Source organism: Mchenga conophoros, linkage group LG2 (assembly GCF_057382185.1).
Source record: "Mchenga conophoros isolate Kocher_MC1m ecotype Shallow Benthic linkage group LG2, M_conophoros_male_GT1.1, whole genome shotgun sequence".
In the NCBI taxonomy this organism is placed as follows: Eukaryota; Metazoa; Chordata; class Actinopteri; order Cichliformes; family Cichlidae; genus Mchenga; species Mchenga conophoros.
Window position 1 is genome coordinate 17,125,978 of NC_140527.1, and position 72,089 is coordinate 17,198,066.

A 72,089-nucleotide genomic window follows, 5' to 3' on the forward strand; every position below is an offset into this window, starting at 1 on the left:
AGTTCTATAAGATAAAGCCATAAACATGTTTGTCTGAGTCTTCTATCAAAAGTTACAGCGATTTATATGAAGTGGTTGAAAAACGCTTTATTTCGCCAAGACAGTGTATTTCTCACTGTTACATGCATTTGAATGGGAAACTCGCCTGAAACAAAGTATAGGTTTTCATTATGTGAATAATTTTAAAATCTTAGCTCAAACGGCTGCAAAACCTGTTTGCCCAGCACGGGGATATTGAGTTCTATAAGATAAAGCCATAAACATGTTTGTCTGAGTCTTCTATCAAAAGTTACAGCGATTTATATGAAGTTGTTCAAAAACGCTTTATTTCGCCAAGACAATGCGTTTCTCACTGTTACATGCATTTGAATGGGAAACTCGCCTGAAACAAAGTATAGGTTTTCATTATGTGAATAATTTTAAAATCTTAGCTCAAACGGCTGCAAAACCTGTTCTGTTTGCCCAGCACGGGGATATTGAGTTCTATAAGATAAAGCCATAAACATGTTTGTCTGAGTCTTCTATCAAAAGTTACAGCGATTTATATGAAGTTGTTCAAAAACGCTTTATTTCGCCAAGACAATGCGTTTCTCACTGTTACATGCATTTGAATGGGAAACTCGCCTGAAACAAAGTATAGGTTTTCACTATGTGAATAATTTTAAAATCTTAGCTCAAACGGCTGCAAAACCAGTTTGCCCAGCACGGGGATATTGAGTTCTATAAGATAAAGCCATAAACATGTTTGTCTGAGTCTTCTATCAAAAGTTACAGCGATTTATATGAAGTTGTTCAAAAACGCTTTATTTCGCCAAGACAATGCGTTTCTCACTGTTACATGCATTTGAATGGGAAACTCGCCTGAAACAAAGTATAGGTTTTCATTATGTGAATAATTTTAAAATCTTAGCTCAAACGGCTGCAAAACCTGTTTGCCCAGCACGGGGATATTGAGTTCTATAAGATAAAGCCATAAACATGTTTGTCTGAGTCTTCTATCAAAAGTTACAGCGATTTATATGAAGTTGTACAAAAACGCTTTATTTCGCCAAGACAGTGTGTTTCTCACTGTTACATGCATTTGAATGGGAAACCCACCCGAGACAAAGTATAGGTTTTCATTATGTGAATAATTTTAAAATCTTAGCTCAAACGGCTGCAAAACCTGTTTGCCCAGCACGGGGATATTGAGTTCTATAAGATAAAGCCATAAACATGTTTGTCTGAGTCTTCTATCAAAAGTTACAGCGATTTATATGAAGTGGTTGAAAAACGCTTTATTTCGCCAAGACAGTGTACAGCGGGGAAAATAAGTATTTGACACATCAGCATTTTTATCAGTAAGGGGATTTCCAAGTGGACTATTGACACAACATTTCCACCAGATGTTGCCATCAAGCCAAATATTGAAGTCATACAATCAAATCAGAACATATAAGTATACAAGTTAAACCATAATAAATAAAGTGAAATGACACAGGGAATAAGTATTGAACACACTTTATTCAATACTTTGTAGAAAAGCCTTTGTTGGTGATTACAGCTTCTAGACGCCTCTTGTATGGATAGACCAGTCGTCTGCATTGCTCAGGAGTGATTCTGGCCCATTCTTCCACACAAACGGTCTTTAAATCTTGAAGGTTCCTTGGGCCTCTTTTATGAACTTTAATCTTCAGTTCTCTCCATAGATTTTCTATGGGATTTAGGTCAGGTGATTGACTGGGCCATTCAAGCAACTTGATTTTCTTTCTTTGAAACCACTTCATTGTTTCCTTGGCCTTGTGTTTGGGATCATTGTCTTGCTGAAATGTCCACCCTCTTTTCATTTTTAGCTTCCTGGTAGATGGCAGCAGATTTTTATCCAGAATGTCCCGGTACATCTCTCCATTCATCCTGCCTTCAATAATATGAAGTCTGCCAGTACCCCTTGCTGAAAAGCAGCCCCAAACCATGATGCTTCCACCCCCAAACTTGACTGTTGGTATGGTGTTCTTGGGGTGGTGAGCAGTGCCATTTCTTCTCCAAACATGGTGTGTAGAATGACTGCCAAAAAGTTCAATTTTGCTTTCATCTGACCATACTATAGTCGTCCAATAATCCACAGGCTTCTCCAAATGCTGTTGCGCAAATTTTAACCGAGCCTTGACATGCTTTTTGTTCAGCAATGGAGTCTTGCGTGGTGAGCGTGCATGGATGCCATGGCGGTTCAGTGCATTGCTTATAGTTTTCTTTGAAACAACAGTACCTGCTGATGCAAGGTCTTCCTGAAGTTCTGGCCGAGTGGTTCTTGGCTCTTGGAGAACCCTCCTGATTATTCTTTGGACTCCTCGGACAGGGATCTTGCGTGGAGCACCTGATCGTGGCAGGTTTATGGTGAACTGATGCACTTTCCATTTCCGGATAATGGCCCCCACAGTGCTCACAGGAACATTCAGCATTCTGGAAATGCACCTATAACCATTCCCATCAAAATGCTTTTCAACGATAAGATTACGAAGATCTTGAGAGAGTTCTTTGCTTTTACCCATCATGAAGTCTTTCCTGTGTGCCTTCTGGGTAATGAGGAGCCTTTATAGGCCATCAATTAGGACTAAAGCAGCTGATATCAATTAGTACTGATAGGGGACAGGATTTCTCTATCAATACTGACAGATTTCAGGTGATCTCCTGGCTTTCTATGTCATTTTGCCCCTTGTTATCTCCATGTATTCAATACTTATTCCCTGTGTCATTTCACTTTATTTATTGTGGTTTAACTTGTATACTTATATGTTCTGATTTGTTTGTATGACGTCAATATTTGGCTTGATGGCAACATCTGGTGGAAATGTTGTGTCAATGGTCCACTTGGAAATCCCCTTACTGATAAAAATGCTGATGTGTCAAATACTTATTTTCCCCGCTGTATTTCTCACTGTTACATGCATTTGAATGGGAAACTCGCCTGAAACAAAGTATAGGTTTTCATTATGTGAATAATTTTAAAATCTTAGCTCAAACGGCTGCAAAACCTGTTTGCCCAGCACGGGGATATTGAGTTCTATAAGATAAAGCCATAAACATGTTTGTCTGAGTCTTCTATCAAAAGTTACAGCGATTTATATGAAGTTGTTCAAAAACGCTTTATTTCGCCAATACATTGCGTTTCTCACTGTTACATGCATTTGAATGGGAAACTCGACTGAAACAAAGTATAGGTTTTCATTATGTGAATAATTTTTAAATCTTAGCTCAAACGGCTGCAAAACCTGTTTGCCCAGCACGGGGATATTGAGTTCTATAAGATAAAGCCATAAATATGTTTGTCTGAGTCTTCTATCAAAAGTTACAGCGATTTATATGAAGTGGTTGAAAAACGCTTTATTTCGCCAAGACAGTGTATTTCTCACTGTTACATGCATTTGAATGGGAAACTCGCCTGAAACAAAGTATAGGTTTTCATTATGTGAATAATTTTAAAATCTTAGCTCAAACGGCTGCAAAACCTGTTTGCCCAGCACGGGGATATTGAGTTCTATAAGATAAAGCCATAAACATGTTTGTCTGAGTCTTCTATCAAAAGTTACAGCGATTTATATGAAGTTGTTCAAAAACGCTTTATTTCGCCAAGACAATGCGTTTCTCACTGTTACATGCATTTGAATGGGAAACTCGCCTGAAACAAAGTATAGGTTTTCATTATGTAAATAATTTTAAAATCTTAGCTCAAACGGCTGCAAAACCTGTTCTGTTTGCCCAGCACGGGGATATTGAGTTCTATAAGATAAAGCCATAAACATGTTTGTCTGAGTCTTCTATCAAAAGTTACAGCGATTTATATGAAGTTGTACAAAAACGCTTTATTTCGCCAAGACAGTGTGTTTCTCACTGTTACATGCATTTGAATGGGAAACTCACCCGAGACAAAGTATAGGTTTTCATTATGTGAATAATTTTAAAATCTTAGCTCAAACGGCTGCAAAACCTGTTTGCCCAGCACGGGGATATTGAGTTCTATAAGATAAAGCCATAAATATGTTTGTCTGAGTCTTCTATCAAAAGTTACAGCGATTTATATGAAGTGGTTGAAAAACCCTTTATTTCGCCAAGACAGTGTATTTCTCACTGTTACATGCATTTGAATGGGAAACTCGCCTGAAACAAAGTATAGGTTTTCATTATGTGAATAATTTTAAAATCTTAGCTCAAACGGCTGCAAAACCTGTTTGCCCAGCATGGGGATATTGAGTTCTATAAGATAAAGCCATAAACATGTTTGTCTGAGTCTTCTATCAAAAGTTACAGCGATTTATATGAAGTTGTACAAAAACGCTTTATTTCGCCAAGACAGTGTGTTTCTCACTGTTACATGCATTTGAATGGGAAACTCACCCGAGACAAAGTATAGGTTTTCATTATGTGAATAATTTTAAAATCTTAGCTCAAACGGCTGCAAAACCTGTTTGCCCAGCACGGGGATATTGAGTTCTATAAGATAAAGCCATAAACATGTTTGTCTGAGTCTTCTATCAAAAGTTACAGCGATTTATATGAAGTGGTTGAAAAACGCTTTATTTCGCCAAGACAGTGTATTTCTCACTGTTACATGCATTTGAATGGGAAACTCGCCTGAAACAAAGTATAGGTTTTCATTATGTGCATAATTTTAAAATCTTAGCTCAAACGGCTGCAAAACCTGTTCTGTTTGCCCAGCACGGGGATATTGAGTTCTATAAGATAAAGCCATAAACATGTTTGTCTGAGTCTTCTATCAAAAGTTACAGCGATTTATATGAAGTTGTACGAAAACGCTTTATTTCGCCAAGACAATGCGTTTCTCACTGTTACATGCATTTGAATGGGAAACTCGCCTGAAACAAAGTATAGGTTTTCATTATGTGAATAATTTTAAAATCTTAGCTCAAACGGCTGCAAAACCTGTTTGCCCAGCACGGGGATATTGAGTTCTATAAGATAAAGCCATAAATATGTTTGTCTGAGTCTTCTATCAAACGTTACAGCGATTTATATGAAGTGGTTGAAAAACGCTTTATTTCGCCAAGACAGTGTGTTTCTCACTGTTACATGCATTTGAATGGGAAACTCACCCGAGACAAAGTATAGGTTTTCATTATGTGAATAATTTTAAAATCTTAGCTCAAACGGCTGCAAAACCTGTTTGCCCAGCACGGGGATATTGAGTTCTATAAGATAAAGCCATAAATATGTTTGTCTGAGTCTTCTATCAAAAGTTACAGCGATTTATATGAAGTGGTTGAAAAAGGCTTTATTTCGCCAAGACAGTGTATTTCTCACTGTTACATGCATTTGAATGGGAAACTCGCCTGAAACAAAGTATAGGTTTTCATTATGTGAATAATTTTAAAATCTTAGCTCAAACGGCTGCAAAACCTGTTTGCCCAGCACGGGGATATTGAGTTCTATAAGATAAAGCCATAAACATGTTTGTCTGAGTCTTCTATCAAAAGTTACAGCGATTTATATGAAGTTGTTCAAAAACGCTTTATTTCGCCAAGACAATGCGTTTCTCACTGTTACATGCATTTGAATGGGAAACTCGCCTGAAACAAAGTATAGGTTTTCATTATGTGAATAATTTTAAAATCTTAGCTCAAACGGCTGCAAAACCTGTTCTGTTTGCCCAGCACGGGGATATTGAGTTCTATAAGATAAAGCCATAAACATGTTTGTCTGAGTCTTCTATCAAAAGTTACAGCGATTTATATGAAGTTGTACAAAAACGCTTTATTTCGCCAAGACAGTGTGTTTCTCACTGTTACATGCATTTGAATGGGAAACTCACCCGAGATAAAGTATAGGTTTTCATTATGTGAATAATTTTAAAATCTTAGCTCAAACGGCTGCAAAACCTGTTTGCCCAGCATGGGGATATTGAGTTCTATAAGATAAAGCCATAAACATGTTTGTCTGAGTCTTCTATCAAAAGTTACAGCGATTTATATGAAGTTGTACAAAAACGCTTTATTTCGCCAAGACAGTGTGTTTCTCACTGTTACATGCATTTGAATGGGAAACTCACCCGAGACAAAGTATAGGTTTTCATTATGTGAATAATTTTAAAATCTTAGCTCAAACGGCTGCAAAACCTGTTTGCCCAGCACGGGGATATTGAGTTCTATAAGATAAAGCCATAAACATGTTTGTCTGAGTCTTCTATCAAAAGTTACAGCGATTTATATGAAGTGGTTGAAAAACGCTTTATTTCGCCAAGACAGTGTATTTCTCACTGCTACATGCATTTGAATGGGAAACTCGCCTGAAACAAAGTATAGGTTTTCATTATGTGCATAATTTTAAAATCTTAGCTCAAACGGCTGCAAAACCTGTTCTGTTTGCCCAGCACGGGGATATTGAGTTCTATAAGATAAAGCCATAAACATGTTTGTCTGAGTCTTCTATCAAAAGTTACAGCGATTTATATGAAGTTGTACGAAAACGCTTTATTTCGCCAAGACAATGCGTTTCTCACTGTTACATGCATTTGAATGGGAAACTCGCCTGAAACAAAGTATAGGTTTTCATTATGTGAATAATTTTAAAATCTTAGCTCAAACGGCTGCAAAACCTGTTTGCCCAGCACGGGGATATTGAGTTCTATAAGATAAAGCCATAAATATGTTTGTCTGAGTCTTCTATCAAACGTTACAGCGATTTATATGAAGTGGTTGAAAAACGCTTTATTTCGCCAAGACAGTGTATTTCTCACTGTTACATGCATTTGAATGGGAAACTCGCCTGAAACAAAGTATAGGTTTTCATTATGTGAATAATTTTAAAATCTTAGCTCAAACGGCTGCAAAACCTGTTTGCCCAGCACGGGGATATTGAGTTCTATAAGATAAAGCCATAAACATGTTTGTCTGAGTCTTCTATCAAACGTTACAGCGATTTATATGAAGTTGTACAAAAACGCTTTATTTCGCCAAGACAGTGTGTTTCTCACTGTTACATGCATTTGAATGGGAAACTCACCCGAGACAAAGTATAGGTTTTCATTATGTGAATAATTTTAAAATCTTAGCTCAAACGGCTGCAAAACCTGTTTGCCCAGCACGGGGATATTGAGTTCTATAAGATAAAGCCATAAACATGTTTGTCTGAGTCTTCTATCAAAAGTTACAGCGATTTATATGAAGTTGTTCAAAAACGCTTTATTTCGCCAAGACAATGCGTTTCTCACTGTTACATGCATTTGAATGGGAAACTCGCCTGAAACAAAGTATAGGTTTTCATTATGTGAATAATTTTAAAATCTTAGCTCAAACGGCTGCAAAACCTGTTCTGTTTGCCCAGCACGGGGATATTGAGTTCTATAAGATAAAGCCATAAACATGTTTGTCTGAGTCTTCTATCAAAAGTTACAGCGATTTATATGAAGTTGTACAAAAACGCTTTATTTCGCCAAGACAGTGTGTTTCTCACTGTTACATGCATTTGAATGGGAAACTCACCCGAGACAAAGTATAGGTTTTCATTATGTGAATAATTTTAAAATCTTAGCTCAAACGGCTGCAAAACCTGTTTGCCCAGCACGGGGATATTGAGTTCTATAAGATAAAGCCATAAACATGTTTGTCTGAGTCTTCTATCAAAAGTTACAGCGATTTATATGAAGTTGTACAAAAACGCTTTATTTCGCCAAGACAGTGTGTTTCTCACTGTTACATGCATTTGAATGGGAAACTCGCCTGAAACAAAGTATAGGTTTTCATTATGTGAATAATTTTAAAATCTTAGCTCAAACGGCTGCAAAACCTGTTCTGTTTGCCCAGCACGGGGATATTGAGTTCTATAAGATAAAGCCATAAACATGTTTGTCTGAGTCTTCTATCAAAAGTTACAGCGATTTATATGAAGTTGTACGAAAACGCTTTATTTCGCCAAGACAATGCGTTTCTCACTGTTACATGCATTTGAATGGGAAACTCACCCGAGACAAAGTATAGGTTTTCATTATGTGAATAATTTTAAAATCTTAGCTCAAACGGCTGCAAAACCTGTTTGCCCAGCACGGGGATATTGAGTTCTATAAGATAAAGCCATAAATATGTTTGTCTGAGTCTTCTATCAAAAGTTACAGCGATTTATATGAAGTTGTACGAAAACGCTTTATTTCGCCAATACAATGCGTTTCTCACTGTTACATGCATTTGAATGGGAAACTCGCCTGAAACAAAGTATAGGTTTTCATTATGTGAATAATTTTAAAATCTTAGCTCAAACGGCTGCAAAACCTGTTCTGTTTGCCCAGCACGGGGATATTGAGTTCTATAAGATAAAGCCATAAACATGTTTGTCTGAGTCTTCTATCAAAAGTTACAGCGATTTATATGAAGTTGTACAAAAACGCTTTATTTCGCCAAGACAGTGTGTTTCTCACTGTTACATGCATTTGAATGGGAAACTCGCCTGAAACAAAGTATAGGTTTTCATTATGTGAATAATTTTAAAATCTTAGCTCAAACGGCTGCAAAACCTGTTTGCCCAGCACGGGGATATTGAGTTCTATAAGATAAAGCCATAAACATGTTTGTCTGAGTCTTCTATCAAAAGTTACAGCGATTTATATGAAGTTGTTCAAAAACGCTTTATTTCGCCAAGACAATGCGTTTCTCACTGTTACATGCATTTGAATGGGAAACTCGCCTGAAACAAAGTATAGGTTTTCATTATGTGAATAATTTTAAAATCTTAGCTCAAACGGCTGCAAAACCTGTTCTGTTTGCCCAGCACGGGGATATTGAGTTCTATAAGATAAAGCCATAAACATGTTTGTCTGAGTCTTCTATCAAAAGTTACAGCGATTTATATGAAGTTGTACAAAAACGCTTTATTTCGCCAAGACAGTGTGTTTCTCACTGTTACATGCATTTGAATGGGAAACTCACCCGAGACAAAGTATAGGTTTTCATTATGTGAATAATTTTAAAATCTTAGCTCAAACGGCTGCAAAACCTGTTTGCCCAGCACGGGGATATTGAGTTCTATAAGATAAAGCCATAAACATGTTTGTCTGAGTCTTCTATCAAAAGTTACAGCGATTTATATGAAGTGGTTGAAAAACGCTTTATTTCGCCAAGACAGTGTATTTCTCACTGTTACATGCATTTGAATGGGAAACTCGCCTGAAACAAAGTATAGGTTTTCATTATGTGAATAATTTTAAAATCTTAGCTCAAACGGCTGCAAAACCTGTTCTGTTTGCCCAGCACGGGGATATTGAGTTCTATAAGATAAAGCCATAAACATGTTTGTCTGAGTCTTCTATCAAAAGTTACAGCGATTTATATGAAGTTGTACAAAAACGCTTTATTTCGCCAAGACAGTGTGTTTCTCACTGTTACATGCATTTGAATGGGAAACTCACCCGAGACAAAGTATAGGTTTTCATTATGTGAATAATTTTAAAATCTTAGCTCAAACGGCTGCAAAACCTGTTTGCCCAGCACGGGGATATTGAGTTCTATAAGATAAAGCCATAAACATGTTTGTCTGAGTCTTCTATCAAAAGTTACAGCGATTTATATGAAGTTGTACGAAAACGCTTTATTTCGCCAAGACAATGCGTTTCTCACTGTTACATGCATTTGAATGGGAAACTCGCCTGAAACAAAGTATAGGTTTTCATTATGTGAATAATTTTAAAATCTTAGCTCAAACGGCTGCAAAACCTGTTTGCCCAGCACGGGGATATTGAGTTCTATAAGATAAAGCCATAAATATGTTTGTCTGAGTCTTCTATCAAACGTTACAGCGATTTATATGAAGTGGTTGAAAAACGCTTTATTTCACCAAGACAGTGTATTTCTCACTGTTACATGCATTTGAATGGGAAACTCGCCTGAAACAAAGTATAGGTTTTCATTATGTGAATAATTTTAAAATCTTAGCTCAAACGGCTGCAAAACCTGTTTGCCCAGCACGGGGATATTGAGTTCTATAAGATAAAGCCATAAACATGTTTGTCTGAGTCTTCTATCAAAAGTTACAGCGATTTATATGAAGTTGTACGAAAACGCTTTATTTCGCCAAGACAATGCGTTTCTCACTGTTACATGCATTTGAATGGGAAACTCACCCGAGACAAAGTATAGGTTTTCATTATGTGAATAATTTTAAAATCTTAGCTCAAACGGCTGCAAAACCTGTTTGCCCAGCACGGGGATATTGAGTTCTATAAGATAAAGCCATAAATATGTTTGTCTGAGTCTTCTATCAAAAGTTACAGCGATTTATATGAAGTTGTACGAAAACGCTTTATTTCGCCAATATAATGCGTTTCTCACTGTTACATGCATTTGAATGGGAAACTCGCCTGAAACAAAGTATAGGTTTTCATTATGTGAATAATTTTAAAATCTTAGCTCAAACGGCTGCAAAACCTGTTCTGTTTGCCCAGCACGGGGATATTGAGTTCTATAAGATAAAGCCATAAACATGTTTGTCTGAGTCTTCTATCAAAAGTTACAGCGATTTATATGAAGTTGTACAAAAACGCTTTATTTCGCCAAGACAGTGTGTTTCTCACTGTTACATGCATTTGAATGGGAAACTCGCCTGAAACAAAGTATAGGTTTTCATTATGTGAATAATTTTAAAATCTTAGCTCAAACGGCTGCAAAACCTGTTTGCCCAGCACGGGGATATTGAGTTCTATAAGATAAAGCCATAAACATGTTTGTCTGAGTCTTCTATCAAAAGTTACAGCGATTTATATGAAGTTGTTCAAAAACGCTTTATTTCGCCAAGACAATGCGTTTCTCACTGTTACATGCATTTGAATGGGAAACTCGCCTGAAACAAAGTATAGGTTTTCATTATGTGAATAATTTTAAAATCTTAGCTCAAACGGCTGCAAAACCTGTTCTGTTTGCCCAGCACGGGGATATTGAGTTCTATAAGATAAAGCCATAAACATGTTTGTCTGAGTCTTCTATCAAAAGTTACAGCGATTTATATGAAGTTGTACAAAAACGCTTTATTTCGCCAAGACAGTGTGTTTCTCACTGTTACATGCATTTGAATGGGAAACTCACCCGAGACAAAGTATAGGTTTTCATTATGTGAATAATTTTAAAATCTTAGCTCAAACGGCTGCAAAACCTGTTTGCCCAGCACGGGGATATTGAGTTCTATAAGATAAAGCCATAAACATGTTTGTCTGAGTCTTCTATCAAAAGTTACAGCGATTTATATGAAGTTGTTCAAAAACGCTTTATTTCGCCAAGACAATGCGTTTCTCACTGTTACATGCATTTGAATGGGAAACTCGCCTGAAACAAAGTATAGGTTTTCATTATGTGAATAATTTTAAAATCTTAGCTCAAACGGCTGCAAAACCTGTTCTGTTTGCCCAGCACGGGGATATTGAGTTCTATAAGATAAAGCCATAAACATGTTTACTGAGTCTTCTATCAAAAGTTACAGCGATTTATATGAAGTTGTACAAAAACGCTTTATTTCGCCAAGACAGTGTGTTTCTCACTGTTACATGCATTTGAATGGGAAACTCACCCGAGACAAAGTATAGGTTTTCATTATGTGAATAATTTTAAAATCTTAGCTCAAACGGCTGCAAAACCTGTTTGCCCAGCACGGGGATATTGAGTTCTATAAGATAAAGCCATAAACATGTTTGTCTGAGTCTTCTATCAAAAGTTACAGCGATTTATATGAAGTTGTACAAAAACGCTTTATTTCGCCAAGACAGTGTGTTTCTCACTGTTACATGCATTTGAATGGGAAACTCGCCTGAAACAAAGTATAGGTTTTCATTATGTGAATAATTTTAAAATCTTAGCTCAAACGGCTGCAAAACCTGTTCTGTTTGCCCAGCACGGGGATATTGAGTTCTATAAGATAAAGCCATAAACATGTTTGTCTGAGTTTTCTATCAAAAGTTACAGCGATTTATATGAAGTGGTTGAAAAACGCTTTATTTCGCCAAGACAGTGTATTTCTCACTGTTACATGCATTTGAATGGGAAACTCGCCTGAAACAAAGTATAGGTTTTCATTATGTGAATAATTTTAAAATCTTAGCTCAAACGGCTGCAAAACCTGTTCTGTTTGCCCAGCACGGGGATATTGAGTTCTATAAGATAAAGCCATAAACATGTTTGTCTGAGTCTTCTATCAAAAGTTACAGCGATTTATATGAAGTTGTACGAAAACGCTTTATTTCGCCAAGACAATGCGTTTCTCACTGTTACATGCATTTGAATGGGAAACTCGCCTGAAACAAAGTATAGGTTTTCATTATGTGAATAATTTTAAAATCTTAGCTCAAACGGCTGCAAAACCTGTTTGCCCAGCACGGGGATATTGAGTTCTATAAGATAAAGCCATAAACATGTTTGTCTGAGTCTTCTATCAAAAGTTACAGCGATTTATATGAAGTGGTTGAAAAACGCTTTATTTCGCCAAGACAGTGTATTTCTCACTGTTACATGCATTTGAATGGGAAACTCGCCTGAAACAAAGTATAGGTTTTCATTATGTGAATAATTTTAAAATCTTAGCTCAAACGGCTGCAAAACCTGTTCTGTTTGCCCAGCACGGGGATATTGAGTTCTATAAGATAAAGCCATAAACATGTTTGTCTGAGTCTTCTATCAAAAGTTACAGCGATTTATATGAAGTTGTACGAAAACGCTTTATTTCGCCAAGACAATGCGTTTCTCACTGTTACATGCATTTGAATGGGAAACTCGCCTGAAACAAAGTATAGGTTTTCATTATGTGAATAATTTTAAAATCTTAGCTCAAACGGCTGCAAAACCTGTTTGCCCAGCACGGGGATATTGAGTTCTATAAGATAAAGCCATGAATATGTTTGTCTGAGTCTTCTATCAAACGTTACAGCGATTTATATGAAGTGGTTGAAAAACGCTTTATTTCGCCAAGACAATGCGTTTCTCACTGTTACATGCATTTGAATGGGAAACTCGCCTGAAACAAAGTATAGGTTTTCATTATGTGAATAATTTTAAAATCTTAGCTCAAACGGCTGCAAAACCTGTTCTGTTTGCCCAGCACGGGGATATTGAGTTCTATAAGATAAAGCCATAAACATGTTTGTCTGAGTCTTCTATCAAAAGTTACAGCGATTTATATGAAGTTGTACAAAAACGCTTTATTTCGCCAAGACAGTGTGTTTCTCACTGTTACATGCATTTGAATGGGAAACTCGCCTGAAACAAAGTATAGGTTTTCATTATGTGAATAATTTTAAAATCTTAGCTCAAACGGCTGCAAAACCTGTTCTGTTTGCCCAGCACGGGGATATTGAGTTCTATAAGATAAAGCCATAAACATGTTTGTCTGAGTCTTCTATCAAAAGTTACAGCGATTTATATGAAGTTGTACAAAAACGCTTTATTTCGCCAAGACAGTGTGTTTCTCACTGTTACATGCATTTGAATGGGAAACTCACCCGAGACAAAGTATAGGTTTTCATTATGTGAATAATTTTAAAATCTTAGCTCAAACGGCTGCAAAACCTGTTTGCCCAGCACGGGGATATTGAGTTCTATAAGATAAAGCCATAAACATGTTTGTCTGAGTCTTCTATCAAAAGTTACAGCGATTTATATGAAGTTGTACGAAAACGCTTTATTTCGCCAAGACAATGCGTTTCTCACTGTTACATGCATTTGAATGGGAAACTCGCCTGAAACAAAGTATAGGTTTTCATTATGTGAATAATTTTAAAATCTTAGCTCAAACGGCTGCAAAACCTGTTTGCCCAGCACGGGGATATTGAGTTCTATAAGATAAAGCCATAAATATGTTTGTCTGAGTCTTCTATCAAACGTTACAGCGATTTATATGAAGTGGTTGAAAAACGCTTTATTTCGCCAAGACAGTGTGTTTCTCACTGTTACATGCATTTGAATGGGAAACTCACCCGAGACAAAGTATAGGTTTTCATTATGTGAATAATTTTAAAATCTTAGCTCAAACGGCTGCAAAACCTGTTTGCCCAGCACGGGGATATTGAGTTCTATAAGATAAAGCCATAAATATGTTTGTCTGAGTCTTCTATCAAAAGTTACAGCGATTTATATGAAGTGGTTGAAAAAGGCTTTATTTCGCCAAGACAGTGTATTTCTCACTGTTACATGCATTTGAATGGGAAACTCGCCTGAAACAAAGTATAGGTTTTCATTATGTGAATAATTTTAAAATCTTAGCTCAAACGGCTGCAAAACCTGTTTGCCCAGCACGGGGATATTGAGTTCTATAAGATAAAGCCATAAACATGTTTGTCTGAGTCTTCTATCAAAAGTTACAGCGATTTATATGAAGTTGTTCAAAAACGCTTTATTTCGCCAAGACAATGCGTTTCTCACTGTTACATGCATTTGAATGGGAAACTCGCCTGAAACAAAGTATAGGTTTTCATTATGTGAATAATTTTAAAATCTTAGCTCAAACGGCTGCAAAACCTGTTCTGTTTGCCCAGCACGGGGATATTGAGTTCTATAAGATAAAGCCATAAACATGTTTGTCTGAGTCTTCTATCAAAAGTTACAGCGATTTATATGAAGTTGTACAAAAACGCTTTATTTCGCCAAGACAGTGTGTTTCTCACTGTTACATGCATTTGAATGGGAAACTCACCCGAGATAAAGTATAGGTTTTCATTATGTGAATAATTTTAAAATCTTAGCTCAAACGGCTGCAAAACCTGTTTGCCCAGCATGGGGATATTGAGTTCTATAAGATAAAGCCATAAACATGTTTGTCTGAGTCTTCTATCAAAAGTTACAGCGATTTATATGAAGTTGTACAAAAACGCTTTATTTCGCCAAGACAGTGTGTTTCTCACTGTTACATGCATTTGAATGGGAAACTCACCCGAGACAAAGTATAGGTTTTCATTATGTGAATAATTTTAAAATCTTAGCTCAAACGGCTGCAAAACCTGTTTGCCCAGCACGGGGATATTGAGTTCTATAAGATAAAGCCATAAACATGTTTGTCTGAGTCTTCTATCAAAAGTTACAGCGATTTATATGAAGTGGTTGAAAAACGCTTTATTTCGCCAAGACAGTGTATTTCTCACTGCTACATGCATTTGAATGGGAAACTCGCCTGAAACAAAGTATAGGTTTTCATTATGTGCATAATTTTAAAATCTTAGCTCAAACGGCTGCAAAACCTGTTCTGTTTGCCCAGCACGGGGATATTGAGTTCTATAAGATAAAGCCATAAACATGTTTGTCTGAGTCTTCTATCAAAAGTTACAGCGATTTATATGAAGTTGTACGAAAACGCTTTATTTCGCCAAGACAATGCGTTTCTCACTGTTACATGCATTTGAATGGGAAACTCGCCTGAAACAAAGTATAGGTTTTCATTATGTGAATAATTTTAAAATCTTAGCTCAAACGGCTGCAAAACCTGTTTGCCCAGCACGGGGATATTGAGTTCTATAAGATAAAGCCATAAATATGTTTGTCTGAGTCTTCTATCAAACGTTACAGCGATTTATATGAAGTGGTTGAAAAACGCTTTATTTCGCCAAGACAGTGTATTTCTCACTGTTACATGCATTTGAATGGGAAACTCGCCTGAAACAAAGTATAGGTTTTCATTATGTGAATAATTTTAAAATCTTAGCTCAAACGGCTGCAAAACCTGTTTGCCCAGCACGGGGATATTGAGTTCTATAAGATAAAGCCATAAACATGTTTGTCTGAGTCTTCTATCAAACGTTACAGCGATTTATATGAAGTTGTACAAAAACGCTTTATTTCGCCAAGACAGTGTGTTTCTCACTGTTACATGCATTTGAATGGGAAACTCACCCGAGACAAAGTATAGGTTTTCATTATGTGAATAATTTTAAAATCTTAGCTCAAACGGCTGCAAAACCTGTTTGCCCAGCACGGGGATATTGAGTTCTATAAGATAAAGCCATAAACATGTTTGTCTGAGTCTTCTATCAAAAGTTACAGCGATTTATATGAAGTTGTTCAAAAACGCTTTATTTCGCCAAGACAATGCGTTTCTCACTGTTACATGCATTTGAATGGGAAACTCGCCTGAAACAAAGTATAGGTTTTCATTATGTGAATAATTTTAAAATCTTAGCTCAAACGGCTGCAAAACCTGTTCTGTTTGCCCAGCACGGGGATATTGAGTTCTATAAGATAAAGCCATAAACATGTTTGTCTGAGTCTTCTATCAAAAGTTACAGCGATTTATATGAAGTTGTACAAAAACGCTTTATTTCGCCAAGACAGTGTGTTTCTCACTGTTACATGCATTTGAATGGGAAACTCACCCGAGACAAAGTATAGGTTTTCATTATGTGAATAATTTTAAAATCTTAGCTCAAACGGCTGCAAAACCTGTTTGCCCAGCACGGGGATATTGAGTTCTATAAGATAAAGCCATAAACATGTTTGTCTGAGTCTTCTATCAAAAGTTACAGCGATTTATATGAAGTTGTACAAAAACGCTTTATTTCGCCAAGACAGTGTGTTTCTCACTGTTACATGCATTTGAATGGGAAACTCGCCTGAAACAAAGTATAGGTTTTCATTATGTGAATAATTTTAAAATCTTAGCTCAAACGGCTGCAAAACCTGTTCTGTTTGCCCAGCACGGGGATATTGAGTTCTATAAGATAAAGCCATAAACATGTTTGTCTGAGTCTTCTATCAAAAGTTACAGCGATTTATATGAAGTTGTACGAAAACGCTTTATTTCGCCAAGACAATGCGTTTCTCACTGTTACATGCATTTGAATGGGAAACTCACCCGAGACAAAGTATAGGTTTTCATTATGTGAATAATTTTAAAATCTTAGCTCAAACGGCTGCAAAACCTGTTTGCCCAGCACGGGGATATTGAGTTCTATAAGATAAAGCCATAAATATGTTTGTCTGAGTCTTCTATCAAAAGTTACAGCGATTTATATGAAGTTGTACGAAAACGCTTTATTTCGCCAATACAATGCGTTTCTCACTGTTACATGCATTTGAATGGGAAACTCGCCTGAAACAAAGTATAGGTTTTCATTATGTGAATAATTTTAAAATCTTAGCTCAAACGGCTGCAAAACCTGTTCTGTTTGCCCAGCACGGGGATATTGAGTTCTATAAGATAAAGCCATAAACATGTTTGTCTGAGTCTTCTATCAAAAGTTACAGCGATTTATATGAAGTTGTACAAAAACGCTTTATTTCGCCAAGACAGTGTGTTTCTCACTGTTACATGCATTTGAATGGGAAACTCGCCTGAAACAAAGTATAGGTTTTCATTATGTGAATAATTTTAAAATCTTAGCTCAAACGGCTGCAAAACCTGTTTGCCCAGCACGGGGATATTGAGTTCTATAAGATAAAGCCATAAACATGTTTGTCTGAGTCTTCTATCAAAAGTTACAGCGATTTATATGAAGTTGTTCAAAAACGCTTTATTTCGCCAAGACAATGCGTTTCTCACTGTTACATGCATTTGAATGGGAAACTCGCCTGAAACAAAGTATAGGTTTTCATTATGTGAATAATTTTAAAATCTTAGCTCAAACGGCTGCAAAACCTGTTCTGTTTGCCCAGCACGGGGATATTGAGTTCTATAAGATAAAGCCATAAACATGTTTGTCTGAGTCTTCTATCAAAAGTTACAGCGATTTATATGAAGTTGTACAAAAACGCTTTATTTCGCCAAGACAGTGTGTTTCTCACTGTTACATGCATTTGAATGGGAAACTCACCCGAGACAAAGTATAGGTTTTCATTATGTGAATAATTTTAAAATCTTAGCTCAAACGGCTGCAAAACCTGTTTGCCCAGCACGGGGATATTGAGTTCTATAAGATAAAGCCATAAACATGTTTGTCTGAGTCTTCTATCAAAAGTTACAGCGATTTATATGAAGTGGTTGAAAAACGCTTTATTTCGCCAAGACAGTGTATTTCTCACTGTTACATGCATTTGAATGGGAAACTCGCCTGAAACAAAGTATAGGTTTTCATTATGTGAATAATTTTAAAATCTTAGCTCAAACGGCTGCAAAACCTGTTCTGTTTGCCCAGCACGGGGATATTGAGTTCTATAAGATAAAGCCATAAACATGTTTGTCTGAGTCTTCTATCAAAAGTTACAGCGATTTATATGAAGTTGTACAAAAACGCTTTATTTCGCCAAGACAGTGTGTTTCTCACTGTTACATGCATTTGAATGGGAAACTCACCCGAGACAAAGTATAGGTTTTCATTATGTGAATAATTTTAAAATCTTAGCTCAAACGGCTGCAAAACCTGTTTGCCCAGCACGGGGATATTGAGTTCTATAAGATAAAGCCATAAACATGTTTGTCTGAGTCTTCTATCAAAAGTTACAGCGATTTATATGAAGTGGTTGAAAAACGCTTTATTTCGCCAAGACAGTGTATTTCTCACTGTTACATGCATTTGAATGGGAAACTCGCCTGAAACAAAGTATAGGTTTTCATTATGTGCATAATTTTAAAATCTTAGCTCAAACGGCTGCAAAACCTGTTCTGTTTGCCCAGCACGGGGATATTGAGTTCTATAAGATAAAGCCATAAACATGTTTGTCTGAGTCTTCTATCAAAAGTTACAGCGATTTATATGAAGTTGTACGAAAACGCTTTATTTCGCCAAGACAATGCGTTTCTCACTGTTACATGCATTTGAATGGGAAACTCGCCTGAAACAAAGTATAGGTTTTCATTATGTGAATAATTTTAAAATCTTAGCTCAAACGGCTGCAAAACCTGTTTGCCCAGCACGGGGATATTGAGTTCTATAAGATAAAGCCATAAATATGTTTGTCTGAGTCTTCTATCAAACGTTACAGCGATTTATATGAAGTGGTTGAAAAACGCTTTATTTCACCAAGACAGTGTATTTCTCACTGTTACATGCATTTGAATGGGAAACTCGCCTGAAACAAAGTATAGGTTTTCATTATGTGAATAATTTTAAAATCTTAGCTCAAACGGCTGCAAAACCTGTTTGCCCAGCACGGGGATATTGAGTTCTATAAGATAAAGCCATAAACATGTTTGTCTGAGTCTTCTATCAAAAGTTACAGCGATTTATATGAAGTTGTACGAAAACGCTTTATTTCGCCAAGACAATGCGTTTCTCACTGTTACATGCATTTGAATGGGAAACTCACCCGAGACAAAGTATAGGTTTTCATTATGTGAATAATTTTAAAATCTTAGCTCAAACGGCTGCAAAACCTGTTTGCCCAGCACGGGGATATTGAGTTCTATAAGATAAAGCCATAAATATGTTTGTCTGAGTCTTCTATCAAAAGTTACAGCGATTTATATGAAGTTGTACGAAAACGCTTTATTTCGCCAATATAATGCGTTTCTCACTGTTACATGCATTTGAATGGGAAACTCGCCTGAAACAAAGTATAGGTTTTCATTATGTGAATAATTTTAAAATCTTAGCTCAAACGGCTGCAAAACCTGTTCTGTTTGCCCAGCACGGGGATATTGAGTTCTATAAGATAAAGCCATAAACATGTTTGTCTGAGTCTTCTATCAAAAGTTACAGCGATTTATATGAAGTTGTACAAAAACGCTTTATTTCGCCAAGACAGTGTGTTTCTCACTGTTACATGCATTTGAATGGGAAACTCGCCTGAAACAAAGTATAGGTTTTCATTATGTGAATAATTTTAAAATCTTAGCTCAAACGGCTGCAAAACCTGTTTGCCCAGCACGGGGATATTGAGTTCTATAAGATAAAGCCATAAACATGTTTGTCTGAGTCTTCTATCAAAAGTTACAGCGATTTATATGAAGTTGTTCAAAAACGCTTTATTTCGCCAAGACAATGCGTTTCTCACTGTTACATGCATTTGAATGGGAAACTCGCCTGAAACAAAGTATAGGTTTTCATTATGTGAATAATTTTAAAATCTTAGCTCAAACGGCTGCAAAACCTGTTCTGTTTGCCCAGCACGGGGATATTGAGTTCTATAAGATAAAGCCATAAACATGTTTGTCTGAGTCTTCTATCAAAAGTTACAGCGATTTATATGAAGTTGTACAAAAACGCTTTATTTCGCCAAGACAGTGTGTTTCTCACTGTTACATGCATTTGAATGGGAAACTCACCCGAGACAAAGTATAGGTTTTCATTATGTGAATAATTTTAAAATCTTAGCTCAAACGGCTGCAAAACCTGTTTGCCCAGCACGGGGATATTGAGTTCTATAAGATAAAGCCATAAACATGTTTGTCTGAGTCTTCTATCAAAAGTTACAGCGATTTATATGAAGTTGTTCAAAAACGCTTTATTTCGCCAAGACAATGCGTTTCTCACTGTTACATGCATTTGAATGGGAAACTCGCCTGAAACAAAGTATAGGTTTTCATTATGTGAATAATTTTAAAATCTTAGCTCAAACGGCTGCAAAACCTGTTCTGTTTGCCCAGCACGGGGATATTGAGTTCTATAAGATAAAGCCATAAACATGTTTACTGAGTCTTCTATCAAAAGTTACAGCGATTTATATGAAGTTGTACAAAAACGCTTTATTTCGCCAAGACAGTGTGTTTCTCACTGTTACATGCATTTGAATGGGAAACTCACCCGAGACAAAGTATAGGTTTTCATTATGTGAATAATTTTAAAATCTTAGCTCAAACGGCTGCAAAACCTGTTTGCCCAGCACGGGGATATTGAGTTCTATAAGATAAAGCCATAAACATGTTTGTCTGAGTCTTCTATCAAAAGTTACAGCGATTTATATGAAGTTGTACAAAAACGCTTTATTTCGCCAAGACAGTGTGTTTCTCACTGTTACATGCATTTGAATGGGAAACTCGCCTGAAACAAAGTATAGGTTTTCATTATGTGAATAATTTTAAAATCTTAGCTCAAACGGCTGCAAAACCTGTTCTGTTTGCCCAGCACGGGGATATTGAGTTCTATAAGATAAAGCCATAAACATGTTTGTCTGAGTTTTCTATCAAAAGTTACAGCGATTTATATGAAGTGGTTGAAAAACGCTTTATTTCGCCAAGACAGTGTATTTCTCACTGTTACATGCATTTGAATGGGAAACTCGCCTGAAACAAAGTATAGGTTTTCATTATGTGAATAATTTTAAAATCTTAGCTCAAACGGCTGCAAAACCTGTTCTGTTTGCCCAGCACGGGGATATTGAGTTCTATAAGATAAAGCCATAAACATGTTTGTCTGAGTCTTCTATCAAAAGTTACAGCGATTTATATGAAGTTGTACGAAAACGCTTTATTTCGCCAAGACAATGCGTTTCTCACTGTTACATGCATTTGAATGGGAAACTCGCCTGAAACAAAGTATAGGTTTTCATTATGTGAATAATTTTAAAATCTTAGCTCAAACGGCTGCAAAACCTGTTTGCCCAGCACGGGGATATTGAGTTCTATAAGATAAAGCCATAAACATGTTTGTCTGAGTCTTCTATCAAAAGTTACAGCGATTTATATGAAGTGGTTGAAAAACGCTTTATTTCGCCAAGACAGTGTATTTCTCACTGTTACATGCATTTGAATGGGAAACTCGCCTGAAACAAAGTATAGGTTTTCATTATGTGAATAATTTTAAAATCTTAGCTCAAACGGCTGCAAAACCTGTTCTGTTTGCCCAGCACGGGGATATTGAGTTCTATAAGATAAAGCCATAAACATGTTTGTCTGAGTCTTCTATCAAAAGTTACAGCGATTTATATGAAGTTGTACGAAAACGCTTTATTTCGCCAAGACAATGCGTTTCTCACTGTTACATGCATTTGAATGGGAAACTCGCCTGAAACAAAGTATAGGTTTTCATTATGTGAATAATTTTAAAATCTTAGCTCAAACGGCTGCAAAACCTGTTTGCCCAGCACGGGGATATTGAGTTCTATAAGATAAAGCCATGAATATGTTTGTCTGAGTCTTCTATCAAACGTTACAGCGATTTATATGAAGTGGTTGAAAAACGCTTTATTTCGCCAAGACAATGCGTTTCTCACTGTTACATGCATTTGAATGGGAAACTCGCCTGAAACAAAGTATAGGTTTTCATTATGTGAATAATTTTAAAATCTTAGCTCAAACGGCTGCAAAACCTGTTCTGTTTGCCCAGCACGGGGATATTGAGTTCTATAAGATAAAGCCATAAACATGTTTGTCTGAGTCTTCTATCAAAAGTTACAGCGATTTATATGAAGTTGTACAAAAACGCTTTATTTCGCCAAGACAGTGTGTTTCTCACTGTTACATGCATTTGAATGGGAAACTCGCCTGAAACAAAGTATAGGTTTTCATTATGTGAATAATTTTAAAATCTTAGCTCAAACGGCTGCAAAACCTGTTCTGTTTGCCCAGCACGGGGATATTGAGTTCTATAAGATAAAGCCATAAACATGTTTGTCTGAGTCTTCTATCAAAAGTTACAGCGATTTATATGAAGTTGTACAAAAACGCTTTATTTCGCCAAGACAGTGTGTTTCTCACTGTTACATGCATTTGAATGGGAAACTCACCCGAGACAAAGTATAGGTTTTCATTATGTGAATAATTTTAAAATCTTAGCTCAAACGGCTGCAAAACCTGTTTGCCCAGCACGGGGATATTGAGTTCTATAAGATAAAGCCATAAACATGTTTGTCTGAGTCTTCTATCAAAAGTTACAGCGATTTATATGAAGTTGTACGAAAACGCTTTATTTCGCCAAGACAATGCGTTTCTCACTGTTACATGCATTTGAATGGGAAACTCGCCTGAAACAAAGTATAGGTTTTCATTATGTGAATAATTTTAAAATCTTAGCTCAAACGGCTGCAAAACCTGTTTGCCCAGCACGGGGATATTGAGTTCTATAAGATAAAGCCATAAATATGTTTGTCTGAGTCTTCTATCAAAAGTTACAGCGATTTATATGAAGTGGTTGAAAAACGCTTTATTTCGCCAAGACAGTGTATTTCTCACTGTTACATGCATTTGAATGGGAAACTCGCCTGAAACAAAGTATAGGTTTTCATTATGTGAATAATTTTAAAATCTTAGCTCAAACGGCTGCAAAACCTGTTCTGTTTGCCCAGCACGGGGATATTGAGTTCTATAAGATAAAGCCATAAACATGTTTGTCTGAGTCTTCTATCAAAAGTTACAGCGATTTATATGAAGTTGTACAAAAACGCTTTATTTCGCCAAGACAGTGTGTTTCTCACTGTTACATGCATTTGAATGGGAAACTCACCCGAGACAAAGTATAGGTTTTCATTATGTGAATAATTTTAAAATCTTAGCTCAAACGGCTGCAAAACCTGTTTGCCCAGCACGGGGATATTGAGTTCTATAAGATAAAGCCATAAACATGTTTGTCTGAGTCTTCTATCAAAAGTTACAGCGATTTATATGAAGTTGTTCAAAAACGCTTTATTTCGCCAAGACAGTGTGTTTCTCACTGTTACATGCATTTGAATGGGAAACTCACCCGAGACAAAGTATAGGTTTTCATTATGTGAATAATTTTAAAATCTTAGCTCAAACGGCTGCAAAACCTGTTTGCCCAGCACGGGGATATTGAGTTCTATAAGATAAAGCCATAAACATGTTTGTCTGAGTCTTCTATCAAAAGTTACAGCGATTTATATGAAGTTGTTCAAAAACGCTTTATTTCGCCAAGACAATGCGTTTCTCACTGTTACATGCATTTGAATGGGAAACTCACCTGAAACAAAGTATAGGTTTTCATTATGTGAATAATTTTAAAATCTTAGCTCAAACGGCTGCAAAACCTGTTCTGTTTGCCCAGCACGGGGATATTGAGTTCTATAAGATAAAGCCATAAACATGTTTGTCTGAGTCTTCTATCAAAAGTTACAGCGATTTATATGAAGTTGTTCAAAAACGCTTTATTTCGCCAAGACAATGCGTTTCTCACTGTTACATGCATTTGAATGGGAAACTCGCCTGAAACAAAGTATAGGTTTTCATTATGTGAATAATTTTAAAATCTTAGCTCAAACGGCTGCAAAACCTGTTTGCCCAGCACGGGGATATTGAGTTCTATAAGATAAAGCCATAAATATGTTTGTCTGAGTCTTCTATCAAACGTTACAGCTATTTATATGAAGTGGTTGAAAAACGCTTTATTTCGCCAAGACAGTGTATTTCTCACTGTTACATGCATTTGAATGGGAAACTCGCCTGAAACAAAGTATAGGTTTTCATTATGTGAATAATTTTAAAATCTTAGCTCAAACGGCTGCAAAACCTGTTCTGTTTGCCCAGCACGGGGATATTGAGTTCTATAAGATAAAGCCATAAACATGTTTGTCTGAGTCTTCTATCAAAAGTTACAGCGATTTATATGAAGTTGTACAAAAACGCTTTATTTCGCCAAGACAGTGTGTTTCTCACTGTTACATGCATTTGAATGGGAAACTCACCCGAGACAAAGTATGGGTTTTCATTATGTGAATAATTTTAAAATCTTAGCTCAAACGGCTGCAAAACCTGTTTGCCCAGCACGGGGATATTGAGTTCTATAAGATAAAGCCATAAATATGTTTGTCTGAGTCTTCTATCAAAAGTTACAGCGATTTATATGAAGTGGTTGAAAAACGCTTTATTTCGCCAAGACAGTGTATTTCTCACTGTTACATGCATTTGAATGGGAAACTCGCCTGAAACAAAGTATAGGTTTTCATTATGTGAATAATTTTAAAATCTTAGCTCAAACGGCTGCAAAACCTGTTTGCCCAGCACGGGGATATTGAGTTCTATAAGATAAAGCCATAAACATGTTTGTCTGAGTCTTCTATCAAAAGTTACAGCGATTTATATGAAGTTGTACAAAAACGCTTTATTTCGCCAAGACAGTGTGTTTCTCACTGTTACATGCATTTGAATGGGAAACTCACCCGAGACAAAGTATAGGTTTTCATTATGTGAATAATTTTAAAATCTTAGCTCAAACGGCTGCAAAACCTGTTCTGTTTGCCCAGCACGGGGATATTGAGTTCTATAAGATAAAGCCATAAACATGTTTGTCTGAGTCTTCTATCAAAAGTTACAGCGATTTATATGAAGTTGTTCAAAAACGCTTTATTTCGCCAAGACAATGCGTTTCTCACTGTTACATGCATTTGAATGGGAAACTCACCTGAAACAAAGTATAGGTTTTCATTATGTGAATAATTTTAAAATCTTAGCTCAAACGGCTGCAAAACCTGTTTGCCCAGCACGGGGATATTGAGTTCTATAAGATAAAGCCATAAACATGTTTGTCTGAGTCTTCTATCAAAAGTTACAGCGATTTATATGAAGTTGTTCAAAAACGCTTTATTTCGCCAAGACAATGCGTTTCTCACTGTTACATGCATTTGAATGGGAAACTCGCCTGAAACAAAGTATAGGTTTTCATTATGTGAATAATTTTAAAATCTTAGCTCAAACGGCTGCAAAACCTGTTTGCCCAGCACGGGGATATTGAGTTCTATAAGATAAAGCCATAAATATGTTTGTCTGAGTCTTCTATCAAACGTTACAGCTATTTATATGAAGTGGTTGAAAAACGCTTTATTTCGCCAAGACAGTGTATTTCTCACTGTTACATGCATTTGAATGGGAAACTCGCCTGAAACAAAGTATAGGTTTTCATTATGTGAATAATTTTAAAATCTTAGCTCAAACGGCTGCAAAACCTGTTCTGTTTGCCCAGCACGGGGATATTGAGTTCTATAAGATAAAGCCATAAACATGTTTGTCTGAGTCTTCTATCAAAAGTTACAGCGATTTATATGAAGTTGTACAAAAACGCTTTATTTCGCCAAGACAGTGTGTTTCTCACTGTTACATGCATTTGAATGGGAAACTCACCCGAGACAAAGTATAGGTTTTCATTATGTGAATAATTTTAAAATCTTAGCTCAAACGGCTGCAAAACCTGTTTGCCCAGCACGGGGATATTGAGTTCTATAAGATAAAGCCATAAACATGTTTGTCTGAGTCTTCTATCAAAAGTTACAGCGATTTATATGAAGTTGTTCAAAAACGCTTTATTTCGCCAAGACAATGCGTTTCTCACTGTTACATGCATTTGAATGGGAAACTCGCCTGAAACAAAGTATAGGTTTTCATTATGTGAATAATTTTAAAATCTTAGCTCAAACGGCTGCAAAACCTGTTTGCCCAGCACGGGGATATTGAGTTCTATAAGATAAAGCCATAAATATGTTTGTCTGAGTCTTCTATCAAAAGTTACAGCGATTTATATGAAGTGGTTGAAAAACGCTTTATTTCGCCAAGACAGTGTATTTCTCACTGTTACATGCATTTGAATGGGAAACTCGCCTGAAACAAAGTATAGGTTTTCATTATGTGAATAATTTTAAAATCTTAGCTCAAACGGCTGCAAAACCTGTTTGCCCAGCACGGGGATATTGAGTTCTATAAGATAAAGCCATAAACATGTTTGTCTGAGTCTTCTATCAAAAGTTACAGCGATTTATATGAAGTTGTACGAAAACGCTTTATTTCGCCAAGACAATGAGTTTCTCACTGTTACATGCATTTGAATGGGAAACTCGCCTGAAACAAAGTATAGGTTTTCATTATGTGAATAATTTTAAAATCTTAGCTCAAACGGCTGCAAAACCTGTTTGCCCAGCACGGGGATATTGAGTTCTATAAGATAAAGCCATAAATATGTTTGTCTGAGTCTTCTATCAAACGTTACAGCTATTTATATGAAGTGGTTGAAAAACGCTTTATTTCGCCAAGACAGTGTATTTCTCACTGTTACATGCATTTGAATGGGAAACTCGCCTGAAACAAAGTATAGGTTTTCATTATGTGAATAATTTTAAAATCTTAGCTCAAACGGCTGCAAAACCTGTTCTGTTTGCCCAGCACGGGGATATTGAGTTCTATAAGATAAAGCCATAAACATGTTTGTCTGAGTCTTCTATCAAAAGTTACAGCGATTTATATGAAGTTGTACAAAAACGCTTTATTTCGCCAAGACAGTGTGTTTCTCACTGTTACATGCATTTGAATGGGAAACTCACCCGAGACAAAGTATAGGTTTTCATTATGTGAATAATTTTAAAATCTTAGCTCAAACGGCTGCAAAACCTGTTTGCCCAGCACGGGGATATTGAGTTCTATAAGATAAAGCCATAAATATGTTTGTCTGAGTCTTCTATCAAAAGTTACAGCGATTTATATGAAGTGGTTGAAAAACGCTTTATTTCGCCAAGACAGTGTATTTCTCACTGTTACATGCATTTGAATGGGAAACTCGCCTGAAACAAAGTATAGGTTTTCATTATGTGAATAATTTTAAAATCTTAGCTCAAACGGCTGCAAAACCTGTTTGCCCAGCACGGGGATATTGAGTTCTATAAGATAAAGCCATAAACATGTTTGTCTGAGTCTTCTATCAAAAGTTACAGCGATTTATATGAAGTTGTACAAAAACGCTTTATTTTGCCAAGACAGTGTGTTTCTCACTGTTACATGCATTTGAATGGGAAACTCACCCGAGACAAAGTATAGGTTTTCATTATGTGAATAATTTTAAAATCTTAGCTCAAACGGCTGCAAAACCTGTTCTGTTTGCCCAGCACGGGGATATTGAGTTCTATAAGATAAAGCCATAAACATGTTTGTCTGAGTCTTCTATCAAAAGTTACAGCGATTTATATGAAGTTGTTCAAAAACGCTTTATTTCGCCAAGACAATGCGTTTCTCACTGTTACATGCATTTGAATGGGAAACTCGCCTGAAACAAAGTATAGGTTTTCATTATGTGAATAATTTTAAAATCTTAGCTCAAACGGCTGCAAAACCTGTTTGCCCAGCACGGGGATATTGAGTTCTATAAGATAAAGCCATAAACATGTTTGTCTGAGTCTTCTATCAAAAGTTACAGCGATTTATATGAAGTTGTTCAAAAACGCTTTATTTCGCCAAGACAATGCGTTTCTCACTGTTACATGCATTTGAATGGGAAACTCGCCTGAAACAAAGTATAGGTTTTCATTATGTGAATAATTTTAAAATCTTAGCTCAAACGGCTGCAAAACCTGTTTGCCCAGCACGGGGATATTGAGTTCTATAAGATAAAGCCATAAATATGTTTGTCTGAGTCTTCTATCAAAAGTTACAGCGATTTATATGAAGTGGTTGAAAAACGCTTTATTTCGCCAAGACAGTGTATTTCTCACTGTTACATGCATTTGAATGGGAAACTCGCCTGAAACAAAGTATAGGTTTTCATTATGTGAATAATTTTAAAATCTTAGCTCAAACGGCTGCAAAACCTGTTTGCCCAGCACGGGGATATTGAGTTCTATAAGATAAAGCCATAAATATGTTTGTCTGAGTCTTCTATCAAACGTTACAGCTATTTATATGAAGTGGTTGAAAAACGCTTTATTTCGCCAAGACAGTGTATTTCTCACTGTTACATGCATTTGAATGGGAAACTCGCCTGAAACAAAGTATAGGTTTTCATTATGTGAATAATTTTAAAATCTTAGCTCAAACGGCTGCAAAACCTGTTCTGTTTGCCCAGCACGGGGATATTGAGTTCTATAAGATAAAGCCATAAACATGTTTGTCTGAGTCTTCTATCAAAAGTTACAGCGATTTATATGAAGTTGTACAAAAACGCTTTATTTCGCCAAGACAGTGTGTTTCTCACTGTTACATGCATTTGAATGGGAAACTCACCCGAGACAAAGTATAGGTTTTCATTATGTGAATAATTTTAAAATCTTAGCTCAAACGGCTGCAAAACCTGTTTGCCCAGCACGGGGATATTGAGTTCTATAAGATAAAGCCATAAATATGTTTGTCTGAGTCTTCTATCAAAAGTTACAGCGATTTATATGAAGTGGTTGAAAAACGCTTTATTTCGCCAAGACAGTGTATTTCTCACTGTTACATGCATTTGAATGGGAAACTCGCCTGAAACAAAGTATAGGTTTTCATTATGTGAATAATTTTAAAATCTTAGCTCAAACGGCTGCAAAACCTGTTTGCCCAGCACGGGGATATTGAGTTCTATAAGATAAAGCCATAAACATGTTTGTCTGAGTCTTCTATCAAAAGTTACAGCGATTTATATGAAGTTGTACGAAAACGCTTTATTTCGCCAAGACAGTGTGTTTCTCACTGTTACATGCATTTGAATGGGAAACTCACCCGAGACAAAGTATAGGTTTTCATTATGTGAATAATTTTAAAATCTTAGCTCAAACGGCTGCAAAACCTGTTTGCCCAGCACGGGGATATTGAGTTCTATAAGATAAAGCCATAAATATGTTTGTCTGAGTCTTCTATCAAAAGTTACAGCGATTTATATGAAGTGGTTGAAAAACGCTTTATTTCGCCAAGACAGTGTATTTCTCACTGTTACATGCATTTGAATGGGAAACTCGCCTGAAACAAAGTATAGGTTTTCATTATGTGAATAATTTTAAAATCTTAGCTCAAACGGCTGCAAAACCTGTTTGCCCAGCACGGGGATATTGAGTTCTATAAGATAAAGCCATAAACATGTTTGTCTGAGTCTTCTATCAAAAGTTACAGCGATTTATATGAAGTGGTTGAAAAACGCTTTATTTCGCCAAGACAATGAGTTTCTCACTGTTACATGCATTTGAATGGGAAACTCGACTGAAACAAAGTATAGGTTTTCATTATGTGAATAATTTTAAAATCTTAGCTCAAACGGCTGCAAAACCTGTTCTGTTTGCCCAGCACGGGGATATTGAGTTCTATAAGATAAAGCCATAAACATGTTTGTCTGAGTCTTCTATCAAAAGTTACAGCGATTTATATGAAGTTGTACAAAAACGCTTTATTTCGCCAAGACAGTGTGTTTCTCACTGTTACATGCATTTGAATGGGAAACTCGCCTGAAACAAAGTATAGGTTTTCATTATGTGAATAATTTTAAAATCTTAGCTCAAACGGCTGCAAAACCTGTTCTGTTTGCCCAGCACGGGGATATTGAGTTCTATAAGATAAAGCCATAAACATGTTTGTCTGAGTCTTCTATCAAAAGTTACAGCGATTTATATGAAGTTGTACAAAAACGCTTTATTTCGCCAAGACAGTGTGTTTCTCACTGTTACATGCATTTGAATGGGAAACTCACCCGAGACAAAGTATAGGTTTTCATTATGTGAATAATTTTAAAATCTTAGCTCAAACGGCTGCAAAACCTGCTTGCCCAGCACGGGGATATTGAGTTCTATAAGATAAAGCCATAAACATGTTTGTCTGAGTCTTCTATCAAAAGTTACAGCGATTTATATGAAGTTGTTCAAAAACGCTTTATTTCGCCAAGACAATGCGTTTCTCACTGTTACATGCATTTGAATGGGAAACTCACCTGAAACAAAGTATAGGTTTTCATTATGTGAATAATTTTAAAATCTTAGCTCAAACGGCTGCAAAACCTGTTCTGTTTGCCCAGCACGGGGATATTGAGTTCTATAAGATAAAGCCATAAACATGTTTGTCTGAGTCTTCTATCAAAAGTTACAGCGATTTATATGAAGTTGTTCAAAAACGCTTTATTTCGCCAAGACAATGCGTTTCTCACTGTTACATGCATTTGAATGGGAAACTCGCCTGAAACAAAGTATAGGTTTTCATTATGTGAATAATTTTAAAATCTTAGCTCAAACGGCTGCAAAACCTGTTTGCCCAGCACGGGGATATTGAGTTCTATAAGATAAAGCCATAAATATGTTTGTCTGAGTCTTCTATCAAACGTTACAGCTATTTATATGAAGTGGTTGAAAAACGCTTTATTTCGCCAAGACAGTGTATTTCTCACTGTTACATGCATTTGAATGGGAAACTCGCCTGAAACAAAGTATAGGTTTTCATTATGTGAATAATTTTAAAATCTTAGCTCAAACGGCTGCAAAACCTGTTCTGTTTGCCCAGCACGGGGATATTGAGTTCTATAAGATAAAGCCATAAACATGTTTGTCTGAGTCTTCTATCAAAAGTTACAGCGATTTATATGAAGTTGTACAAAAACGCTTTATTTCGCCAAGACAGTGTGTTTCTCACTGTTACATGCATTTGAATGGGAAACTCACCCGAGACAAAGTATGGGTTTTCATTATGTGAATAATTTTAAAATCTTAGCTCAAACGGCTGCAAAACCTGTTTGCCCAGCACGGGGATATTGAGTTCTATAAGATAAAGCCATAAATATGTTTGTCTGAGTCTTCTATCAAAAGTTACAGCGATTTATATGAAGTTGTTCAAAAACGCTTTATTTCGCCAAGACAATGCGTTTCTCACTGTTACATGCATTTGAATGGGAAACTCACCTGAAACAAAGTATAGGTTTTCATTATGTGAATAATTTTAAAATCTTAGCTCAAACGGCTGCAAAACCTGTTTGCCCAGCACGGGGATATTGAGTTCTATAAGATAAAGCCATAAACATGTTTGTCTGAGTCTTCTATCAAAAGTTACAGCGATTTATATGAAGTTGTTCAAAAACGCTTTATTTCGCCAAGACAATGCGTTTCTCACTGTTACATGCATTTGAATGGGAAACTCGCCTGAAACAAAGTATAGGTTTTCATTATGTGAATAATTTTAAAATCTTAGCTCAAACGGCTGCAAAACCTGTTTGCCCAGCACGGGGATATTGAGTTCTATAAGATAAAGCCATAAATATGTTTGTCTGAGTCTTCTATCAAACGTTACAGCTATTTATATGAAGTGGTTGAAAAACGCTTTATTTCGCCAAGACAGTGTATTTCTCACTGTTACATGCATTTGAATGGGAAACTCGCCTGAAACAAAGTATAGGTTTTCATTATGTGAATAATTTTAAAATCTTAGCTCAAACGGCTGCAAAACCTGTTCTGTTTGCCCAGCACGGGGATATTGAGTTCTATAAGATAAAGCCATAAACATGTTTGTCTGAGTCTTCTATCAAAAGTTACAGCGATTTATATGAAGTTGTACAAAAACGCTTTATTTCGCCAAGACAGTGTGTTTCTCACTGTTACATGCATTTGAATGGGAAACTCACCCGAGACAAAGTATAGGTTTTCATTATGTGAATAATTTTAAAATCTTAGCTCAAACGGCTGCAAAACCTGTTTGCCCAGCACGGGGATATTGAGTTCTATAAGATAAAGCCATAAACATGTTTGTCTGAGTCTTCTATCAAAAGTTACAGCGATTTATATGAAGTTGTTCAAAAACGCTTTATTTCGCCAAGACAGTGTATTTCTCACTGTTACATGCATTTGAATGGGAAACTCGCCTGAAACAAAGTATAGGTTTTCATTATGTGAATAATTTTAAAATCTTAGCTCAAACGGCTGCAAAACCTGTTTGCCCAGCACGGGGATATTGAGTTCTATAAGATAAAGCCATAAACATGTTTGTCTGAGTCTTCTATCAAAAGTTACAGCGATTTATATGAAGTTGTACGAAAACGCTTTATTTCGCCAAGACAATGAGTTTCTCACTGTTACATGCATTTGAATGGGAAACTCACCCGAGACAAAGTATAGGTTTTCATTATGTGAATAATTTTAAAATCTTAGCTCAAACGGCTGCAAAACCTGTTTGCCCAGCACGGGGATATTGAGTTCTATAAGATAAAGCCATAAATATGTTTGTCTGAGTCTTCTATCAAAAGTTACAGCGATTTATATGAAGTGGTTGAAAAACGCTTTATTTCGCCAAGACAGTGTATTTCTCACTGTTACATGCATTTGAATGGGAAACTCGCCTGAAACAAAGTATAGGTTTTCATTATGTGAATAATTTTAAAATCTTAGCTCAAACGGCTGCAAAACCTGTTTGCCCAGCACGGGGATATTGAGTTCTATAAGATAAAGCCATAAACATGTTTGTCTGAGTCTTCTATCAAAAGTTACAGCGATTTATATGAAGTTGTACAAAAACGCTTTATTTCGCCAAGACAGTGTGTTTCTCACTGTTACATGCATTTGAATGGGAAACTCACCCGAGACAAAGTATAGGTTTTCATTATGTGAATAATTTTAAAATCTTAGCTCAAACGGCTGCAAAACCTGTTCTGTTTGCCCAGCACGGGGATATTGAGTTCTATAAGATAAAGCCATAAACATGTTTGTCTGAGTCTTCTATCAAAAGTTACAGCGATTTATATGAAGTTGTTCAAAAACGCTTTATTTCGCCAAGACAATGCGTTTCTCACTGTTACATGCATTTGAATGGGAAACTCACCTGAAACAAAGTATAGGTTTTCATTATGTGAATAATTTTAAAATCTTAGCTCAAACGGCTGCAAAACCTGTTTGCCCAGCACGGGGATATTGAGTTCTATAAGATAAAGCCATAAACATGTTTGTCTGAGTCTTCTATCAAAAGTTACAGCGATTTATATGAAGTTGTTCAAAAACGCTTTATTTCGCCAAGACAATGCGTTTCTCACTGTTACATGCATTTGAATGGGAAACTCGCCTGAAACAAAGTATAGGTTTTCATTATGTGAATAATTTTAAAATCTTAGCTCAAACGGCTGCAAAACCTGTTTGCCCAGCACGGGGATATTGAGTTCTATAAGATAAAGCCATAAATATGTTTGTCTGAGTCTTCTATCAAAAGTTACAGCGATTTATATGAAGTGGTTGAAAAACGCTTTATTTCGCCAAGACAGTGTATTTCTCACTGTTACATGCATTTGAATGGGAAACTCGCCTGAAACAAAGTATAGGTTTTCATTATGTGAATAATTTTAAAATCTTAGCTCAAACGGCTGCAAAACCTGTTTGCCCAGCACGGGGATATTGAGTTCTATAAGATAAAGCCATAAATATGTTTGTCTGAGTCTTCTATCAAACGTTACAGCTATTTATATGAAGTGGTTGAAAAACGCTTTATTTCGCCAAGACAGTGTATTTCTCACTGTTACATGCATTTGAATGGGAAACTCGCCTGAAACAAAGTATAGGTTTTCATTATGTGAATAATTTTAAAATCTTAGCTCAAACGGCTGCAAAACCTGTTTGCCCAGCACGGGGATATTGAGTTCTATAAGATAAAGCCATAAACATGTTTGTCTGAGTCTTCTATCAAAAGTTACAGCGATTTATATGAAGTTGTACAAAAACGCTTTATTTCGCCAAGACAGTGTGTTTCTCACTGTTACATGCATTTGAATGGGAAACTCACCCGAGACAAAGTATAGGTTTTCATTATGTGAATAATTTTAAAATCTTAGCTCAAACGGCTGCAAAACCTGTTTGCCCAGCACGGGGATATTGAGTTCTATAAGATAAAGCCATAAATATGTTTGTCTGAGTCTTCTATCAAAAGTTACAGCGATTTATATGAAGTGGTTGAAAAACGCTTTATTTCGCCAAGACAGTGTATTTCTCACTGTTACATGCATTTGAATGGGAAACTCGCCTGAAACAAAGTATAGGTTTTCATTATGTGAATAATTTTAAAATCTTAGCTCAAACGGCTGCAAAACCTGTTTGCCCAGCACGGGGATATTGAGTTCTATAAGATAAAGCCATAAACATGTTTGTCTGAGTCTTCTATCAAAAGTTACAGCGATTTATATGAAGTTGTACGAAAACGCTTTATTTCGCCAAGACAGTGTGTTTCTCACTGTTACATGCATTTGAATGGGAAACTCACCCGAGACAAAGTATAGGTTTTCATTATGTGAATAATTTTAAAATCTTAGCTCAAACGGCTGCAAAACCTGTTTGCCCAGCACGGGGATATTGAGTTCTATAAGATAAAGCCATAAATATGTTTGTCTGAGTCTTCTATCAAAAGTTACAGCGATTTATATGAAGTGGTTGAAAAACGCTTTATTTCGCCAAGACAGTGTATTTCTCACTGTTACATGCATTTGAATGGGAAACTCGCCTGAAACAAAGTATAGGTTTTCATTATGTGAATAATTTTAAAATCTTAGCTCAAACGGCTGCAAAACCTGTTTGCCCAGCACGGGGATATTGAGTTCTATAAGATAAAGCCATAAACATGTTTGTCTGAGTCTTCTATCAAAAGTTACAGCGATTTATATGAAGTTGTACAAAAACGCTTTATTTCGCCAAGACAGTGTGTTTCTCACTGTTACATGCATTTGAATGGGAAACTCGCCTGAAACAAAGTATAGGTTTTCATTATGTGAATAATTTTAAAATCTTAGCTCAAACGGCTGCAAAACCTGTTCTGTTTGCCCAGCACGGGGATATTGAGTTCTATAAGATAAAGCCATAAACATGTTTGTCTGAGTCTTCTATCAAAAGTTACAGCGATTTATATGAAGTTGTACAAAAACGCTTTATTTCGCCAAGACAGTGTGTTTCTCACTGTTACATGCATTTGAATGGGAAACTCACCCGAGACAAAGTATAGGTTTTCATTATGTGAATAATTTTAAAATCTTAGCTCAAACGGCTGCAAAACCTGTTTGCCCAGCACGGGGATATTGAGTTCTATAAGATAAAGCCATAAACATGTTTGTCTGAGTCTTCTATCAAAAGTTACAGCGATTTATATGAAGTTGTACAAAAACGCTTTATTTCGCCAAGACAGTGTGTTTCTCACTGTTACATGCATTTGAATGGGAAACTCACCCGAGACAAAGTATAGGTTTTCATTATGTGAATAATTTTAAAATCTTAGCTCAAACGGCTGCAAAACCTGTTTGCCCAGCACGGGGATATTGAGTTCTATAAGATAAAGCCATAAACATGTTTGTCTGAGTCTTCTATCAAAAGTTACAGCGATTTATATGAAGTGGTTGAAAAACGCTTTATTTCGCCAAGACAGTGTATTTCTCACTGTTACATGCATTTGAATGGGAAACTCACCCGAGACAAAGTATAGGTTTTCATTATGTGAATAATTTTAAAATCTTAGCTCAAACGGCTGCAAAACCTGCTTGCCCAGCACGGGGATATTGAGTTCTATAAGATAAAGCCATAAACATGTTTGTCTGAGTCTTCTATCAAAAGTTACAGCGATTTATATGAAGTTGTTCAAAAACGCTTTATTTCGCCAAGACAATGCGTTTCTCACTGTTACATGCATTTGAATGGGAAACTCACCTGAAACAAAGTATAGGTTTTCATTATGTGAATAATTTTAAAATCTTAGCTCAAACGGCTGCAAAACCTGTTCTGTTTGCCCAGCACGGGGATATTGAGTTCTATAAGATAAAGCCATAAACATGTTTGTCTGAGTCTTCTATCAAAAGTTACAGCGATTTATATGAAGTTGTTCAAAAACGCTTTATTTCGCCAAGACAATGCGTTTCTCACTGTTACATGCATTTGAATGGGAAACTCGCCTGAAACAAAGTATAGGTTTTCATTATGTGAATAATTTTAAAATCTTAGCTCAAACGGCTGCAAAACCTGTTTGCCCAGCACGGGGATATTGAGTTCTATAAGATAAAGCCATAAATATGTTTGTCTGAGTCTTCTATCAAACGTTACAGCTATTTATATGAAGTGGTTGAAAAACGCTTTATTTCGCCAAGACAGTGTATTTCTCACTGTTACATGCATTTGAATGGGAAACTCGCCTGAAACAAAGTATAGGTTTTCATTATGTGAATAATTTTAAAATCTTAGCTCAAACGGCTGCAAAACCTGTTTGCCCAGCACGGGGATATTGAGTTCTATAAGATAAAGCCATAAACATGTTTGTCTGAGTCTTCTATCAAAAGTTACAGCGATTTATATGAAGTTGTACAAAAACGCTTTATTTCGCCAAGACAGTGTGTTTCTCACTGTTACATGCATTTGAATGGGAAACTCACCCGAGACAAAGTATAGGTTTTCATTATGTGAATAATTTTAAAATCTTAGCTCAAACGGCTGCAAAACCTGTTTGCCCAGCACGGGGATATTGAGTTCTATAAGATAAAGCCATAAATATGTTTGTCTGAGTCTTCTATCAAAAGTTACAGCGATTTATATGAAGTGGTTGAAAAACGCTTTATTTCGCCAAGACAGTGTATTTCTCACTGTTACATGCATTTGAATGGGAAACTCGCCTGAAACAAAGTATAGGTTTTCATTATGTGAATAATTTTAAAATCTTAGCTCAAACGGCTGCAAAACCTGTTTGCCCAGCACGGGGATATTGAGTTCTATAAGATAAAGCCATAAACATGTTTGTCTGAGTCTTCTATCAAAAGTTACAGCGATTTATATGAAGTTGTACGAAAACGCTTTATTTCGCCAAGACAGTGTGTTTCTCACTGTTACATGCATTTGAATGGGAAACTCACCCGAGACAAAGTATAGGTTTTCATTATGTGAATAATTTTAAAATCTTAGCTCAAACGGCTGCAAAACCTGTTTGCCCAGCACGGGGATATTGAGTTCTATAAGATAAAGCCATAAATATGTTTGTCTGAGTCTTCTATCAAAAGTTACAGCGATTTATATGAAGTGGTTGAAAAACGCTTTATTTCGCCAAGACAGTGTATTTCTCACTGTTACATGCATTTGAATGGGAAACTCGCCTGAAACAAAGTATAGGTTTTCATTATGTGAATAATTTTAAAATCTTAGCTCAAACGGCTGCAAAACCTGTTTGCCCAGCACGGGGATATTGAGTTCTATAAGATAAAGCCATAAACATGTTTGTCTGAGTCTTCTATCAAAAGTTACAGCGATTTATATGAAGTTGTACAAAAACGCTTTATTTCGCCAAGACAGTGTGTTTCTCACTGTTACATGCATTTGAATGGGAAACTCGCCTGAAACAAAGTATAGGTTTTCATTATGTGAATAATTTTAAAATCTTAGCTCAAACGGCTGCAAAACCTGTTCTGTTTGCCCAGCACGGGGATATTGAGTTCTATAAGATAAAGCCATAAACATGTTTGTCTGAGTCTTCTATCAAAAGTTACAGCGATTTATATGAAGTTGTACAAAAACGCTTTATTTCGCCAAGACAGTGTGTTTCTCACTGTTACATGCATTTGAATGGGAAACTCACCCGAGACAAAGTATAGGTTTTCATTATGTGAATAATTTTAAAATCTTAGCTCAAACGGCTGCAAAACCTGTTTGCCCAGCACGGGGATATTGAGTTCTATAAGATAAAGCCATAAACATGTTTGTCTGAGTCTTCTATCAAAAGTTACAGCGATTTATATGAAGTTGTACAAAAACGCTTTATTTCGCCAAGACAGTGTGTTTCTCACTGTTACATGCATTTGAATGGGAAACTCACCCGAGACAAAGTATAGGTTTTCATTATGTGAATAATTTTAAAATCTTAGCTCAAACGGCTGCAAAACCTGTTTGCCCAGCACGGGGATATTGAGTTCTATAAGATAAAGCCATAAACATGTTTGTCTGAGTCTTCTATCAAAAGTTACAGCGATTTATATGAAGTGGTTGAAAAACGCTTTATTTCGCCAAGACAGTGTATTTCTCACTGTTACATGCATTTGAATGGGAAACTCACCCGAGACAAAGTATAGGTTTTCATTATGTGAATAATTTTAAAATCTTAGCTCAAACGGCTGCAAAACCTGCTTGCCCAGCACGGGGATATTGAGTTCTATAAGATAAAGCCATAAACATGTTTGTCTGAGTCTTCTATCAAAAGTTACAGCGATTTATATGAAGTTGTTCAAAAACGCTTTATTTCGCCAAGACAATGCGTTTCTCACTGTTACATGCATTTGAATGGGAAACTCACCTGAAACAAAGTATAGGTTTTCATTATGTGAATAATTTTAAAATCTTAGCTCAAACGGCTGCAAAACCTGTTCTGTTTGCCCAGCACGGGGATATTGAGTTCTATAAGATAAAGCCATAAACATGTTTGTCTGAGTCTTCTATCAAAAGTTACAGCGATTTATATGAAGTTGTTCAAAAACGCTTTATTTCGCCAAGACAATGCGTTTCTCACTGTTACATGCATTTGAATGGGAAACTCGCCTGAAACAAAGTATAGGTTTTCATTATGTGAATAATTTTAAAATCTTAGCTCAAACGGCTGCAAAACCTGTTTGCCCAGCACGGGGATATTGAGTTCTATAAGATAAAGCCATAAACATGTTTGTCTGAGTCTTCTATCAAAAGTTACAGCGATTTATATGAAGTTGTACGAAAACGCTTTATTTCGCCAAGACAATGAGTTTCTCACTGTTACATGCATTTGAATGGGAAACTCGCCTGAAACAAAGTATAGGTTTTCATTATGTGAATAATTTTAAAATCTTAGCTCAAACGGCTGCAAAACCTGTTTGCCCAGCACGGGGATATTGAGTTCTATAAGATAAAGCCATAAATATGTTTGTCTGAGTCTTCTATCAAACGTTACAGCTATTTATATGAAGTGGTTGAAAAACGCTTTATTTCGCCAAGACAGTGTATTTCTCACTGTTACATGCATTTGAATGGGAAACTCGCCTGAAACAAAGTATAGGTTTTCATTATGTGAATAATTTTAAAATCTTAGCTCAAACGGCTGCAAAACCTGTTCTGTTTGCCCAGCACGGGGATATTGAGTTCTATAAGATAAAGCCATAAACATGTTTGTCTGAGTCTTCTATCAAAAGTTACAGCGATTTATATGAAGTTGTTCAAAAACGCTTTATTTCGCCAAGACAATGCGTTTCTCACTGTTACATGCATTTGAATGGGAAACTCGCCTGAAACAAAGTATAGGTTTTCATTATGTGAATAATTTTAAAATCTTAGCTCAAACGGCTGCAAAACCTGTTTGCCCAGCACGGGGATATTGAGTTCTATAAGATAAAGCCATAAACATGTTTGTCTGAGTCTTCTATCAAAAGTTACAGCGATTTATATGAAGTTGTACGAAAACGCTTTATTTCGCCAAGACAATGAGTTTCTCACTGTTACATGCATTTGAATGGGAAACTCGCCTGAAACAAAGTATAGGTTTTCATTATGTGAATAATTTTAAAATCTTAGCTCAAACGGCTGCAAAACCTGTTTGCCCAGCACGGGGATATTGAGTTCTATAAGATAAAGCCATAAATATGTTTGTCTGAGTCTTCTATCAAACGTTACAGCTATTTATATGAAGTGGTTGAAAAACGCTTTATTTCGCCAAGACAGTGTATTTCTCACTGTTACATGCATTTGAATGGGAAACTCGCCTGAAACAAAGTATAGGTTTTCATTATGTGAATAATTTTAAAATCTTAGCTCAAACGGCTGCAAAACCTGTTCTGTTTGCCCAGCACGGGGATATTGAGTTCTATAAGATAAAGCCATAAACATGTTTGTCTGAGTCTTCTATCAAAAGTTACAGCGATTTATATGAAGTTGTACAAAAACGCTTTATTTCGCCAAGACAGTGTGTTTCTCACTGTTACATGCATTTGAATGGGAAACTCACCCGAGACAAAGTATAGGTTTTCATTATGTGAATAATTTTAAAATCTTAGCTCAAACGGCTGCAAAACCTGTTTGCCCAGCACGGGGATATTGAGTTCTATAAGATAAAGCCATAAATATGTTTGTCTGAGTCTTCTATCAAAAGTTACAGCGATTTATATGAAGTGGTTGAAAAACGCTTTATTTCGCCAAGACAGTGTATTTCTCACTGTTACATGCATTTGAATGGGAAACTCGCCTGAAACAAAGTATAGGTTTTCATTATGTGAATAATTTTAAAATCTTAGCTCAAACGGCTGCAAAACCTGTTTGCCCAGCACGGGGATATTGAGTTCTATAAGATAAAGCCATAAATATGTTTGTCTGAGTCTTCTATCAAAAGTTACAGCGATTTATATGAAGTGGTTGAAAAACGCTTTATTTCGCCAAGACAGTGTATTTCTCACTGTTACATGCATTTGAATGGGAAACTCGCCTGAAACAAAGTATAGGTTTTCATTATGTGAATAATTTTAAAATCTTAGCTCAAATGGCTGCAAAACCTGTTTGCCCAGCACGGGGATATTGAGTTCTATAAGATAAAGCCATAAACATGTTTGTCTGAGTCTTCTATCAAAAGTTACAGCGATTTATATGAAGTGGTTGAAAAACGCTTTATTTCGCCAAGACAATGAGTTTCTCACTGTTACATGCATTTGAATGGGAAACTCGACTGAAACAAAGTATAGGTTTTCATTATGTGAATAATTTTAAAATCTTAGCTCAAACGGCTGCAAAACCTGTTCTGTTTGCCCAGCACGGGGATATTGAGTTCTATAAGATAAAGCCATAAACATGTTTGTCTGAGTCTTCTATCAAAAGTTACAGCGATTTATATGAAGTTGTACAAAAACGCTTGATTTCGCCAAGACAGTGTGTTTCTCACTGTTACATGCATTTGAATGGGAAACTCGCCTGAAACAAAGTATAGGTTTTCATTATGTGAATAATTTTAAAATCTTAGCTCAAACGGCTGCAAAACCTGTTCTGTTTGCCCAGCACGGGGATATTGAGTTCTATAAGATAAAGCCATAAACATGTTTGTCTGAGTCTTCTATCAAAAGTTACAGCGATTTATATGAAGTTGTACAAAAACGCTTTATTTCGCCAAGACAGTGTGTTTCTCACTGTTACATGCATTTGAATGGGAAACTCACCCGAGACAAAGTATAGGTTTTCATTATGTGAATAATTTTAAAATCTTAGCTCAAACGGCTGCAAAACCTGTTTGCCCAGCACGGGGATATTGAGTTCTATAAGATAAAGCCATAAACATGTTTGTCTGAGTCTTCTATCAAAAGTTACAGCGATTTATATGAAGTTGTACAAAAACGCTTTATTTCGCCAAGACAGTGTGTTTCTCACTGTTACATGCATTTGAATGGGAAACTCACCCGAGACAAAGTATAGGTTTTCATTATGTGAATAATTTTAAAATCTTAGCTCAAACGGCTGCAAAACCTGTTTGCCCAGCACGGGGATATTGAGTTCTATAAGATAAAGCCATAAACATGTTTGTCTGAGTCTTCTATCAAAAGTTACAGCGATTTATATGAAGTGGTTGAAAAACGCTTTATTTCGCCAAGACAGTGTATTTCTCACTGTTACATGCATTTGAATGGGAAACTCACCCGAGACAAAGTATAGGTTTTCATTATGTGAATAATTTTAAAATCTTAGCTCAAACGGCTGCAAAACCTGCTTGCCCAGCACGGGGATATTGAGTTCTATAAGATAAAGCCATAAACATGTTTGTCTGAGTCTTCTATCAAAAGTTACAGCGATTTATATGAAGTTGTTCAAAAACGCTTTATTTCGCCAAGACAATGCGTTTCTCACTGTTACATGCATTTGAATGGGAAACTCACCTGAAACAAAGTATAGGTTTTCATTATGTGAATAATTTTAAAATCTTAGCTCAAACGGCTGCAAAACCTGTTCTGTTTGCCCAGCACGGGGATATTGAGTTCTATAAGATAAAGCCATAAACATGTTTGTCTGAGTCTTCTATCAAAAGTTACAGCGATTTATATGAAGTTGTTCAAAAACGCTTTATTTCGCCAAGACAATGCGTTTCTCACTGTTACATGCATTTGAATGGGAAACTCGCCTGAAACAAAGTATAGGTTTTCATTATGTGAATAATTTTAAAATCTTAGCTCAAACGGCTGCAAAACCTGTTCTGTTTGCCCAGCACGGGGATATTGAGTTCTATAAGATAAAGCCATAAACATGTTTGTCTGAGTCTTCTATCAAAAGTTACAGCGATTTATATGAAGTTGTTCAAAAACGCTTTATTTCGCCAAGACAATGCGTTTCTCACTGTTACATGCATTTGAATGGGAAACTCGCCTGAAACAAAGTATAGGTTTTCATTATGTGAATAATTTTAAAATCTTAGCTCAAACGGCTGCAAAACCTGTTTGCCCAGCACGGGGATATTGAGTTCTATAAGATAAAGCCATAAACATGTTTGTCTGAGTCTTCTATCAAAAGTTACAGCGATTTATATGAAGTTGTACGAAAACGCTTTATTTCGCCAAGACAATGAGTTTCTCACTGTTACATGCATTTGAATGGGAAACTCGCCTGAAACAAAGTATAGGTTTTCATTATGTGAATAATTTTAAAATCTTAGCTCAAACGGCTGCAAAACCTGTTTGCCCAGCACGGGGATATTGAGTTCTATAAGATAAAGCCATAAATATGTTTGTCTGAGTCTTCTATCAAACGTTACAGCTATTTATATGAAGTGGTTGAAAAACGCTTTATTTCGCCAAGACAGTGTATTTCTCACTGTTACATGCATTTGAATGGGAAACTCGCCTGAAACAAAGTATAGGTTTTCATTATGTGAATAATTTTAAAATCTTAGCTCAAACGGCTGCAAAACCTGTTCTGTTTGCCCAGCACGGGGATATTGAGTTCTATAAGATAAAGCCATAAACATGTTTGTCTGAGTCTTCTATCAAAAGTTACAGCGATTTATATGAAGTTGTTCAAAAACGCTTTATTTCGCCAAGACAATGCGTTTCTCACTGTTACATGCATTTGAATGGGAAACTCGCCTGAAACAAAGTATAGGTTTTCATTATGTGAATAATTTTAAAATCTTAGCTCAAACGGCTGCAAAACCTGTTTGCCCAGCACGGGGATATTGAGTTCTATAAGATAAAGCCATAAACATGTTTGTCTGAGTCTTCTATCAAAAGTTACAGCGATTTATATGAAGTTGTACGAAAACGCTTTATTTCGCCAAGACAATGAGTTTCTCACTGTTACATGCATTTGAATGGGAAACTCGCCTGAAACAAAGTATAGGTTTTCATTATGTGAATAATTTTAAAATCTTAGCTCAAACGGCTGCAAAACCTGTTTGCCCAGCACGGGGATATTGAGTTCTATAAGATAAAGCCATAAATATGTTTGTCTGAGTCTTCTATCAAACGTTACAGCTATTTATATGAAGTGGTTGAAAAACGCTTTATTTCGCCAAGACAGTGTATTTCTCACTGTTACATGCATTTGAATGGGAAACTCGCCTGAAACAAAGTATAGGTTTTCATTATGTGAATAATTTTAAAATCTTAGCTCAAACGGCTGCAAAACCTGTTCTGTTTGCCCAGCACGGGGATATTGAGTTCTATAAGATAAAGCCATAAACATGTTTGTCTGAGTCTTCTATCAAAAGTTACAGCGATTTATATGAAGTTGTACAAAAACGCTTTATTTCGCCAAGACAGTGTGTTTCTCACTGTTACATGCATTTGAATGGGAAACTCACCCGAGACAAAGTATAGGTTTTCATTATGTGAATAATTTTAAAATCTTAGCTCAAACAGCTGCAAAACCTGTTTGCCCAGCACGGGGATATTGAGTTCTATAAGATAAAGCCATAAACATGTTTGTCTGAGTCTTCTATCAAAAGTTACAGCGATTTATATGAAGTTGTACAAAAACGCTTTATTTCGCCAAGACAGTGTGTTTCTCACTGTTACATGCATTTGAATGGGAAACTCACCCGAGACAAAGTATAGGTTTTCATTATGTGAATAATTTTAAAATCTTAGCTCAAACGGCTGCAAAACCTGTTTGCCCAGCACGGGGATATTGAGTTCTATAAGATAAAGCCATAAACATGTTTGTCTGAGTCTTCTATCAAAGGTTACAGCGATTTATATGAAGTGGTTGAAAAACGCTTTATTTCGCCAAGACAGTGTATTTCTCACTGTTACATGCATTTGAATGGGAAACTCACCCGAGACAAAGTATGGGTTTTCATTATGTGAATAATTTTAAAATCTTAGCTCAAACGGCTGCAAAACCTGTTCTGTTTGCCCAGCACGGGGATATTGAGTTCTATAAGATAAAGCCATAAACATGTTTGTCTGAGTCTTCTATCAAAAGTTACAGCGATTTATATGAAGTTGTACGAAAACGCTTTATTTCGCCAAGACAGTGTGTTTCTCACTGTTACATGCATTTGAATGGGAAACTCACCCGAGACAAAGTATAGGTTTTCATTATGTGAATAATTTTAAAATCTTAGCTCAAACGGCTGCAAAACCTGTTTGCCCAGCACGGGGATATTGAGTTCTATAAGATAAAGCCATAAATATGTTTGTCTGAGTCTTCTATCAAAAGTTACAGCGATTTATATGAAGTGGTTGAAAAACGCTTTATTTCGCCAAGACAGTGTATTTCTCACTGTTACATGCATTTGAATGGGAAACTCGCCTGAAACAAAGTATAGGTTTTCATTATGTGAATAATTTTAAAATCTTAGCTCAAACGGCTGCAAAACCTGTTTGCCCAGCACGGGGATATTGAGTTCTATAAGATAAAGCCATAAACATGTTTGTCTGAGTCTTCTATCAAAAGTTACAGCGATTTATATGAAGTTGTACAAAAACGCTTTATTTCGCCAAGACAGTGTGTTTCTCACTGTTACATGCATTTGAATGGGAAACTCGCCTGAAACAAAGTATAGGTTTTCATTATGTGAATAATTTTAAAATCTTAGCTCAAACGGCTGCAAAACCTGTTCTGTTTGCCCAGCACGGGGATATTGAGTTCTATAAGATAAAGCCATAAACATGTTTGTCTGAGTCTTCTATCAAAAGTTACAGCGATTTATATGAAGTTGTACAAAAACGCTTTATTTCGCCAAGACAGTGTGTTTCTCACTGTTACATGCATTTGAATGGGAAACTCACCCGAGACAAAGTATAGGTTTTCATTATGTGAATAATTTTAAAATCTTAGCTCAAACGGCTGCAAAACCTGTTTGCCCAGCACGGGGATATTGAGTTCTATAAGATAAAGCCATAAACATGTTTGTCTGAGTCTTCTATCAAAAGTTACAGCGATTTATATGAAGTTGTACAAAAACGCTTTATTTCGCCAAGACAGTGTGTTTCTCACTGTTACATGCATTTGAATGGGAAACTCACCCGAGACAAAGTATAGGTTTTCATTATGTGAATAATTTTAAAATCTTAGCTCAAACGGCTGCAAAACCTGTTTGCCCAGCACGGGGATATTGAGTTCTATAAGATAAAGCCATAAACATGTTTGTCTGAGTCTTCTATCAAAAGTTACAGCGATTTATATGAAGTGGTTGAAAAACGCTTTATTTCGCCAAGACAGTGTATTTCTCACTGTTACATGCATTTGAATGGGAAACTCACCCGAGACAAAGTATAGGTTTTCATTATGTGAATAATTTTAAAATCTTAGCTCAAACGGCTGCAAAACCTGCTTGCCCAGCACGGGGATATTGAGTTCTATAAGATAAAGCCATAAACATGTTTGTCTGAGTCTTCTATCAAAAGTTACAGCGATTTATATGAAGTTGTTCAAAAACGCTTTATTTCGCCAAGACAATGCGTTTCTCACTGTTACATGCATTTGAATGGGAAACTCACCTGAAACAAAGTATAGGTTTTCATTATGTGAATAATTTTAAAATCTTAGCTCAAACGGCTGCAAAACCTGTTCTGTTTGCCCAGCACGGGGATATTGAGTTCTATAAGATAAAGCCATAAACATGTTTGTCTGAGTCTTCTATCAAAAGTTACAGCGATTTATATGAAGTTGTTCAAAAACGCTTTATTTCGCCAAGACAATGCGTTTCTCACTGTTACATGCATTTGAATGGGAAACTCGCCTGAAACAAAGTATAGGTTTTCATTATGTGAATAATTTTAAAATCTTAGCTCAAACGGCTGCAAAACCTGTTTGCCCAGCACGGGGATATTGAGTTCTATAAGATAAAGCCATAAACATGTTTGTCTGAGTCTTCTATCAAAAGTTACAGCGATTTATATGAAGTTGTACGAAAACGCTTTATTTCGCCAAGACAATGAGTTTCTCACTGTTACATGCATTTGAATGGGAAACTCGCCTGAAACAAAGTATAGGTTTTCATTATGTGAATAATTTTAAAATCTTAGCTCAAACGGCTGCAAAACCTGTTTGCCCAGCACGGGGATATTGAGTTCTATAAGATAAAGCCATAAATATGTTTGTCTGAGTCTTCTATCAAACGTTACAGCTATTTATATGAAGTGGTTGAAAAACGCTTTATTTCGCCAAGACAGTGTATTTCTCACTGTTACATGCATTTGAATGGGAAACTCGCCTGAAACAAAGTATAGGTTTTCATTATGTGAATAATTTTAAAATCTTAGCTCAAACGGCTGCAAAACCTGTTCTGTTTGCCCAGCACGGGGATATTGAGTTCTATAAGATAAAGCCATAAACATGTTTGTCTGAGTCTTCTATCAAAAGTTACAGCGATTTATATGAAGTTGTTCAAAAACGCTTTATTTCGCCAAGACAATGCGTTTCTCACTGTTACATGCATTTGAATGGGAAACTCGCCTGAAACAAAGTATAGGTTTTCATTATGTGAATAATTTTAAAATCTTAGCTCAAACGGCTGCAAAACCTGTTTGCCCAGCACGGGGATATTGAGTTCTATAAGATAAAGCCATAAACATGTTTGTCTGAGTCTTCTATCAAAAGTTACAGCGATTTATATGAAGTTGTACGAAAACGCTTTATTTCGCCAAGACAATGAGTTTCTCACTGTTACATGCATTTGAATGGGAAACTCGCCTGAAACAAAGTATAGGTTTTCATTATGTGAATAATTTTAAAATCTTAGCTCAAACGGCTGCAAAACCTGTTTGCCCAGCACGGGGATATTGAGTTCTATAAGATAAAGCCATAAATATGTTTGTCTGAGTCTTCTATCAAACGTTACAGCTATTTATATGAAGTGGTTGAAAAACGCTTTATTTCGCCAAGACAGTGTATTTCTCACTGTTACATGCATTTGAATGGGAAACTCGCCTGAAACAAAGTATAGGTTTTCATTATGTGAATAATTTTAAAATCTTAGCTCAAACGGCTGCAAAACCTGTTCTGTTTGCCCAGCACGGGGATATTGAGTTCTATAAGATAAAGCCATAAACATGTTTGTCTGAGTCTTCTATCAAAAGTTACAGCGATTTATATGAAGTTGTACAAAAACGCTTTATTTCGCCAAGACAGTGTGTTTCTCACTGTTACATGCATTTGAATGGGAAACTCGCCTGAAACAAAGTATAGGTTTTCATTATGTGAATAATTTTAAAATCTTAGCTCAAACGGCTGCAAAACCTGTTTGCCCAGCACGGGGATATTGAGTTCTATAAGATAAAGCCATAAATATGTTTGTCTGAGTCTTCTATCAAAAGTTACAGCGATTTATATGAAGTGGTTGAAAAACGCTTTATTTCGCCAAGACAGTGTATTTCTCACTGTTACATGCATTTGAATGGGAAACTCGCCTGAAACAAAGTATAGGTTTTCATTATGTGAATAATTTTAAAATCTTAGCTCAAATGGCTGCAAAACCTGTTTGCCCAGCACGGGGATATTGAGTTCTATAAGATAAAGCCATAAACATGTTTGTCTGAGTCTTCTATCAAAAGTTACAGCGATTTATATGAAGTGGTTGAAAAACGCTTTATTTCGCCAAGACAATGAGTTTCTCACTGTTACATGCATTTGAATGGGAAACTCGACTGAAACAAAGTATAGGTTTTCATTATGTGAATAATTTTAAAATCTTAGCTCAAACGGCTGCAAAACCTGTTCTGTTTGCCCAGCACGGGGATATTGAGTTCTATAAGATAAAGCCATAAACATGTTTGTCTGAGTCTTCTATCAAAAGTTACAGCGATTTATATGAAGTTGTACAAAAACGCTTGATTTCGCCAAGACAGTGTGTTTCTCACTGTTACATGCATTTGAATGGGAAACTCGCCTGAAACAAAGTATAGGTTTTCATTATGTGAATAATTTTAAAATCTTAGCTCAAACGGCTGCAAAACCTGTTCTGTTTGCCCAGCACGGGGATATTGAGTTCTATAAGATAAAGCCATAAACATGTTTGTCTGAGTCTTCTATCAAAAGTTACAGCGATTTATATGAAGTTGTACAAAAACGCTTTATTTCGCCAAGACAGTGTGTTTCTCACTGTTACATGCATTTGAATGGGAAACTCACCCGAGACAAAGTATAGGTTTTCATTATGTGAATAATTTTAAAATCTTAGCTCAAACGGCTGCAAAACCTGTTTGCCCAGCACGGGGATATTGAGTTCTATAAGATAAAGCCATAAACATGTTTGTCTGAGTCTTCTATCAAAAGTTACAGCGATTTATATGAAGTTGTACAAAAACGCTTTATTTCGCCAAGACAGTGTGTTTCTCACTGTTACATGCATTTGAATGGGAAACTCACCCGAGACAAAGTATAGGTTTTCATTATGTGAATAATTTTAAAATCTTAGCTCAAACGGCTGCAAAACCTGTTTGCCCAGCACGGGGATATTGAGTTCTATAAGATAAAGCCATAAACATGTTTGTCTGAGTCTTCTATCAAAAGTTACAGCGATTTATATGAAGTGGTTGAAAAACGCTTTATTTCGCCAAGACAGTGTATTTCCCACTGTTACATGCATTTGAATGGGAAACTCACCCGAGACAAAGTATAGGTTTTCATTATGTGAATAATTTTAAAATCTTAGCTCAAACGGCTGCAAAACCTGCTTGCCCAGCACGGGGATATTGAGTTCTATAAGATAAAGCCATAAACATGTTTGTCTGAGTCTTCTATCAAAAGTTACAGCGATTTATATGAAGTTGTTCAAAAACGCTTTATTTCGCCAAGACAATGCGTTTCTCACTGTTACATGCATTTGAATGGGAAACTCACCTGAAACAAAGTATAGGTTTTCATTATGTGAATAATTTTAAAATCTTAGCTCAAACGGCTGCAAAACCTGTTCTGTTTGCCCAGCACGGGGATATTGAGTTCTATAAGATAAAGCCATAAACATGTTTGTCTGAGTCTTCTATCAAAAGTTACAGCGATTTATATGAAGTTGTTCAAAAACGCTTTATTTCGCCAAGACAATGCGTTTCTCACTGTTACATGCATTTGAATGGGAAACTCGCCTGAAACAAAGTATAGGTTTTCATTATGTGAATAATTTTAAAATCTTAGCTCAAACGGCTGCAAAACCTGTTTGCCCAGCACGGGGATATTGAGTTCTATAAGATAAAGCCATAAACATGTTTGTCTGAGTCTTCTATCAAAAGTTACAGCGATTTATATGAAGTTGTACGAAAACGCTTTATTTCGCCAAGACAATGAGTTTCTCACTGTTACATGCATTTGAATGGGAAACTCGCCTGAAACAAAGTATAGGTTTTCATTATGTGAATAATTTTAAAATCTTAGCTCAAACGGCTGCAAAACCTGTTTGCCCAGCACGGGGATATTGAGTTCTATAAGATAAAGCCATAAATATGTTTGTCTGAGTCTTCTATCAAACGTTACAGCTATTTATATGAAGTGGTTGAAAAACGCTTTATTTCGCCAAGACAGTATATTTCTCACTGTTACATGCATTTGAATGGGAAACTCGCCTGAAACAAAGTATAGGTTTTCATTATGTGAATAATTTTAAAATCTTAGCTCAAACGGCTGCAAAACCTGTTCTGTTTGCCCAGCACGGGGATATTGAGTTCTATAAGATAAAGCCATAAACATGTTTGTCTGAGTCTTCTATCAAAAGTTACAGCGATTTATATGAAGTTGTTCAAAAACGCTTTATTTCGCCAAGACAATGCGTTTCTCACTGTTACATGCATTTGAATGGGAAACTCGCCTGAAACAAAGTATAGGTTTTCATTATGTGAATAATTTTAAAATCTTAGCTCAAACGGCTGCAAAACCTGTTTGCCCAGCACGGGGATATTGAGTTCTATAAGATAAAGCCATAAACATGTTTGTCTGAGTCTTCTATCAAAAGTTACAGCGATTTATATGAAGTTGTACGAAAACCCTTTATTTCGCCAAGACAATGAGTTTCTCACTGTTACATGCATTTGAATGGGAAACTCGCCTGAAACAAAGTATAGGTTTTCATTATGTGAATAATTTTAAAATCTTAGCTCAAACGGCTGCAAAACCTGTTTGCCCAGCACGGGGATATTGAGTTCTATAAGATAAAGCCATAAATATGTTTGTCTGAGTCTTCTATCAAACGTTACAGCTATTTATATGAAGTGGTTGAAAAACGCTTTATTTCGCCAAGACAGTGTATTTCTCACTGTTACATGCATTTGAATGGGAAACTCGCCTGAAACAAAGTATAGGTTTTCATTATGTGAATAATTTTAAAATCTTAGCTCAAACGGCTGCAAAACCTGTTCTGTTTGCCCAGCACGGGGATATTGAGTTCTATAAGATAAAGCCATAAACATGTTTGTCTGAGTCTTCTATCAAAAGTTACAGCGATTTATATGAAGTTGTTCAAAAACGCTTTATTTCGCCAAGACAATGCGTTTCTCACTGTTACATGCATTTGAATGGGAAACTCGCCTGAAACAAAGTATAGGTTTTCATTATGTGAATAATTTTAAAATCTTAGCTCAAACGGCTGCAAAACCTGTTTGCCCAGCACGGGGATATTGAGTTCTATAAGATAAAGCCATAAACATGTTTGTCTGAGTCTTCTATCAAAAGTTACAGCGATTTATATGAAGTTGTACGAAAACGCTTTATTTCGCCAAGACAATGAGTTTCTCACTGTTACATGCATTTGAATGGGAAACTCGCCTGAAACAAAGTATAGGTTTTCATTATGTGAATAATTTTAAAATCTTAGCTCAAACGGCTGCAAAACCTGTTTGCCCAGCACGGGGATATTGAGTTCTATAAGATAAAGCCATAAATATGTTTGTCTGAGTCTTCTATCAAACGTTACAGCTATTTATATGAAGTGGTTGAAAAACGCTTTATTTCGCCAAGACAGTGTATTTCTCACTGTTACATGCATTTGAATGGGAAACTCGCCTGAAACAAAGTATAGGTTTTCATTATGTGAATAATTTTAAAATCTTAGCTCAAACGGCTGCAAAACCTGTTCTGTTTGCCCAGCACGGGGATATTGAGTTCTATAAGATAAAGCCATAAACATGTTTGTCTGAGTCTTCTATCAAAAGTTACAGCGATTTATATGAAGTTGTACAAAAACGCTTTATTTCGCCAAGACAGTGTGTTTCTCACTGTTACATGCATTTGAATGGGAAACTCACCCGAGACAAAGTATAGGTTTTCATTATGTGAATAATTTTAAAATCTTAGCTCAAACAGCTGCAAAACCTGTTTGCCCAGCACGGGGATATTGAGTTCTATAAGATAAAGCCATAAACATGTTTGTCTGAGTCTTCTATCAAAAGTTACAGCGATTTATATGAAGTTGTACAAAAACGCTTTATTTCGCCAAGACAGTGTGTTTCTCACTGTTACATGCATTTGAATGGGAAACTCACCCGAGACAAAGTATAGGTTTTCATTATGTGAATAATTTTAAAATCTTAGCTCAAACGGCTGCAAAACCTGTTTGCCCAGCACGGGGATATTGAGTTCTATAAGATAAAGCCATAAACATGTTTGTCTGAGTCTTCTATCAAAGGTTACAGCGATTTATATGAAGTGGTTGAAAAACGCTTTATTTCGCCAAGACAGTGTATTTCTCACTGTTACATGCATTTGAATGGGAAACTCACCCGAGACAAAGTATGGGTTTTCATTATGTGAATAATTTTAAAATCTTAGCTCAAACGGCTGCAAAACCTGCTTGCCCAGCACGGGGATATTGAGTTCTATAAGATAAAGCCATAAACATGTTTGTCTGAGTCTTCTATCAAAAGTTACAGCGATTTATATGAAGTTGTTCAAAAACGCTTTATTTCGCCAAGACAATGCGTTTCTCACTGTTACATGCATTTGAATGGGAAACTCACCTGAAACAAAGTATAGGTTTTCATTATGTGAATAATTTTAAAATCTTAGCTCAAACGGCTGCAAAACCTGTTCTGTTTGCCCAGCACGGGGATATTGAGTTCTATAAGATAAAGCCATAAACATGTTTGTCTGAGTCTTCTATCAAAAGTTACAGCGATTTATATGAAGTTGTTCAAAAACGCTTTATTTCGCCAAGACAATGCGTTTCTCACTGTTACATGCATTTGAATGGGAAACTCGCCTGAAACAAAGTATAGGTTTTCATTATGTGAATAATTTTAAAATCTTAGCTCAAACGGCTGCAAAACCTGTTTGCCCAGCACGGGGATATTGAGTTCTATAAGATAAAGCCATAAACATGTTTGTCTGAGTCTTCTATCAAAAGTTACAGCGATTTATATGAAGTTGTACGAAAACGCTTTATTTCGCCAAGACAATGAGTTTCTCACTGTTACATGCATTTGAATGGGAAACTCGCCTGAAACAAAGTATAGGTTTTCATTATGTGAATAATTTTAAAATCTTAGCTCAAACGGCTGCAAAACCTGTTTGCCCAGCACGGGGATATTGAGTTCTATAAGATAAAGCCATAAATATGTTTGTCTGAGTCTTCTATCAAACGTTACAGCTATTTATATGAAGTGGTTGAAAAACGCTTTATTTCGCCAAGACAGTGTATTTCTCACTGTTACATGCATTTGAATGGGAAACTCGCCTGAAACAAAGTATAGGTTTTCATTATGTGAATAATTTTAAAATCTTAGCTCAAACGGCTGCAAAACCTGTTCTGTTTGCCCAGCACGGGGATATTGAGTTCTATAAGATAAAGCCATAAACATGTTTGTCTGAGTCTTCTATCAAAAGTTACAGCGATTTATATGAAGTTGTACAAAAACGCTTTATTTCGCCAAGACAGTGTGTTTCTCACTGTTACATGCATTTGAATGGGAAACTCACCCGAGACAAAGTATAGGTTTTCATTATGTGAATAATTTTAAAATCTTAGCTCAAACGGCTGCAAAACCTGTTTGCCCAGCACGGGGATATTGAGTTCTATAAGATAAAGCCATAAATATGTTTGTCTGAGTCTTCTATCAAAAGTTACAGCGATTTATATGAAGTGGTTGAAAAACGCTTTATTTCGCCAAGACAGTGTATTTCTCACTGTTACATGCATTTGAATGGGAAACTCGCCTGAAACAAAGTATAGGTTTTCATTATGTGAATAATTTTAAAATCTTAGCTCAAACGGCTGCAAAACCTGTTTGCCCAGCACGGGGATATTGAGTTCTATAAGATAAAGCCATAAACATGTTTGTCTGAGTCTTCTATCAAAAGTTACAGCGATTTATATGAAGTTGTACGAAAACGCTTTATTTCGCCAAGACAGTGTGTTTCTCACTGTTACATGCATTTGAATGGGAAACTCACCCGAGACAAAGTATAGGTTTTCATTATGTGAATAATTTTAAAATCTTAGCTCAAACGGCTGCAAAACCTGTTCTGTTTGCCCAGCACGGGGATATTGAGTTCTATAAGATAAAGCCATAAACATGTTTGTCTGAGTCTTCTATCAAAAGTTACAGCGATTTATATGAAGTTGTACGAAAACGCTTTATTTCGCCAAGACAATGCGTTTCTCACTGTTACATGCATTTGAATGGGAAACTCGCCTGAAACAAAGTATAGGTTTTCATTATGTGAATAATTTTAAAATCTTAGCTCAAACGGCTGCAAAACCTGTTTGCCCAGCACGGGGATATTGAGTTCTATAAGATAAAGCCATAAATATGTTTGTCTGAGTCTTCTATCAAAAGTTACAGCGATTTATATGAAGTGGTTGAAAAACGCTTTATTTCGCCAAGACAGTGTATTTCTCACTGTTACATGCATTTGAATGGGAAACTCGCCTGAAACAAAGTATAGGTTTTCATTATGTGAATAATTTTAAAATCTTAGCTCAAACGGCTGCAAAACCTGTTTGCCCAGCACGGGGATATTGAGTTCTATAAGATAAAGCCATAAACATGTTTGTCTGAGTCTTCTATCAAAAGTTACAGCGATTTATATGAAGTTGTACGAAAACGCTTTATTTCGCCAAGACAATGAGTTTCTCACTGTTACATGCATTTGAATGGGAAACTCGCCTGAAACAAAGTATAGGTTTTCATTATGTGAATAATTTTAAAATCTTAGCTCAAACGGCTGCAAAACCTGTTTGCCCAGCACGGGGATATTGAGTTCTATAAGATAAAGCCATAAACATGTTTGTCTGAGTCTTCTATCAAAAGTTACAGCGATTTATATGAAGTTGTACAAAAACGCTTTATTTCGCCAAGACAGTGTGTTTCTCACTGTTACATGCATTTGAATGGGAAACTCACCCGAGACAAAGTATAGGTTTTCATTATGTGAATAATTTTAAAATCTTAGCTCAAACGGCTGCAAAACCTGTTTGCCCAGCACGGGGATATTGAGTTCTATAAGATAAAGCCATAAACATGTTTGTCTGAGTCTTCTATCAAAAGTTACAGCGATTTATATGAAGTTGTACAAAAACGCTTTATTTCGCCAAGACAGTGTGTTTCTCACTGTTACATGCATTTGAATGGGAAACTCAACCGAGACAAAGTATAGGTTTTCATTATGTGAATAATTTTAAAATCTTAGCTCAAACGGCTGCAAAACCTGTTTGCCCAGCACGGGGATATTGAGTTCTATAAGATAAAGCCATAAATATGTTTGTCTGAGTCTTCTATCAAAAGTTACAGCGATTTATATGAAGTGGTTGAAAAACGCTTTATTTCGCCAAGACAGTGTATTTCTCACTGTTACATGCATTTGAAAGGGAAACTCGCCTGAAACAAAGTATAGGTTTTCATTATGTGAATAATTTTAAAATCTTAGCTCAAACAGCTGCAAAACCTGTTTGCCCAGCATGGGGATATTGAGTTCTATAAGATAAAGCCATAAACATGTTTGTCTGAGTCTTCTATCAAAAGTTACAGCGATTTATATGAAGTTGTACAAAAACGCTTTATTTCGCCAAGACAGTGTGTTTCTCACTGTTACATGCATTTGAATGGGAAACTCGCCTGAAACAAAGTATAGGTTTTCATTATGTGAATAATTTTAAAATCTTAGCTCAAACGGCTGCAAAACCTGTTTGCCCAGCACGGGGATATTGAGTTCTATAAGATAAAGCCATAAACATGATTGTCTGAGTCTTCTATCAAAAGTTACAGCGATTTATATGAAGTTGTACAAAAACGCTTTATTTCGCCAAGACAGTGTGTTTCTCACTGTTACATGCATTTGAATGGGAAACTCGCCTGAAACAAAGTATAGGTTTTCATTATGTGAATAATTTTAAAATCTTAGCTCAAACGGCTGCAAAACCTGTTCTGTTTGCCCAGCACGGGGATATTGAGTTCTATAAGATAAAGCCATAAACATGTTTGTCTGAGTCTTCTATCAAAAGTTACAGCGATTTATATGAAGTTGTACAAAAACGCTTTATTTCGCCAAGACAGTGTGTTTCTCACTGTTACATGCATTTGAATGGGAAACTCGCCTGAAACAAAGTATAGGTTTTCATTATGTGAATAATTTTAAAATCTTAGCTCAAACGGCTGCAAAACCTGTTCTGTTTGCCCAGCACGGGGATATTGAGTTCTATAAGATAAAGCCATAAATATGTTTGTCTGAGTCTTCTATCAAACGTTACAGCGATTTATATGAAGTGGTTGAAAAACGCTTTATTTCGCCAAGACAGTATATTTCTCACTGTTACATGCATTTGAATGGGAAACTCGACTGAAACAAAGTATAGGTTTTCATTATGTGAATAATTTTAAAATCTTAGCTCAAACGGCTGCAAAACCTGTTCTGTTTGCCCAGCACGGGGATATTGAGTTCTATAAGATAAAGCCATAAACATGTTTGTCTGAGTCTTCTATCAAAAGTTACAGCGATTTATATGAAGTTGTTCAAAAACGCTTTATTTCGCCAAGACAATGCGTTTCTCACTGTTACATGCATTTGAATGGGAAACTCGCCTGAAACAAAGTATAGGTTTTCATTATGTGAATAATTTTAAAATCTTAGCTCAAACGGCTGCAAAACCTGTTTGCCCAGCACGGGGATATTGAGTTCTATAAGATAAAGCCATAAACATGTTTGTCTGAGTCTTCTATCAAAAGTTACAGCGATTTATATGAAGTTGTACGAAAACGCTTTATTTCGCCAAGACAATGAGTTTCTCACTGTTACATGCATTTGAATGGGAAACTCGCCTGAAACAAAGTATAGGTTTTCATTATGTGAATAATTTTAAAATCTTAGCTCAAACGGCTGCAAAACCTGTTTGCCCAGCACGGGGATATTGAGTTCTATAAGATAAAGCCATAAATATGTTTGTCTGAGTCTTCTATCAAACGTTACAGCTATTTATATGAAGTGGTTGAAAAACGCTTTATTTCGCCAAGACAGTGTATTTCTCACTGTTACATGCATTTGAATGGGAAACTCGCCTGAAACAAAGTATAGGTTTTCATTATGTGAATAATTTTAAAATCTTAGCTCAAACGGCTGCAAAACCTGTTCTGTTTGCCCAGCACGGGGATATTGAGTTCTATAAGATAAAGCCATAAACATGTTTGTCTGAGTCTTCTATCAAAAGTTACAGCGATTTATATGAAGTTGTACAAAAACGCTTTATTTCGCCAAGACAGTGTGTTTCTCACTGTTACATGCATTTGAATGGGAAACTCACCCGAGACAAAGTATAGGTTTTCATTATGTGAATAATTTTAAAATCTTAGCTCAAACGGCTGCAAAACCTGTTTGCCCAGCACGGGGATATTGAGTTCTATAAGATAAAGCCATAAATATGTTTGTCTGAGTCTTCTATCAAAAGTTACAGCGATTTATATGAAGTGGTTGAAAAACGCTTTATTTCGCCAAGACAGTGTATTTCTCACTGTTACATGCATTTGAATGGGAAACTCGCCTGAAACAAAGTATAGGTTTTCATTATGTGAATAATTTTAAAATCTTAGCTCAAACGGCTGCAAAACCTGTTTGCCCAGCACGGGGATATTGAGTTCTATAAGATAAAGCCATAAATATGTTTGTCTGAGTCTTCTATCAAAAGTTACAGCGATTTATATGAAGTGGTTGAAAAACGCTTTATTTCGCCAAGACAGTGTATTTCTCACTGTTACATGCATTTGAAAGGGAAACTCGCCTGAAACAAAGTATAGGTTTTCATTATGTGAATAATTTTAAAATCTTAGCTCAAACGGCTGCAAAACCTGTTTGCCCAGCACGGGGATATTGAGTTCTATAAGATAAAGCCATAAACATGTTTGTCTGAGTCTTCTATCAAAAGTTACAGCGATTTATATGAAGTTGTACGAAAACGCTTTATTTCGCCCAGACAATGCGTTTCTCACTGTTACATGCATTTGAATGGGAAACTCGCCTGAAACAAAGTATAGGTTTTCATTATGTGAATAATTTTAAAATCTTAGCTCAAACGGCTGCAAAACCTGTTTGCCCAGCACGGGGATATTGAGTTCTATAAGATAAAGCCATAAACATGTTTGTCTGAGTCTTCTATCAAAAGTTACAGCGATTTATATGAAGTTGTACAAAAACGCTTTATTTCGCCAAGACAGTGTGTTTCTCACTGTTACATGCATTTGAATGGGAAACTCACCCGAGACAAAGTATAGGTTTTCATTATGTGAATAATTTTAAAATCTTAGCTCAAACGGCTGCAAAACCTGTTTGCCCAGCACGGGGATATTGAGTTCTATAAGATAAAGCCATAAATATGTTTGTCTGAGTCTTCTATCAAAAGTTACAGCGATTTATATGAAGTGGTTGAAAAACGCTTTATTTCGCCAAGACAGTGTATTTCTCACTGTTACATGCATTTGAATGGGAAACTCGCCTGAAACAAAGTATAGGTTTTCATTATGTGAATAATTTTAAAATCTTAGCTCAAACGGCTGCAAAACCTGTTTGCCCAGCACGGGGATATTGAGTTCTATAAGATAAAGCCATAAACATGTTTGTCTGAGTCTTCTATCAAAAGTTACAGCGATTTATATGAAGTTGTACGAAAACGCTTTATTTCGCCAAGACAATGAGTTTCTCACTGTTACATGCATTTGAATGGGAAACTCGCCTGAAACAAAGTATAGGTTTTCATTATGTGAATAATTTTAAAATCTTAGCTCAAACGGCTGCAAAACCTGTTTGCCCAGCACGGGGATATTGAGTTCTATAAGATAAAGCCATAAATATGTTTGTCTGAGTCTTCTATCAAACGTTACAGCGATTTATATGAAGTGGTTGAAAAACGCTTTATTTCGCCAAGACAATGCGTTTCTCACTGTTACATGCATTTGAATGGGAAACTCGCCTGAAACAAAGTATAGGTTTTCATTATGTGAATAATTTTAAAATCTTAGCTCAAACGGCTGCAAAACCTGTTTGCCCAGCACGGGGATATTGAGTTCTATAAGATAAAGCCATAAACATGTTTGTCTGAGTCTTCTATCAAAAGTTACAGCGATTTATATGAAGTTGTACAAAAACGCTTTATTTCGCCAAGACAGTGTGTTTCTCACTGTTACATGCATTTGAATGGGAAACTCACCCGAGACAAAGTATAGGTTTTCATTATGTGAATAATTTTAAAATCTTAGCTCAAACGGCTGCAAAACCTGTTTGCCCAGCACGGGGATATTGAGTTCTATAAGATAAAGCCATAAACATGTTTGTCTGAGTCTTCTATCAAAAGTTACAGCGATTTATATGAAGTTGTACAAAAACGCTTTATTTCGCCAAGACAGTGTGTTTCTCACTGTTACATGCATTTGAATGGGAAACTCACCCGAGACAAAGTATAGGTTTTCATTATGTGAATAATTTTAAAATCTTAGCTCAAACGGCTGCAAAACCTGTTTGCCCAGCACGGGGATATTGAGTTCTATAAGATAAAGCCATAAATATGTTTGTCTGAGTCTTCTATCAAAAGTTACAGCGATTTATATGAAGTGGTTGAAAAACGCTTTATTTCGCCAAGACAGTGTATTTCTCACTGTTACATGCATTTGAATGGGAAACTCGCCTGAAACAAAGTATAGGTTTTCATTATGTGAATAATTTTAAAATCTTAGCTCAAACGGCTGCAAAACCTGTTTGCCCAGCACGGGGATATTGAGTTCTATAAGATAAAGCCATAAACATGTTTGTCTGAGTCTTCTATCAAAAGTTACAGCGATTTATATGAAGTTGTACAAAAACGCTTTATTTCGCCAAGACAGTGTGTTTCTCACTGTTACATGCATTTGAATGGGAAACTCGCCTGAAACAAAGTATAGGTTTTCATTATGTGAATAATTTTAAAATCTTAGCTCAAACGGCTGCAAAACCTGTTCTGTTTGCCCAGCACAGGGATATTGAGTTCTATAAGATAAAGCCATAAACATGTTTGTCTGAGTCTTCTATCAAAAGTTACAGCGATTTATATGAAGTTGTACAAAAACGCTTTATTTCGCCAAGACAGTGTGTTTCTCACTGTTACATGCATTTGAATGGGAAACTCACCCGAGACAAAGTATAGGTTTTCATTATGTGAATAATTTTAAAATCTTAGCTCAAACGGCTGCAAAACCTGTTTGCCCAGCACGGGGATATTGAGTTCTATAAGATAAAGCCATAAACATGTTTGTCTGAGTCTTCTATCAAAAGTTACAGCGATTTATATGAAGTTGTACAAAAACGCTTTATTTCGCCAAGACAGTGTATTTCTCACTGTTACATGCATTTGAATGGGAAACTCACCCGAGACAAAGTATAGGTTTTCATTATGTGAATAATTTTAAAATCTTAGCTCAAACGGCTGCAAAACCTGTTTGCCCAGCACGGGGATATTGAGTTCTATAAGATAAAGCCATAAACATGTTTGTCTGAGTCTTCTATCAAAAGTTACAGCGATTTATATGAAGTTGTACAAAAACGCTTTATTTCGCCAAGACAGTGTGTTTCTCACTGTTACATGCATTTGAATGGGAAACTCACCCGAGACAAAGTATAGGTTTTCATTATGTGAATAATTTTAAAATCTTAGCTCAAACGGCTGCAAAACCTGTTTGCCCAGCACGGGGATATTGAGTTCTATAAGATAAAGCCATAAATATGTTTGTCTGAGTCTTCTATCAAAAGTTACAGCGATTTATATGAAGTGGTTGAAAAACGCTTTATTTCGCCAAGACAGTGTATTTCTCACTGTTACATGCATTTGAATGGGAAACTCGCCTGAAACAAAGTATAGGTTTTCATTATGTGAATAATTTTAAAATCTTAGCTCAAACGGCTGCAAAACCTGTTTGCCCAGCACGGGGATATTGAGTTCTATAAGATAAAGCCATAAACATGTTTGTCTGAGTCTTCTATCAAAAGTTACAGCGATTTATATGAAGTTGTTCAAAAACGCTTTATTTCGCCAAGACAATGCGTTTCTCACTGTTACATGCATTTGAATGGGAAACTCGCCTGAAACAAAGTATAGGTTTTCATTATGTGAATAATTTTAAAATCTTAGCTCAAACGGCTGCAAAACCTGTTTGCCCAGCACGGGGATATTGAGTTCTATAAGATAAAGCCATAAATATGTTTGTCTGAGTCTTCTATCAAAAGTTACAGCGATTTATATGAAGTTGTACAAAAACGCTTTATTTCGCCAAGACAGTGTGTTTCTCACTGTTACATGCATTTGAATGGGAAACTCACCCAAGACAAAGTATAGGTTTTCATTATGTGAATAATTTTAAAATCTTAGCTCAAACGGCTGCAAAACCTGCTTGCCCAGCACGGGGATATTGAGTTCTATAAGATAAAGCCATAAACATGTTTGTCTGAGTCTTCTATCAAAAGTTACAGCGATTTATATGAAGTTGTTCAAAAACGCTTTATTTCGCCAAAACAATGCGTTTCTCACTGTTACATGCATTTGAATGGGAAACTCGCCTGAAACAAAGTATAGGTTTTCATTATGTGAATAATTTTAAAATCTTAGCTCAAACGGCTGCAAAACCTGTTCTGTTTGCCCAGCACGGGGATATTGAGTTCTATAAGATAAAGCCATAAACATGTTTGTCTGAGTCTTCTATCAAAAGTTACAGCGATTTATATGAAGTTGTACAAAAACGCTTTATTTCGCCAAGACAGTGTGTTTCTCACTGTTACATGCATTTGAATGGGAAACTCACCCGAGACAAAGTATAGGTTTTCATTATGTGAATAATTTTAAAATCTTAGCTCAAACGGCTGCAAAACCTGTTTGCCCAGCACGGGGATATTGAGTTCTATAAGATAAAGCCATAAACATGTTTGTCTGAGTCTTCTATCAAAAGTTACAGCGATTTATATGAAGTTGTACAAAAACGCTTTATTTCGCCAAGACAGTGTGTTTCTCACTGTTACATGCATTTGAATGGGAAACTCACCCGAGACAAAGTATAGGTTTTCATTATGTGAATAATTTTAAAATCTTAGCTCAAACGGCTGCAAAACCTGTTTGCCCAGCACGGGGATATTGAGTTCTATAAGATAAAGCCATAAACATGTTTGTCTGAGTCTTCTATCAAAAGTTACAGCGATTTATATGAAGTTGTACAAAAACGCTTTATTTCGCCAAGACAGTGTGTTTCTCACTGTTACATGCATTTGAATGGGAAACTCACCCGAGACAAAGTATAGGTTTTCATTATGTGAATAATTTTAAAATCTTAGCTCAAACGGCTGCAAAACCTGTTTGCCCAGCACGGGGATATTGAGTTCTATAAGATAAAGCCATAAATATGTTTGTCTGAGTCTTCTATCAAAAGTTACAGCGATTTATATGAAGTGGTTGAAAAACGCTTTATTTCGCCAAGACAGTGTATTTCTCACTGTTACATGCATTTGAATGGGAAACTCGCCTGAAACAAAGTATAGGTTTTCATTATGTGAATAATTTTAAAATCTTAGCTCAAACGGCTGCAAAACCTGTTTGCCCAGCACGGGGATATTGAGTTCTATAAGATAAAGCCATAAACATGTTTGTCTGAGTCTTCTATCAAAAGTTACAGCGATTTATATGAAGTTGTTCAAAAACGCTTTATTTCGCCAAGACAATGCGTTTCTCACTGTTACATGCATTTGAATGGGAAACTCGCCTGAAACAAAGTATAGGTTTTCATTATGTGAATAATTTTAAAATCTTAGCTCAAACGGCTGCAAAACCTGTTTGCCCAGCACGGGGATATTGAGTTCTATAAGATAAAGCCATAAATATGTTTGTCTGAGTCTTCTATCAAAAGTTACAGCGATTTATATGAAGTTGTACAAAAACGCTTTATTTCGCCAAGACAGTGTGTTTCTCACTGTTACATGCATTTGAATGGGAAACTCACCCAAGACAAAGTATAGGTTTTCATTATGTGAATAATTTTAAAATCTTAGCTCAAACGGCTGCAAAACCTGCTTGCCCAGCACGGGGATATTGAGTTCTATAAGATAAAGCCATAAACATGTTTGTCTGAGTCTTCTATCAAAAGTTACAGCGATTTATATGAAGTTGTTCAAAAACGCTTTATTTCGCCAAAACAATGCGTTTCTCACTGTTACATGCATTTGAATGGGAAACTCGCCTGAAACAAAGTATAGGTTTTCATTATGTGAATAATTTTAAAATCTTAGCTCAAACGGCTGCAAAACCTGTTCTGTTTGCCCAGCACGGGGATATTGAGTTCTATAAGATAAAGCCATAAACATGTTTGTCTGAGTCTTCTATCAAAAGTTACAGCGATTTATATGAAGTTGTACAAAAACGCTTTATTTCGCCAAGACAGTGTGTTTCTCACTGTTACATGCATTTGAATGGGAAACTCACCCGAGACAAAGTATAGGTTTTCATTATGTGAATAATTTTAAAATCTTAGCTCAAACGGCTGCAAAACCTGTTTGCCCAGCACGGGGATATTGAGTTCTATAAGATAAAGCCATAAACATGTTTGTCTGAGTCTTCTATCAAAAGTTACAGCGATTTATATGAAGTTGTACAAAAACGCTTTATTTCGCCAAGACAGTGTGTTTCTCACTGTTACATGCATTTGAATGGGAAACTCACCCGAGACAAAGTATAGGTTTTCATTATGTGAATAATTTTAAAATCTTAGCTCAAACGGCTGCAAAACCTGTTTGCCCAGCACGGGGATATTGAGTTCTATAAGATAAAGCCATAAATATGTTTGTCTGAGTCTTCTATCAAAAGTTACAGCGATTTATATGAAGTGGTTGAAAAACGCTTTATTTCGCCAAGACAGTGTATTTCTCACTGTTACATGCATTTGAATGGGAAACTCGCCTGAAACAAAGTATAGGTTTTCATTATGTGAATAATTTTAAAATCTTAGCTCAAACGGCTGCAAAACCTGTTTGCCCAGCACGGGGATATTGAGTTCTATAAGATAAAGCCATAAATATGTTTGTCTGAGTCTTCTATCAAAAGTTACAGCGATTTATATGAAGTGGTTGAAAAACGCTTTATTTCGCCAAGACAGTGTATTTCTCACTGTTACATGCATTTGAATGGGAAACTCGCCTGAAACAAAGTATAGGTTTTCATTATGTGAATAATTTTAAAATCTTAGCTCAAACGGCTGCAAAACCTGTTTGCCCAGCACGGGGATATTGAGTTCTATAAGATAAAGCCATAAACATGTTTGTCTGAGTCTTCTATCAAAAGTTACAGCGATTTATATGAAGTTGTTCAAAAACGCTTTATTTCGCCAAGACAATGCGTTTCTCACTGTTACATGCATTTGAATGGGAAACTCGCCTGAAACAAAGTATAGGTTTTCATTATGTGAATAATTTTAAAATCTTAGCTCAAACGGCTGCAAAACCTGTTCTGTTTGCCCAGCACGGGGATATTGAGTTCTATAAGATAAAGCCATAAACATGTTTGTCTGAGTCTTCTATCAAAAGTTACAGCGATTTATATGAAGTTGTACGAAAACGCTTTATTTCGCCAAGACAGTGTGTTTCTCACTGTTACATGCATTTGAATGCGAAACTCACCCGAGACAAAGTATAGGTTTTCATTATGTGAATAATTTTAAAATCTTAGCTCAAACGGCTGCAAAACCTGTTTGCCCAGCACGGGGATATTGAGTTCTATAAGATAAAGCCATAAACATGTTTGTCTGAGTCTTCTATCAAAAGTTACAGCGATTTATATGAAGTTGTTCAAAAACGCTTTATTTCGCCAAGACAATGCGTTTCTCACTGTTACATGCATTTGAATGGGAAACTCGCCTGAAACAAAGTATAGGTTTTCATTATGTGAATAATTTTAAAATCTTAGCTCAAACGGCTGCAAAACCTGTTCTGTTTGCGCAGCACGGGGATATTGAGTTCTATAAGATAAAGCCATAAACATGTTTGTCTGAGTCTTCTATCAAAAGTTACAGCGATTTATATGAAGTTGTACAAAAACGCTTTATTTCGCCAAGACAGTGTGTTTCTCACTGTTACATGCATTTGAATGGGAAACTCACCCGAGACAAAGTATAGGTTTTCATTATGTGAATAATTTTAAAATCTTAGCTCAAACGGCTGCAAAACCTGTTTGCCCAGCACGGGGATATTGAGTTCTATAAGATAAAGCCATAAATATGTTTGTCTGAGTCTTCTATCAAAAGTTACAGCGATTTATATGAAGTGGTTGAAAAACGCTTTATTTCGCCAAGACAGTGTATTTCTCACTGTTACATGCATTTGAATGGGAAACTCGCCTGAAACAAAGTATAGGTTTTCATTATGTGAATAATTTTAAAATCTTAGCTCAAACGGCTGCAAAACCTGTTTGCCCAGCACGGGGATATTGAGTTCTATAAGATAAAGCCATAAACATGTTTGTCTGAGTCTTCTATCAAAAGTTACAGCGATTTATATGAAGTTGTTCAAAAACGCTTTATGTCGCCAAGACAATGCGTTTCTCACTGTTACATGCATTTGAATGGGAAACTCGCCTGAAACAAAGTATAGGTTTTCATTATGTGAATAATTTTAAAATCTTAGCTCAAACGGCTGCAAAACCTGTTTGCCCAGCACGGGGATATTGAGTTCTATAAGATAAAGCCATAAATATGTTTGTCTGAGTCTTCTATCAAAAGTTACAGCGATTTATATGAAGTGGTTGAAAAACGCTTTATTTCGCCAAGACAGTGTATTTCTCACTGTTACATACATTTGAATGGGAAACTCGCCTGAAACAAAGTATAGGTTTTCATTATGTGAATAATTTTAAAATCTTAGCTCAAACGGCTGCAAAACCTGTTTGCCCAGCACGGGGATATTGAGTTCTATAAGATAAAGCCATAAACATGTTTGTCTGAGTCTTCTATCAAAAGTTACAGCGATTTATATGAAGTTGTACAAAAATGCTTTATTTCGCCAAGACAGTGTGTTTCTCACTGTTACATGCATTTGAATGGGAAACTCACCCGAGACAAAGTATAGGTTTTCATTATGTGAATAATTTTAAAATCTTAGCTCAAACGGCTGCAAAACCTGTTTGCCCAGCACGGGGATATTGAGTTCTATAAGATAAAGCCATAAATATGTTTGTCTGAGTCTTCTATCAAAAGTTACAGCGATTTATATGAAGTGGTTGAAAAACGCTTTATTTCGCCAAGACAGTGTATTTCTCACTGTTACATGCATTTGAATGGGAAACTCGCCTGAAACAAAGTATAGGTTTTCATTATGTGAATAATTTTAAAATCTTAGCTCAAACGGCTGCAAAACCTGTTTGCCCAGCACGGGGATATTGAGTTCTATAAGATAAAGCCATAAACATGTTTGTCTGAGTCTTCTATCAAAAGTTACAGCGATTTATATGAAGTTGTACGAAAACGCTTTATTTCGCCAAGACAATGCGTTTCTCACTGTTACATGCATTTGAATGGGAAACTCGCCTGAAACAAAGTATAGGTTTTCATTATGTGAATAATTTTAAAATCTTAGCTCAAACGGCTGCAAAACCTGTTCTGTTTGCCCAGCACGGGGATATTGAGTTCTATAAGATAAAGCCATAAACATGTTTGTCTGAGTCTTCTATCAAAAGTTACAGCGATTTATATGAAGTTGTACGAAAACGCTTTATTTCGCCAAGACAATGCGTTTCTCACTGTTACATGCATTTGAATGGGAAACTCACCCGAGACAAAGTATAGGTTTTCATTATGTGAATAATTTTAAAATCTTAGCTCAAACGGCTGCAAAACCTGTTTGCCCAGCACGGGGATATTGAGTTCTATAAGATAAAGCCATAAACATGTTTGTCTGAGTCTTCTATCAAAAGTTACAGCGATTTATATGAAGTTGTTCAAAAACGCTTTATTTCGCCAAGACAATGCGTTTCTCACTGTTACATGCATTTGAATGGGAAACTCGCCTGAAACAAAGTATAGGTTTTCATTATGTGAATAATTTTAAAATCTTAGCTCAAACGGCTGCAAAACCTGTTTGCCCAGCACGGGGATATTGAGTTCTATAAGATAAAGCCATAAACATCTTTGTCTGAGTCTTCTATCAAAAGTTACAGCGATTTATATGAAGTTGTTCAAAAACGCTTTATTTCGCCAAGACAATGCGTTTCTCACTGTTACATGCATTTGAATGGGAAACTCGCCTGAAACAAAGTATAGGTTTTCATTATGTGAATAATTTTAAAATCTTAGCTCAAACGGCTGCAAAACCTGTTCTGTTTGCCCAGCACGGGGATATTGAGTTCTATAAGATAAAGCCATAAATATGTTTGTCTGAGTCTTCTATCAAACGTTACAGCGATTTATATGAAGTGGTTGAAAAACGCTTTATTTCGCCAAGACAGTGTATTTCTCACTGTTACATGCATTTGAATGGGAAACTCGACTGAAACAAAGTATAGGTTTTCATTATGTGAATAATTTTAAAATCTTAGCTCAAACGGCTGCAAAACCTGTTCTGTTTGCCCAGCACGGGGATATTGAGTTCTATAAGATAAAGCCATAAACATGTTTGTCTGAGTCTTCTATCAAAAGTTACAGCGATTTATATGAAGTTGTACAAAAACGCTTTATTTCGCCAAGACAGTGTATTTCTCACTGTTACATGCATTTGAATGGGAAACTCGCCTGAAACAAAGTATAGGTTTTCATTATGTGAATAATTTTAAAATCTTAGCTCAAACGGCTGCAAAACCTGTTTGCCCAGCACGGGGATATTGAGTTCTATAAGATAAAGCCATAAACATCTTTGTCTGAGTCTTCTATCAAAAGTTACACCGATTTATATGAAGTTGTACGAAAACGCTTTATTTCGCCAAGACAATGCGTTTCTCACTGTGTTCTGTCCTCACTAGATGTGGGCGTGATTTAGCTTATCCAGTTTGACAGACAGTGAACAGAATGAGAAGAAGAGAATGCTTTGAACTGAGATTCTTCTTTACTTCGATCTGCATCTCCAGTTTACAGGCCATGTTACTGAGGCTTCTTATACATGGTATCCTTTATCCATTTTCATTACTCTCCTTTCTCTTTTCTTTTTGTAAAACTAAATAAACACAAAACAGATAATTACCTTCTCATTCACTGAACATACATAATGTACTAATTGAAACTTAGTTTTCATGACAACCAGCAAAAAACATAAATCTTAAGGTTGCCTAAATTAAACATAAACATCACCTTCCGTTAACTAGCATTATTGATCATAGCAAGTTAGCAAACACATGCTAATATACAGTCGCTAGCACACAAGTAGCTTTACAAATGAGTAATGACCACACAGCTGAAATAGTAACTCAGTATATGCACATTACACATGCATCACAAATCAGATAGTTAAGGTTATAGTATGTAATGAAAACTTACAGGCATGCGTGGGCAAAAGTTTCACCTCCACTGAGCACTTGTAGCAAACTAGCTGGGCATAACAACTTCCCAAGTACCAACTGTGGCCACAAGAGGGTGCCAAATCATACAAACAAAAGCATATTCCCACATTAAAGTTATACCAACACACTCCCCGCCTGGTATAAAGTATTTTATACCACTCCGTCTTTTACTTTACTTTTTAGTTTCCTGTATACCTCAGTCTTTCTTTATAGTTTCCTTGGGGAACAGAAGGATGAGCTGAGAAACTGGACGTAGGTAAATCCGTGGAGCACCTTGTTTCACAACCCTAACCTCCACCTTTCTGATTTTATTATCTTGACTAGGAATGTTCTTAACAATGAGACCAATAGGCCATTCATTTCGCTTGGTTTGGTCATCCTTCAGTAAGACAACGTCTCCGACTTGCATGTCCCTTTTGTCATTGATCCACTTCTTTCTGGACTGCAGTGTTGTCAAATATTCTTGTCGCCATCGTTTCCAAAAGATGTCGGCTAGACATTGGACATGTCGCCACTGTTTCCTGTATAGGTCTTTCAAGTCAAACACCCCTTCGGGAGCAGACACAACGTTTGCTTTCTGAGTAAGAAGCATTGCTGGTGTCAAGACTGTCGGTGACTCTGGATCTGTACTCACCGGAACCAATGGCCGAGCATTCATAATTGCCATCACTTCTGCCATCAAGGTGACAAGGACTTCATGAGAAAGACGGGTAGGCCCAGACTGCAGCAGCATGGCATCTAAGATCCGACGAGCAACACCAATCATTCTTTCCCATGAGCCTCCCATATGGGATGAGTGTGGTACATTAAAGGTCCATGAGCAGCCTTCATTACTAAGGTAATTTCGGACCTCTGAGTCATCTGTAAAGATCCTTAACTCTCTACAGGCACCGACGAAGTTGGTTCCACGGTCAGACCTGAGAACCTTGGAAGGTCCTCGTATGGCAAAAAACCTTCTTAAGGCGTTAATAAAGCTTGAGGTGGACATGGATTCAATCACCTCTATATGCACTGCTCGTGTTCCTAGGCACGTAAACAACACTGCCCATCGCTTGTTTTCTGCTGTGCCTCCTCTTGTTCGTCGTGACACTACACTCCATGGTCCAAAGACATCTAGACCAACTCTGGTGAACGGGGGTTCTATGCAAAGCCTATCCTCAGGCAAGTCAGACATCTTTTGCTCTTGAGGCTTTCCTCTGAGTTTGCGGCATATGACACATCCATAGATCAAGCTAGAAACCAGCTTTCTTACGCCAATTATCCACAAACCGGCTGAGCGAAGTGCCCCCTCAGTTAAGTGGCGACCTTGGTGGGCAACTTCCTGGTGATGATGTCTCACTAACAAAGTTGTCACATGGTGTCTCTTTGGGAGTATGACTGGGTGTTTTTCATCATATGGAAGGTCAGCTGAAGAGAGCCGTCCACCTACTCTAAGCACTCCATCCTGATCGATAAAGGGGTTCAACCTCCACAGAGGACTTGCTTCGGAAATTTGTTTCCCTCTCTCCAATTGTCTCACTTCTTCCGTGAATACAAACTGTTGAACACTCCAGATCACTCTAAATTTTGCCTGTGTTTGTGGATTTTGAGGGACTTGTTTTGAAAGCCTGGACCTGCATCTTGCCACGCTGATGAGCTTCGCCATTCCATTTATCAGAGTTTTCCATGAGGAGAACCGTTCAAATCTCTGTGGACTGAGAGGTCTATCAGTAGCCTTAGTTGTCAGGGTGCTGACTTCTGGGCGAATCTCTGCATCGTGCTGTGGTTCAACAAGGTCAAACTTACTTAATGTCACTGATGGGGATACCTGTTGTTGGGCCTGCTTTAGGAACTGAGGACCAATGAACCAGCTTGTTTTGTGCAGGAGACTTGCTGCAATCGGCCTTGTTGCGATGTCAGCTGGGTTGTTTTCTGTTGCAACATAATTCCACTGTGTGCATGTAGTGGACTTCCTAATTCTGGAGACTCTGTTGGACACATAGATGTAAAATCTTCGCGAAGCATTATAGATGTAGCCTAGCACAATCTTGCTGTCTGTGTAATACCTTACGGCATGCAGCTCAAGGTCCATCTCCTGACAAATGAGCTCTGCCACCTCTACAGCAAGAACTGCAGCACACAGCTCCAATCGGGGGATGGTATGTGCAGGCTTGGGTGCTAGCTTGGATTTACCCATGACAAACCCGATGAAGCACTGTCCTTGTTTATCAATAGCTCGTATGTAGGCAACTGCTGCAATAGCCATTGACGAGGCATCTGAGAAGACACAAAGCTCTTGGTGCTGCATGGAGGACAGAGAAGACGGAATATAAGGCCTGGGTATGTGCAGAAGCTCTACCTCTGACAGGGAGTCTTTCCATGCATTCCATTGTCTTTCTTTGGCAGGTGGAAGAGGATCATCCCATTCACATGGTTCTGTGGTAAGTTCTCTGATGAGGGCTTTGCCTTGGACAGTGATGGGAGCAATAAAACCTAACGGGTCATACAAGCTGTTGACTGTAGAGAGTATGCCTCGCTTAGTGAAGGGTCTTTCTTCCTTGGAAACTTGGAAGGTGAAAGAATCTGATTCAAGACTCCAGCTCAGTCCAAGGCTACGCTGAACAGGAAGAGGATCTGTCCCTAGGTCTAGGTTTTTCAGGTCCTTGGCCAGATCATCAGCTGGAAATGCATCCATTACCTTGCTACTGTTTGAGGCAATTTTGTGTAGCCGTAAATTGGACTCAGCTAACATCTTCTGTGTTCTTTGAAGAAGACTGATGGCTTCTGTTTCTGTAGGGAGTGAAGTCAGACCATCGTCGACATAAAAGTTTCTGGTAACAAACTCCCTTGCATCTTTGCCGTGCTCTGCCTCGCCTGCTTGAGCTGCTTTTCTCAGCCCATAGATCGCCACAGCTGGTGAGGGGCTATTGCCAAACACATGCACTGTCATGCGGAACACTGTCACCTCTTTTGTGAGGTCATTTTCTCGGTACCAGAGAAAACGTAGGTAGTTCCGGTGATCTTCCCTTACAGTAAAGCAGTAGAACATCTGTTCCACATCCGCAGTTATTGCTATAAGCTCTTTTCGAAACCGCAGTAGCACTCCAACCAAAGTGTTGTTCAAGTCTGGACCACTTAAAAGGACATCATTCAATGACACCCCCTCGTGTTTGGCGCTCGAGTCAAAAACTACCCGTATTTGTCCAGGCTTTTGTGGATGGTATACTCCAAACAATGGAAGATACCAGCACTCTTCCTCAGGCTTCAAAGCAGGTGCTAAC